This window comes from Lithobates pipiens, unplaced genomic scaffold (assembly GCF_037356315.1).
Source record: "Lithobates pipiens isolate NorthernLeopardFrog02 unplaced genomic scaffold, aLitPip1_a1.2 Scaffold_3, whole genome shotgun sequence".
Lineage (NCBI taxonomy): Eukaryota > Metazoa > Chordata > Amphibia > Anura > Ranidae > Lithobates > Lithobates pipiens.
Window position 1 is genome coordinate 52,474,895 of NW_027507790.1, and position 72,089 is coordinate 52,546,983.

At 45.8% G+C, this 72,089-nt stretch overlaps 1 protein-coding gene across 1 annotated transcript; it reads right to left on the reverse strand.

The window, feature by feature from the left end:
- Positions 1 to 2,082: 2,082 nt before the first annotated feature.
- LOC143941229 (uncharacterized) lies at positions 2,083 to 28,869 on the reverse strand. Its single transcript, XM_077463279.1, has 17 exons — positions 28,366 to 28,869; positions 27,955 to 28,198; positions 14,205 to 14,345; positions 13,981 to 14,095; positions 13,074 to 13,168; positions 12,863 to 12,977; positions 12,318 to 12,436; positions 12,104 to 12,212; positions 9,921 to 10,045; positions 9,697 to 9,811; positions 8,790 to 8,884; positions 8,579 to 8,693; positions 8,034 to 8,152; positions 7,820 to 7,928; positions 3,611 to 3,735; positions 2,800 to 2,905; positions 2,083 to 2,408 (listed from the first exon to the last, which is right to left on the reverse strand). The coding sequence occupies exons 1-17, from the start codon at positions 28,867 to 28,869 to the stop codon at positions 2,231 to 2,233; spliced, it is 2,529 nt and encodes an 842-aa protein (XP_077319405.1). The 3' UTR covers positions 2,083 to 2,230.
- Positions 28,870 to 72,089: the final 43,220 nt, after the last annotated feature.

Genomic DNA, 72,089 nt, shown 5'->3' on the forward strand with positions numbered 1-72,089 from the left:
ACCGCTCCTAAACCGCTCCTACCCATTGAAATCAATGGGACACCGCGGCAATACCGCCGGCAAAGCGCCGCTGCAGCGGCGCTTTGCGGGCGGGTTTAACCCCTTTTCGGCCGCTAGCGGAGGTTAAAACCACCCCGCTAGCGCCCGCACACCGCCGCTAAAACAACGGTAAAGCGCCACTAAAAATAGCGGCACTTTACCGCCGACGCCGCTCCCGCTGCAGTGTGAAAGCAGCCTAAGATACACATTGCTAGCTAAGTGTACTATTGGGTTATGATTGTGAGATAATCCCCCAAAAGACTTTTATAGAAAAGTGATACCGTTAGAGGAATTCCTCCACCAGGACATTATATTCTATCTAGCATGTTTGTGTAGATGAAGGAATCTGCTATTTTTTTTCTGTTCAGCCCGCAGGTATTATGGGTTTGCTTTGAAGCGTAAAAACCTGCATACTTATGAACTAGTATGCTGTTCAAAAACCACTGGAGGGGTTCTATTAACCATCTTATAAAACAACTAGCTATTTGTAAATTGACAGATTTTAACACTAAAATGAATAACTGAGGGAATGCCCCCCTGTGCGGAGGTTCTGGCAAAAGATCCTCAACCTGTACTGCAGACTTATGGCAACCTCGCTTACATCCTCTCCTGATAGTGTTGCTATCTATGCTCCCTAGACCACTTAAATCGGTCAAAAAAGACGTTCTGCGTCACTTTCTGGCAGCAGCTAGAATGGTTATGCCCAGATACTGGAGGTTGACATGCCTTCCCTGGGGGAATGGGCAACTGAGGTGAACCGAATCAATAGCTTGGAACGAATGTTGTTGCAGGAATCGGGTAAAGAGGAACAATTCTCCAAGACCTGGACCTCATGGTCTATGTTTCAATACCTCTTGGAATTTATTCCATGGGCAACAGAGGACTCTAACATCACATATGTCTGACCTAAGTGGAATGTCTCCTTCTCAATATCTACTTACAGTATTTATCGGCGTAAAACACACACTTTTTTCCCCTTAAAATCAGGGGAAAATCATGGGTGCATGTTATACGCCGACCCCCCGCCATTTCTTAGCTTCTCTGCCGTTCTCGGTCGCTTTCGGCTATCTTCGGCCACACTTGGCTGTGCTCCGTGGCTTTCGCCCACTCTCGGAAAGCTCAAAGCCACCGAGTGCGGTTGAAAATAGGCGAGTGTGGGCGAAAATAGCCAAAAGCCACTGAGAAGGGCCAAGAGCTACCGAGCGCCGCCGAGATACACAGGACATCTGCTCTGTATCTCGGCGGTGCTGTTTTTAAACGGCAAGCCGGCAAAGACACTGCCAAGGCTGCAAATGACTGACAAGGCTAAATGGAAGGCTGCAAATCACTGACAAAGCTGCAATGCAAGGCTGCAAATTACACTGACAAGGCTGCATTGATGGGCATTTAAATGTAAGTTTTTTTCCTTAAACTTCCCTCCTAAAAGTTTTTTCTTTAAAATTCCCTCCTAAACTTGGGGTGTGTGTTATACGCCGATAAATACGGTACCTTACTGCTTTGACCCCTCTTTTTTCACCATCACTTCCCCTCCTCTCTTTACATGAAGCAACGTTACACAAACACCCGAACCATAATCTCTACATTCAACAGACGGGTACTCTGTGACCCACATAGAGTTCCCCCCTACGAGAAATGGTGTTTAGCCCAATAACAAAAGCCCTAGCATATTTATAATGGATAAGCACCGCTTGTTGAGCGAATAGTGGTGCTCACAGACCCTCAATATGTCTTGATAGATGCTATGGCTACACAGGATTATATACTAAATGAATTCTGTTGAAGCTAACAAATTCTTTATCCAATATGACGTTATAGTACCAATATTGAAATGTCTATTTGTACCTTTAGGTCAATGTACGATACACATGTGTTATGTACACCTCTCCTTTCTTAATAAAATAAGATTGAACTAAAATAAATAACTGCAAAGTATATTTTATATAAAAATTGACTAATGCCAGTTTTTTTCTAAATATATTTTATTGAAATTTCAGAATAGAAATTCACAAGAGAAATAAATGAATAACAGTTTTATGTGGCTCAATATATGCTTATTTAGACCATAGTTACTTGGCGACATATTTTTATCTATCTACAAATAAAAGTAGCACATTTTTTAAAATTATTATAAAAACAACCATACAGTTTAAATTAGGCAGGAGAAATCCAGTATTTTGATTTCTGTAATATCTCAAAGCAGACATTTGACATGTTCTTTTCCCTGATGAGTATCCTCTATTTCTGATGTGTTGGTTGGTTGGTTCCTCTCAATACCAGAGTCTGATATGATGTCATTTCTGACCTCCTGTAGCAGCAACTGACCTGCTGTTTTAAAATATAATGCTTCTTTCACTTCCACTTCCTTCAATCTAAACACATACAAGTCTATGAACATGGAAAATTGTGGGGAAAAAAGCCCTTCCTTTCTTCCCCCTCTCCTTTTTCTCATTTGTCTACCTTTTCTACCCTCCTCTGAGGATGAAGAAGACCTGGACTTGGTGCCAGAACCTTTCCCTCCCTGGCCCTACCTCATCCTCTACCCTAAAACCAGTGGTGGAAACTGCTAAGTCTGGTTCATTTTTACATCATTTTTGTTGCAGCATAAGATTACTATGTATTTCTTCCCTGAAACAATAATGGTCTTTGAAAAACCCAATAAAAATGTATTGAATGAAATCTAAATACATACATCAAAGTCAATGTAGACCCAAAAATGAAACTAGCCAATTGTTAAAACTACCCCAGTGAGAAGGAACTTACTTTTTATCAATGAGATAGAAGACCTCATATTCACTAACACTGGTCGGCTCCCATTCCTTGGTTGTAAAACATGACGCTTCTTCCATCTTTATCTCAGGGTATTTCACTAAACATGAAGTGCAGCATTAGACTTTAAAAAATCAAGTTAAATTATAGTTGCATTAAAGTATAACCAAATTCATTTTTTTTTCTAGTTTTGAATAGTGGAGAGGAATTAGAACACCTGTCAGTTTTTATTGCTGTCTGTGCCCTTGTTAGGTAGATTTACCCTCTCTAATAGTCATGATTACCATTATCATTGAAAGTAAATGTAAAAGAAAATCACAAATTTTAAGTTGTCCCCAGAAAAGTAAAAGAGGGGAAATCTTCCAATGAGGAGACTAGTTCTGGTGACTTGGGGGTCCCCAAGGAATTCGATTTATTTTCGGGGATTTCAATTCATTTCCTGTTTGGCGATGGAACAGGAAGTAGAGGGAAATCTCCGCAATGGGGCACAGATGGCGAAAAAAAAGCTGACAGGGGTTATAACCCTCCCTTGCTCTATCCTATACACCGATCATCCATAACATTATGACCAGTGACTGGTAAAGTGAATAACACCGATTATCTTCTTACAATGGCATCTAAAAGTTGGTGGGACGGAAGCAGCAAGTAAACATGTTGTACTCGAAGTTGATGTGTTCAAAGCAGAAAAAAAGGGCATTGCAATTTATGCAGGGAATAGAAGGATAGACCAGAGAGAGGTTGGTGAACATTAAATAAACTGAGGTGAACAAAAAAGAAATGGACACCTCATATTTTCATACTATACCTGTTGGCACTGGACTTTTCCGCTCTAAATCAGACTGTGATGTCATATCATTTCTGACCTCCTGTAGCAACAGCTGATCTGCTGTTTTAAAATGTGATGCTTCTCCCACTTCCACTTCTCTAAATCTAAACACACACAACTGTATGAACATGGAGAATTGTGGGAAAAAAACAGTCCCCCTTCCTTCCCTGCTCATTTTTTTCCTAGTTCACACTGATTCTCTGTGTTTGCCTGCATCGCATCCCACTGCATAGCAAATGCAGTGCGATTCAGGTGTGGATAAAAAAAGGGTCCTACACCATTTTGGTGCAGATGCGATGTGTTTTGAGCCATACAAAATGTATCACCCAAATCTCACCGCACAGACATCGCATGGGATGTGGACAGGAATTGGGAGCAATTCCTGCGAAAATCACACGTGGTGTTCTGCACACACCAGTGTGGACCTAGGCTGAATATTTGTTTGTGCAGCTGGAGCTGTATTTTTATTTGTTTTCCTTTTTACATTGTTGCTTTCATTTTATTTTTTTGATCACTTTTTTTCAAATAACAGTTTATTTATTTTTCGTTATCTCATGAAAAGGTGGGCAGTACAAGCATACAATAGTAACAGTGTGCCTCCAAAGCTGTGGGAGGTCTTTTGATCACTTTTATTGCTGTCACAAGGAGTGCACACATCCCTAGTGGCAGCAAGACATGTGACGGGTACTCTTATGGAGGGATCTGGGGTCCATAAGATCAAGATCAGTGTTTTTGAATGCTTTAGATTTTTTAAAACTGGCATTTTTAAGACTTCAGTAATCCAGAAGCGATGTCATGATGTGGCTTCCGGGTTTCTACAGCCGAAACCCAACCAAAGCCAATCCCGGCTTTCTTTGAGTCTCCGGCCAGCCGGTGGACATGCTGGCTGGTTGCTCAGGCCTCCCGGTGGAACAGGAGATCCCGGGCAAGTGGTGGGAGGGGGGACATCCCCTCCCACTGCTTGTGTTAACAATCAAGGGGATAGTTAGCCGCATCGGTTGTTATTACAAGAGAGCCGACCGTCAGCTCAAAAAAATGGTACTGGGGTACCGGGTGATTTATAACAGCAGCCCTGTGTACAGTAGGTGTGAATTTTTCCCTGGAACTATATTTTTAATGAACCTCCATTCATTGAGTGTATAAACTCCTTCCTTCCAGAGATTTTCTATATTTTTAAGAAAAAATTGAGTACTGTCCATGATACTTTTTTTATTTGCACTAACATACAATTTTTCAGGACAAGCTTTCGGCGTATGTCCCCTTCTTCAAGGTCCAAGCAGTACTAATTTACACATTTTTAAGCAGAATGTAGAAAAAAAAAAAAAAACACCTCTGAGGGAAAGAAGAGAAAAAAAAAAAAAGAGAGACAAAAAAACAACAAAAAAACCACATACAAATCAATGGCAATAAAGATAAGAGAAGAGTTAGTGAGATAAGACAGAGGGAGAGCTATGGAATGGAAGGGGGGGGGGGGTTGCTGGTCACAGAGGGGGTTGTAAAACTTTAGTATAATGAGTAAGGAAACCTATATCTAAATTCAGGCCATTATTTTTGGTGTCAAAAAGAATTATCATTCTTAGTTCAAAGGTTTTCCTTTCCTGGATATTTCTGAAATTCCCTTTCAGAACTAAAAAAAAAGATCTCATTGCGACAATACCAAACCACCTACATTCAGAACTCATCAATGCAATTCCAGATAATCCAGAAATTGGAGACTTCTACATGCTGCCCAAGATTCACAAGCCAGGAAATCCAGGCAGACCCATTATAACAGGTATGAATACACTTACCGAACATATCTCAGGCCTTGTAGAAAACATGTTAAAACCTTTAGTCATGAACACTGCGAGTTTCCTACAAGACACCACTGATTTTCTGAACAAGCTTAACAATATACGACAATTACCACCAAATACACTTCTAGTCACCATGGATGTAGAATCTCTGTACAGTAACATCCCTCAAAAGGATGGGTTGGCGGCATGTCACAGATTCTTATCATCCTCACCAAACCAGAAATACACTGCTGAAAATGTGACACAGCTCATTGAATTCATTCTTACAGACAACTACTTCACTTTCAATAATGACATCTATCTCCAGTGTATGGGTACTGCTATGGGTAGCAAAATGGCACCCCAATATGCAAACTTATTTATGGCTGACCTGGAGGACAAATTTCTGAACAGCATACAACAAAAGCCATACAGATATTATCGCTATATTGATGATATCTCCATGATATAAACTGAAGGTGAAGAAAATCTAAACCAATTCTTCTCATTGATCAACACTTTTCACCCATCTATTAAACTAAAAATGGATTATTCAAACACACATGTCAACTTCCTAGACACTACAGTACACATCAGGGATCACAAGCTTCACACGTCGATATACAGAAAACCGACTGACCGATACAGCTATCTTCACAGTTCCAGTTTCCACCCGCAACACACTAAACGGGCCATCATACACAGCCAGGCCATCAGATACCACCGAATTTGTTCAGACCCAGAAGACAGAGATAAACATCTCAGAACACTGGCAGACTCCTTCCATAAGAAAGGTTACAAAGAGAAAACCATCAACAACAGCATAAACACAGCCTTGAAAACCCAAAGAGAAAATCTCCTCCAATACACAGAGAAAAAAACAAATAACGGAGTACCTCTAGTCACCACATACAACCCAGCACTAGAAGGGATCAAAAAGATAATCAAAGATTTACAACCCATTATAACAGAGGATGACACTCTGAAAGGAATATTCCAACAACCCCCATTATTGGCTTTCAGACAAAAACCCAACCTCAGACACAAACTAATCAGCAGGAAACTTCACTCTGATTATGAAGTCACAAATAATGGAAGCAAACCCTGCAATAAAAAGCGCTGCAAACTATGCAACCAGATCAATCTATCCAAAAGTGTCACACACACAAACGGGACCTTCAATATCATGGGATCTTACAACTGTACCTCCAGCAATGTTGTGTACCTCATCCAATGCAAAAGGTGCAGCAAAGGATCTTATGTTGGTGAAACAGGACAGAAGTTGCAAACGAGGATGAATTTACACAGACATACCATCAATGAACATAAAGAAGACAGTTTATGTACACCTGTGGGACATCACTTCTCACAACCGGACCACACTATAGAAGACCTCTATGTTTTAGTTCTGAAAGGGAATTTCAGAAATATCCAGGAAAGGAAAACCTTTGAACTAAGAATGATAATTCTTTTTGACACCAAAAATAATGGCCTGAATTTAGATATTCTGGTTTGGTGAGGATGATAAGAATCTGTGACATGCCGCCAACCCATCCTTTTGAGGGATGTTACTGTACAGAGATTCTACATCCATGGTGACTAGAAGTGTATTTGGTGGTAATTGTCGTATATTGTTAAGCTTGTTCAGAAAATCAGTGGTGTCTTGTAGGAAACTCGCAGTGTTCATGACTAAAGGTTTTAACATGTTTTCTACAAGGCCTGAGATATGTTCGGTAAGTGTATTCATACCTGTTATAATGGGTCTGCCTGGATTTCCTGGCTTGTGAATCTTGGGCAGCATGTAGAAGTCTCCAATTTCTGGATTATCTGGAATTGCATTGATGAGTTCTGAATGTAGGTGGTTTGGTATTGTCGCAATGAGATCTTTTTTTTTAGTTCTGAAAGGGAATTTCAGAAATATCCAGGAAAGGAAAACCTTTGAACTAAGAATGATAATTCTTTTTGACACCAAAAATAATGGCCTGAATTTAGTTATAGGTTTCCTTACTCATTATACTAAAGTTTTACAACCCCCTCTGTGACCAGCAACCCCCCCCCCCCCCCTCCATTCCATAGCTCTCCCTCTGTCTTATCTCACTAACTCTTCTCTTATCTTTATTGCCATTGATTTGTATGTGTTTTTTTTTGTTGTTTTTTTGTCTCTCTTTTTTTTTTCTCTTCTTTCCCTCAGAGGTGTTTTTTTTTTTTATTATTTTTTTTTTTTCTACATTCTGCTTAAAAATGTATAAATCAGTACTGCTTGGACCTTGAAGAAGGGGACATACCACGAAAGCTTGTCCTGAAAAATTGTATGTTAGTGCAAATAAAAAAAGTATCACGGACAGTACTCAATTTTCTCTGTCACAATTGCACTAATACGGCTACAATCACATTAACTATATTTTTAACAAACCTGCTATCTGATGAGTCCTCACAAAGGTATTTTTCTAGCTCCTTCACTACTTCTGTTGTATATTGCCAAATATCCTGTTGTTCAATAGTGGCCTCTGCCTTTTGAGAAACTTAGGAAGGGAATAGGAAGATAAAACTTTGAGAAGTTGGTAAAGACTAAATAAACTGGGGTAAAACAAAAAAAGAAATGGACACCTAATCTTTTCATACTATACCTGCTGGTACTGAACTCTTCCGCTCAATACCACAATCTAATATGATGTCATTTCTGAGCTCCTGTAGGTAGGTTTCTGTTTTAATATCTGATGCTTCTCCCACTTCCACTTCCTTAAAACTAAACATATACAACTCATGAACATGGGAAGATATGGGGAAAAAAAGTTAACAGTCCTCCTTCCCTCCCTTTTATTTAATCTCCTTATTCTTCTTTTTCTACCTTTTCTACTCTGCTGTACATATGGCCTCCTCTGAGGGTGAGGAAACCTTGACTTGGTGAGAGAACCTTTCCCTCCCTAGCCCTACCCCATCCCCTGCCCTAAAACCAGCATTGTCTGGTTCATTTATGCAGTTGTTACAGCATAAGATTAATGGGTATAAGTCAAAATTCTCATGCTTTGTGCTACAATTAAACACAATATATATAGTATGTGTGTCCTTTTCCCTGAAACCATAATATTACTGATCCTTCGTTCATTGATTGAATGTATAAACTCAGCTTCCTCCCAAAGATCTTTTATATATTTTTATATATTTCACAAACCTGGCATTTGATGGGTCCTCGTAGATGTATTTTTCTAGTTCCTTCATTAGTTCTGCAGTATATTGCCAATCTAATATGTCCTGGTGTTCAATAGTAGCCTCTTCCTTTTGAGAAACTTATGCAGGGAATATGAAGATAGAACAGAGAAAAGTTAGAAAACACTAAACAAACTGAAGTTAAAAAAAAAGTACTGGACTTTTCCTCTTAATACCAGAATCTGATGTGATGATATTTAGGACCTCCTGTAGCAGCGGCTGATCTGTTGTTTTAAAATCTGATTCTTCTCTCACTTCCACTTCCTTAAAACTAAACACATACAACTCTATGAATATGGGAAATTGTGGGCAAAAAAACAGAAAACAACACTCCTTCCTTCCCTTCTCCTCCCCCCTTTTTTTAATCTCCCTGTTCTTCTTTTTCTACCGTTACTTCCTTGATGTACATATGGCCTCCTTTGAGGGTGAGAAAGACCTGGACTTGGAGAGAGGACCTTTCCCTCCCTAGCCCTACCCCATCCTCTACCCCAACCATTCTCAACCAGGGTTCCGTGGAACCCTGGGGTTCCTCCAGAGGTTGCTAGGGGTTCCTTGAGCTGTGGCTGATGAACCACCTATTTGAAGATGTCTACAGAGTTCAAGGTTCAGCACCACTTAGCAAAGCCAGCAGCATGACACCAAATATCTTTTTATCTGTCTTTAAGGGTGGCATTCTGAACACCACTTTAAGGGGGACATTCTTCCTATTGACCACCAATGTAAGGAGCATTGTTCCTCTTAAGAGCTGATGATTTGTTTTTAGAAAGGGTTCCTCGAGACATGAAGATTATTTTTGGGGTTCTTCTAGGGTTAAAAGGTTGAGGAAGCCTTCTCTACCTTCTTCTCTTCTTCTACCCTATAACCAGTGGTGAAAACCACTGAGTCTGGTTCATTTATACAGTTGTTACAGCGTAAGATTAATGGGTATAAGTCAAAATTTTCATGGTTTGTACTACAATTAAACATAATATTTATAGTATGTGTGTATTTTTCACTGAAACTATAGTATTACTGAACCTCTGTTCATTGATTGAATGTATAAACTCAGCTTCCTCCCAGAGATCTTTTACATATTTCACAAACCTGGCATCTGATGGGTCCTCACAGAGGTATTTTTCTAGCTCCTTCATTAGTTCTGCATTATATTGCCAATCTAATATGTCCTGGTGTTCAATAGTGGCCTCTGCCTTTTGAGAAACTTATGCAGGGAATAGGAAGATAGATCAGAGAGCGGTTAGAAAACACTAAACAAACTGAAGTTTAAAAAAAATAAAATAAAATTGACACCTTATCTTTTCATGCTATACCTGCTGGTACTGGACTTTTCCTCTCAATACCAGAATCTGATGTGATGGCGTTCAGGACCTCCTGTAGCAGTGGCTGATCTGTTGTTTTAGAATTTGATGCTTTTCTCACGTCCACTTCTCTAAATCTAAACACATACAACTCTATGAACATGGAGAATTGTGGGAAAAAAACAGTAAACAGTCCCCCTTCCTTCCCTTCTTCACTCTTCTTTTTTTTCTCTCCTTTTTCCTTTTCTACCTTTTCTATCCAGCCTTACTTATGGCCTCCTATGAGTGTGAGGAAAACCTGGACTTGGTGCGAGAACATTTTCCTTCCTAGTCTTACCCCATCCTCTACCCTAAAAGCAGCCATGGAAGCTGCTGAGTCTGGCTCATTTATGCAGTTGTTATAGCATAATATTACTGTACAAAATTCCTGTGTGCCTCAGCTGAAAGCCGGCGGTAGGGGGAAAGGGAGAAACTGGTTTCAGCTGCTGCATGGAGATACACACAGGGCATCATTCCTGTACCCCTCCCCTACCTCACCATTCCCCCTCCCTGTCCTACACACATCTGATTCCCCCTCCTGTGTGTAACTACCCCCCGCCCCTCCCCCCCCCAGCGCTTCCGGCTTCCCTCTTTCACCGGCTGCTGCAAGTATACATGCGTTGTTCTGGATGGAGAAATTTCTGAACAGCATACAACAAAAGCCATACAGATATTATCGCTATATTGATGATATCTTCATGATATAAACTGAAGGTGAAGAAAATCTAAACCAATTCTTCTCATTGATCAACACTTTTCACCCATCTATTAAACTAAAAATGGATTATTCAAACACACATGTCAACTTCCTAGACACTACAGTACACATCAGGGATCACAAGCTTCACACGTCGATATACAGAAAACCGACTGACCGATACAGCTATCTTCACAGTTCCAGTTTCCACCCGCAACACACTAAACGGGCCATCATACACAGCCAGGCCATCAGATACCACCGAATTTGTTCAGACCCAGAAGACAGAGATAAACATCTCAGAACACTGGCAGACTCCTTCCATAAGAAAGGTTACAAAGAGAAAACCATCAACAACAGCATAAACACAGCCTTGAAAACCCAAAGAGAAAATCTCCTCCAATACACAGAGAAAAAAACAAATAACGGAGTACCTCTAGTCACCACATACAACCCAGCACTAGAAGGGATCAAAAAGATAATCAAAGATTTACAACCCATTATAACAGAGGATGACACTCTGAAAGGAATATTCCAACAACCCCCATTATTGGCTTTCAGACAACAACCCAACCTCAGACACAAACTAATCAGCAGGAAACTTCACTCTGATTATGAAGTCACAAATAATGGAAGCAAACCCTGCAATAAAAAGCGCTGCAAACTATGCAACCAGATCAATCTATCCAAAAGTGTCACACACACAAACGGGACCTTCAATATCATGGGATCTTACAACTGTACCTTCAGCAATGTTGTGTACCTCATCCAATGCAAAAGGTGCAGCAAAGGATCTTATGTTGGTGAAACAGGACAGAAGTTGCAAACGAGGATGAATTTACACAGACATACCATCAATGAACATAAAGAAGACAGTTTATGTACACCTGTGGGACATCACTTCTCACAACCGGACCACACTATAGAAGACCTCTATGTTTTAGTTCTGAAAGGGAATTTCAGAAATATCCAGGAAAGGAAAACCTTTGAACTAAGAATGATAATTCTTTTTGACACCAAAAATAATGGCCTGAATTTAGATATAGGTTTCCTTACTCATTATACTAAAGTTTTACAACCCCCTCTGTGACCAGCAACCCCCCCCCCCCCTCCATTCCATAGCTCTCCCTCTGTCTTATCTCACTAACTCTTCTCTTATCTTTATTGCCATTGATTTGTATGTGTTTTTTTTTGTTGTTTTTTTGTCTCTCTTTTTTTTTTCTCTTCTTTCCCTCAGAGGTGTTTTTTTTTTTATTATTTTTTTTTTTTTCTACATTCTGCTTAAAAATGTGTAAATCAGTACTGCTTGGACCTTGAAGAAGGGGACATACCACGAAAGCTTGTCCTGAAAAATTGTATGTTAGTGCAAATAAAAAAAGTATCACGGACAGTACTCAATTTTCTCTGTCACAATTGCACTAATACGGCTACAATCACATTAACTATATTTTTAACAAACCTGCTATCTGATGAGTCCTCACAAAGGTATTTTTCTAGCTCCTTCACTACTTCTGTTGTATATTGCCAAATATCCTGTTGTTCAATAGTGGCCTCTGCCTTTTGAGAAACTTAGGAAGGGAATAGGAAGATAAAACTTTGAGAAGTTGGTAAAGACTAAATAAACTGGGGTAAAACAAAAAAAGAAATGGACACCTAATCTTTTCATACTATACCTGCTGGTACTGAACTCTTCCGCTCAATACCACAATCTAATATGATGTCATTTCTGAGCTCCTGTAGGTAGGTTTCTGTTTTAATATCTGATGCTTCTCCCACTTCCACTTCCTTAAAACTAAACATATACAACTCATGAACATGGGAAGATATGGGGAAAAAAAGTTAACAGTCCTCCTTCCCTCCCTTTTTTTTAATCTCCTTATTCTTCTTTTTCTACCTTTTCTACTCTGCTGTACATATGGCCTCCTCTGAGGGTGAGGAAACCTTGACTTGGTGAGAGAACCTTTCCCTCCCTAGCCCTACCCCATCCCCTGCCCTAAAACCAGCATTGTCTGGTTCATTTATGCAGTTGTTACAGCATAAGATTAATGGGTATAAGTCAAAATTCTCATGCTTTGTGCTACAATTAAACACAATATATATAGTATGTGTGTCCTTTTCCCTGAAACCATAATATTACTGATCCTTCGTTCATTGATTGAATGTATAAACTCAGCTTCCTCCCAGAGATCTTTTATATATTTTTATATATTTCACAAACCTGGCATTTGATGGGTCCTCGTAGATGTATTTTTCTAGTTCCTTCATTAGTTCTGCAGTATATTGCCAATCTAATATGTCCTGGTGTTCAATAGTAGCCTCTTCCTTTTGAGAAACTTATGCAGGGAATATGAAGATAGAACAGAGAAAAGTTAGAAAACACTAAACAAACTGAAGTTAAAAAAAAAGTACTGGACTTTTCCTCTTAATACCAGAATCTGATGTGATGATATTTAGGACCTCCTGTAGCAGCGGCTGATCTGTTGTTTTAAAATCTGATTCTTCTCTCACTTCCACTTCCTTAAAACTAAACACATACAACTCTATGAATATGGGAAATTGTGGGCAAAAAAACAGAAAACAACACTCCTTCCTTCCCTTCTCCTCCCCCCTTTTTTTAATCTCCCTGTTCTTCTTTTTCTACCGTTACTTCCTTGATGTACATATGGCCTCCTTTGAGGGTGAGAAAGACCTGGACTTGGAGAGAGGACCTTTCCCTCCCTAGCCCTACCCCATCCTCTACCCCAACCATTCTCAACCAGGGTTCCGTGGAACCCTGGGGTTCCTCCAGAGGTTGCTAGGGGTTCCTTGAGCTGTGGCTGATGAACCACCTATTTGAAGATGTCTACAGAGTTCAAGGTTCAGCACCACTTAGCAAAGCCAGCAGCATGACACCAAATATCTTTTTATCTGTCTTTAAGGGTGGCATTCTGAACACCACTTTAAGGGGGACATTCTTCCTATTGACCACCAATGTAAGGAGCATTGTTCCTCTTAAGAGCTGATGATTTGTTTTTAGAAAGGGTTCCTCGAGACATGAAGATTATTTTTGGGGTTCCTCTAGGGTTAAAAGGTTGAGGAAGCCTTCTCTACCTTCTTCTCTTCTTCTACCCTATAACCAGTGGTGAAAACCACTGAGTCTGGTTCATTTATACAGTTGTTACAGCGTAAGATTAATGGGTATAAGTCAAAATTTTCATGGTTTGTACTACAATTAAACATAATATTTATAGTATGTGTGTATTTTTCACTGAAACTATAGTATTACTGAACCTCTGTTCATTGATTGAATGTATAAACTCAGCTTCCTCCCAGAGATCTTTTACATATTTCACAAACCTGGCATCTGATGGGTCCTCACAGAGGTATTTTTCTAGCTCCTTCATTAGTTCTGCATTATATTGCCAATCTAATATGTCCTGGTGTTCAATAGTGGCCTCTGCCTTTTGAGAAACTTATGCAGGGAATAGGAAGATAGATCAGAGAGCGGTTAGAAAACACTAAACAAACTGAAGTTTAAAAAAAATAAAATAAAATTGACACCTTATCTTTTCATGCTATACCTGCTGGTACTGGACTTTTCCTCTCAATACCAGAATCTGATGTGATGGCGTTCAGGACCTCCTGTAGCAGTGGCTGATCTGTTGTTTTAGAATTTGATGCTTCTCTCACGTCCACTTCTCTAAATCTAAACACATACAACTCTATGAACATGGAGAATTGTGGGAAAAAAACAGTAAACAGTCCCCCTTCCTTCCCTTCTTCACTCTTCTTTTTTTTCTCTCCTTTTTCCTTTTCTACCTTTTCTATCCAGCCTTACTTATGGCCTCCTATGAGTGTGAGGAAAACCTGGACTTGGTGCGAGAACATTTTCCTTCCTAGTCTTACCCCATCCTCTACCCTAAAAGCAGCCATGGAAGCTGCTGAGTCTGGCTCATTTATGCAGTTGTTATAGCATAATATTACTGTACAAAATTCCTGTGTGCCTCAGCTGAAAGCTGGCGGTAGGGGGAAAGGGAGAAACTGGTTTCAGCTGCTGCATGGAGATACACACAGGGCATCATTCCTGTACCCCTCCCCTACCTCACCATTCCCCCTCCCTGTCCTACACACATCTGATTCCCCCTCCTGTGTGTAACTACCCCCCGCCCCTCCCCCCCCCCCAGCGCTTCCGGCTTCCCTCTTTCACCGGCTGCTGCAAGTATACATGGGTTGTTCTGGATGGAGAGAGAGGGAAGGGGCCAGTAAATATGTCATTAGTGAATTAACATAGTGGGTGATCGGTACCGATTGCTCCTGTGTCCATTCGTAACTGAACTGTGTTTACTATTCTTCTGTTTATGAATACAGTAATACCTTGGATTACGATCATAATTAGTTCCAGAAGAATGCTTGTAATCCAAAGCACTCGTATATCAAAGCGAGTTTCCCCATAGGAAATAATGGAAACTCAAATAATCCACGGCCACTACTTGTCTATGCAGTACCAGATTTGGCCAGAATTTGCAACAATGCAGACCAGTGAAACCGTAACATAATGTCATGGAAGTGAGGGGAGGTAATCCCCTCCCTGAGCCACGGTTACCCGCTCTCTCTCTGCCGCTCTCCGCTCTGTCTAAAGTTAACGTCACTCTGTCTAAAGTTAACATCCCGATTACCTCCCCTCACTTCCGTGACGTTAGCTGGCGGTTTCACTGAACTTCATTGTCGCAAATCCTCTGAAACGCATGGCGCAAGTGTTTGGAACGCATCGTGCATGCGCAGTGCGAAATTTCTACCCACAACGTCCCTTCCGGAGCATTCTACGATGGGGAGCAAAATATGACACTGCAACGGGACAGCTCTGCTCACACTAGGAGGAGGTGAGATTTGTTTTTTCTTTAGCAAAGTCTCCTTGGAAAAAAAACTGCAAAACGTTTCTGTAGGTCTTGTATGTATTGCAGTGATAAGGAGACACTGAGAATGTAGAGACAGCGTGTGTCACAGATATCTCCCAAGTTAGCACACAAATATCCTCCCACCACTCTGTCCAGATAATGTGGATGTAATTTATAATTATAACCATTAATGCAACCCTGGTTGGATTATATAAATATACCTTTACATCTTATAACAGGAAGATGTTTTCTTTGAGTACCAATTTTGTATTATGTAACTTTTATATATTAGTAGATAGATGAGCACAATAGTTTTTTTTTATTTTAACCCCCCTGGCGGTATTCCCGAGTCTGGCTCGGGGTGGAGATTTTGTACCAAAAGCAGTAACCCTGAGCCAGACTTGGGACTGCATCGATGAATGCAGAGAGAGGTTACTTACCTTCTCCCCTGGATCCAGCGATGTCCCCCCGCTGTGCGAGCGAGCTGTGCTCCGCTCGATCTATCACGGAGCCGATCTCCGTTCCCTGCGAGCGTTACGATGCACAGGGATGGAGAATGGCGCCAAATTCAAAAAGTAAAACACACACATTACATACAGTATAATGTAATCTTACAGATTACATTGCTGTATGTAATAATTTCACGTCCCCTTTGTCCCTAATGTTCTGTCCAGTGTCCTGCATGCAGTTTTATATTATAAAAACTGTTCTTTATGCCTGAAAACTGGAGATTGTCCATAGCAACCAAAACTGTCCCTTTACATAAAAAATTATTTTAGACCAGCTAGAAAACAGAGATAATAAATTAGAATCACTCGCAGAATTAAGCGACAGCGATTTGTGGGGAGACTTGTCATCAAATACTATAAGTAAAAAAAAAAAGAAAGAAAAGTAATGACAGTGACAATTCTGCAACTGAGCAAATTTCAGTGTTTTTGATTTGATTACATTATTGAATAATTTTTCTTATTGTTATATTATTATTTGGTATAATTATTTATATTTATTTATTATATTATAATTTATGATTTCATTTTTCAAACTTTATCATACCCGAGATGTCTGCTAGACTCTGGTTTAGACAGATTTAAGTGAGGTATTCCTAAGAATTACAGGACTACAATATAAAACGCCAAATTTTCATGCAAAATAATTGTAATGCTTTCAGCACCTAAGCCAGGGAGGTTAAACATGACTATCTTACCACATCTCAGCACCCTACTCCCCCCAGCTTGCATCATCCCCCCCCCCCCCACAGACCACTTCATACATCCAGCTGATGAACATCACTCAGACCCTTATCTACCCAACATCACTCCCTGGTCACCTATTCTACCACTGTCATACCCTCCACACGCCTCTCTACATGCTGGAGGGATTACACCAACTGGATCTGGGCTGTACTGATGGCACAGAAGGGATAAAAGGACTACGGAGGGAGGATACTGCGAGAGAGGGGAGATGAGACTGGAGAAGGATGACATGGGATGGGGTAGGATGACCTAGAATGAAGGAAGAGGAGGACATGGGATGGCGAAGATGGGACTGCAAAAGGAGGATGATGTGGGATGGAGGAGATGAAACTGGAGGAGGAAGAGGACATGGGATGGGGGACAAGGGACTGGAAGAGGAGCACATGGGATTAGAGATGGACGGGACGTTTTGCGAACCGCGAACGCGGCCAAAAGTTCGCGAACCGCAAAGTTTGTGGCGGGCCCCATTGACTTCAATGGCAGGTGAACATTAAAAACCTACAGGTGATATTTTCAGCCACAAAATACTTACTAGCTCTGCACACATAGCTTCGCCATATGGCCACTGACATAACAAAAGTATGAAGTGAATCTGGGATCAACAACGACAAGCATTCTTTTTTTATCTGTAAAATTTTGACAATTCAGGACTCAGGAGCGCATGAAGGCAATGGAGGAGAGGAAAGATCAGGGTTGGCTATGAAGAGGGTGCAGGAGATGATCAGCAGCACCGTGATAGAGAGCACTGACACCAGCACCGTGATAGAGAGCACTGACACCAGCACGAGATAGAGAGAGAGCACTGACACCAGCACCGTGATAGAGAGCACTGACACCAGCACCGAGATAGAGAGCACTGACACCAGCACCGAGATAGAGAGAGAGCACTGACACCAGCACCGAGATAGAGAGCACTGACCCCAGCACTGTGATAGAGAGCACTGACACCAGCACCGAGATAGAGAGAGAGCACTGACACCAGCACAGAGATAGAGAGCACTGCCACCAGCACTGTGATAGAGAGCACTAACACCAGCACTGAGATAGAGAGAACTGACACCAGCACCAAGATAGAGAGCACTGACACCAGCACCGTGATAGAGAGCACTGACACCAGCACTGTGATAGAGAGCACTGACACCAGCACCAGCACCGAGCTAGAGAGAGAGCACTGACACCAGCACTGAGATAGAGAGCACTAACACCAGCACCAGCATCGTGATAGAGAGAGAGCACTGACACCAGCACCAAGATAGAGAGCACTGACACCAGCACCGTGATAGAGAGCACTCACACCAGCACCGAGATAGAGATCACTGACACCACACCAGCACCGAGATAGAGAGCACTGACACCAGCAGTGAGATAGAGAGCATTGACACCAGCACTGTGATAGAGAGCACTGACACCAGCACTGTGATAGAGAGAGAACACTGACACCAGCACTGTGATAGAGAGCACTGACACCAGCACCGAGATAGAGAGAGAGCACTGACACCAGCACCGAGCTAGAGAGAGAGCACTGACACCAGCACCGAGATAGAGAGCACTCACACCAGCACTGTGATAGAGAGCACTGACACCAGCACCAGCACCGAGATAGAGAGAGAGCAATGACACCAGCACTGTGATAGAGAGCACTGACACCAGCACCAAGATAGAGAGCACTGACGCCAGCACCGTGATAGAGAGCACTGACACCAGCACCGTGATAGAGAGCACTGACACCAGCACCGAGATAGAGAGCACTGAAACCACACCAGCACTGAGATAGAGAGCATTGACACCAGCACTGTGATAGAGAGCACTGACACCAGCACTGTGATAGAGAGAGAACACTGACACCAGCACTGTGATAGAGAGCACTGACACCAGCACCGAGATAGAGAGAGAGCACTGACACCAGCACCGAGATAGAGAGAGAGCACTGACACCAGCACCGAGATAGAGAGCACTCACACCAGCACTGTGATAGAGAGCACTGACACCAGCACCAGCACCGAGATAGAGAGAGAGCACTGACACCAGCACTGTGATAGAGAGCACTGACACCAGCACCAAGATAGAGAGCACTGACGCCAGCACCGTGATAGAGAGCACTGACACCAGCACCGTGATAGAGAGCACTGACACCAGCACCGAGATAGAGAGCACTGAAACCACACCAGCACCGAGATAGAGAGCACTGACACCAGCACTGGGATAGAGAGCACTGACACCACAAGAGCACCATGATAGAGAGCACTGAGACCACACCAGCACCGAGAAAGAGAGAGAGCACTGACACCAAAACTGAGATAGAGAGAGAGCACTGACACCAGCACCATGATAGAGAGCACTGACACCAGCACCGAGATAGAGAGAGAGCACTGACACCAGCCCCGAGATAGAGAGCACAGACACCACACCAGCACCGAGATAGAGAGCACTGACACCAGCACCATGATAGAGAGCACTGAAACCACACCAGCACCGAGATAGAGAGCACTGACACCAGCACCGTGATAGAGAGCACTGAGACAACACCAGCACTGAGATAGAGAGCACTGACACCACACCAGCACCGTGATAGAGAGCACTGACACCCCACCAGCACCGTGATAGAGAGCACTGAGACCACACCAGCACTGAGATAGAGAGAGAGCACTGAACCCAGCACCGAGATAGAGAGCACTGACAGCAGCACTGATACCAGCAACTAACTGCGGGATCCAAAAATATTACACCGCTCAACCTCTTCAAACAGGAGGGTACGGGCATTTAGTACGGTGTGCTTTTTTTGTACAAGGAAGTGAGCCAAAGGTAGAAAAAAGGTCCGTGTGCTCGATTAAATAAATCGTTTATAGAGTTATGCATATACATGGTCTACTGGTCACATGTGTTGAATTCCTCTGAGATCCATGCCTCATTCATTTTTAGAAATATGAGGTACTGTCGTGAGCTAGGCGAGTGCGCTTATCGGTCACGATCCCCCCTGCTGCGCTGAACGTCCTTTCGGACAGGACACTGGACCAGGGGCAAGCCAACAGTTCCATTGCAAATTGGGCAAGCTCTGGCCAGAGGACAAACCTGCCCACCCAGTAGTCCAGGGGTTCATCACTCCTCAGAGCGTCCACATCAGCCGTTAACCCGATGTAGTAGGACACTTGTCGGTCTAGGCGTTCCCTGATGCTGGATCCGGATGAGACCTGTCGATGGGTCGGCTGAAAGAATGATCTCATTTAGAAGTGACCAACAATTCATCCAGCATTGCGACTTCCTCATCTTCCTGCTCTTCCATGGCTTGAGCAATGACATGACGCAATGCACGCTCCATAAAGAAGGCATAAGGTACCATGTCACTGATGGCGCCATGGCTACGACTGACCAGTTTGGTGATCTCATCAAATGGCCGCAGAAGTCTGCATGCGCCGCGCATGAGCAGCCACTGGCATGGTGAAAAAAAACCAAGCTCCCCAGAACCTGTTCTGCCGCAGAATTCATACAGGTAGACGCTAACTGCACGTTTCTGCTGGAGCAGCCTATCAAGCATATAGAAGGTTGAGTTCCATCGCGTCGGGCAATCGCAAATAATACGTCTGACTGGCAGATTGTGTAGCCGTTGACTGTCAGTAAGGCAAGCCATGGCTGTGTAAGATCTTCTGAAATGGGCCGAGACTTTCCTTGCCTGCCGCAAGATGTTCTGGACCCCAGGGTATTTGACAACGAATCGCTGCACAACCAAGTTTAAGACGTGTGCCATGCATGGTACGTGTATAATTTTGCCCTGTTTCAATGCGCTAAGCAGATTGGCACCGTTGTCACACACGTTGTCACACACCACTTTACCAACTGTCAAATTGAGCGGTGTTAGCCACTGATCTGCCTGTGAACGCAAAGCTGAAAGGAGTGCAGGGCCAGTGTGGCTCTTGGCTTCCAGACACAACAGACGCAGCACAGCATGGCAACGTCTCACCTGGCATGTCGAATAGGTTCTGGGGAGCTTGGGCGGCGCAGCAGAAGAGACACTAGCAGCGGAAAAGTCAGCCGAGGAGGAGAGAGAGGAGGATAGAGTAGGAGGAGGAGAAGAAGAGCCAGGCCTGCATGCAATCTGTGGAGGTAAAACCAAATCTACACGGGTGCCACGGGTTACATGCTTGACAGCCATCAGAAGGTTCACCCAGTGGGCAGTAAAAGTGATATACCTTCCCTGCCCGTGTTTGCTAGACCATGTGTCTGTGGTCAGATGTATCTTGGCACCGACACTGTGTGCCAGAGATACATTCACTTGCCGCTGAATAGGGATGAGCTTCGACTCGAACATCGGCTGTTCGCCCGTTCGGCGAATTCCGAACGTTATGGGCCGTTCGCGCCAAATTTGTGTGGCGCTCACGGCCCACAATGCACTGCGTCATCGCAGTGCATTGCTGGCTCATGATTGGCCAAGCATGCACTGTGACCTCGCATGCTTGGCCAATCACAACGCCAGCAGCGAGGAGAGCCATGATTGGCCACAGGCAGGATGCCTGTGGCCAATCATAGCTCAGGCTGTGTAGTACACGCCCCCACACTATATAAGGCCGCCAGCGCGGCGGCCTAGTGTAGTGTGTTGGCGTCTGAAGCAGTTAGTGGGTGTTCTCTGTACCTTCAACACAGTACACACCGATCGTTTTCGGCCGATTTTCGATCTTGCTGTTGTGTAGTGGTTGCTGTCTGTGTGCCCTGACCGCAGTATACACCGCTATATTCACCTCACCTATATAGCTAGTGATCTATCTTTTATAATAGAGCTTGCAGTCAGTAGTGTTAGGAGCTTGTGCGTGCTGTCTGCATGCTCTGTACCCAGTACACACCGCTATATCCACCTACATAGCTCTTCTCTATTTGAGCCCACTTGCCATCTGCAGGAGTTATTGGAAGTTGTGTGTGCCTCCAGCACAGCACAGTATACATCTGTATATACCCCTTTATCTCTGGTGTTCTATAAAAAAGGCATCTGCAGGAGTTAGTGGGTTTTTTGTGCCTCCAGCACAATATACACCTGTATCTACCCTTTATTGCTGTTCTCTAATAGAGGCATCTGCAGGGCTTAGTGGGTGTTGTGTGACTCCATTACACTGCTGTTTTACCCAACTCCCTTCAGGCCATTATCATGTCTGGAAGGCCAGCAAGGAGAGGCAGACAGGCGCGAGCCGATAAAAGAGGGCAAGCAGGCTCTGTGTCTAGAGACAACAGTGCTGGTCGTGGACGCGTGCATTGTCATCAGCATGTGGCCATGGGACACGCTTGTCCTTCTTTTCGGCAGCTGGACATGTTAAACCGCAACATGCCAATGACTTGGTAGAGTGGATGACAAAGCCCTCTTCATCCTCCTCATCCTCTCTCACCCAGTCTCAGGGTACTAGCAAAGCAGCTGCCAACGCATCGTCTTCCCTCCTCTCAATGTCATCATCAGTGACTCCTTCCCTAGACCCACCACGTCCTCCTGAGGAGTCTCCTGAACTCTTTGAGCACAGTGTTGGGTACATGCTCCAGGAGGATGCCCAGTGTTTGGTGGGCTCTGATGATGACACTCAGCTAGAGGAAGGCAGTAGCGTGAGCGCAGAGAGAGGGGATGCTCAAGAAGGACAGCAATCTGGCAGTCATGTTCCACAAGCTGCAGCATACTGCCAGGTTTGCTACAGCGATGAAGAGGGAGGGGATGATGAGGGCACTGACTCCATGTGGGTGCCTGGTAGGAGAGAGGAGGAGGCACATGTTCAACGAGGCAGGATGCCCTCCGGGGGCCAGCTTAGGGGCAGCACACCGACTGAATCACACCGCAGAGCTCCGCCTGTGCAGGGCGCTGCCTCTGTGCGTTATTCTAAAAGTTCTTTGGTGTGGGCCTTTTTTGAGACGAGTGCATCAGATCGCACTGCTGCTATTTGCAACATATGTCTCAAGCGTATCTTGCGTGGCCAAAACATCAGCCGCTTGGGCACCACATGCTTGACCAGACATATGTTGACCTGCCATGCAGCTCGTTGGCAAGCGTACCTCAAAGACCCACACCAAAGAACAAAGCGGACCTCTCCTTGCTCCTCATCAGCTGGCATATCCAACCCCACTAGACCTTCAGTCCTCTCTGAAACCTGCTCTGAGAGGAATGAAGGTGTAGAATTAGGTGTGTCACAGCCAAGTGCTTCCGGGAACTCTGCTAGCGGTACACCCACGTCCGATGATAGCAGGCAAATGTCCCTGCCCCAGCTGCTGGACCGGCGAAAGAAGTTCACTCCCAGCCATCCACGTGCCTAGCGGTTGAATGCTAGCTTGGCTAAATTGCTACCACTTCAACTGTCTTTTCAGTTGGTAGACTCGGCCCCCTTCCGTGAGTTTGTACAATGTGCGGTCCCTCAGTGGCAGGTCCCCAAACGCCACTTTTTCTCACGGAAGGCGATTCCGGCTCTCTACTGGCATGTGGAAGGCAATGTCCTTGCCTCGCTGGACAGGGCGGTCAGCGGTAAGGTGCATATTACCGCTGACTCATGGTCCGGCAGGCATGGACAGGGACGTTACCTGTCTTTCATGGCCCATTGGGTCACTCTTCTGGCAGCTGGGAAGGATGCAGGACAAGGTGCAGTAGTGTTGGAGGTTGTTCCGCCACCACGCCTCCAAAATGCTACTATTGGTTGTGACACACCTCTCTCCTCCACCCCCTCCTCTTCTTCTTCCTCCATGGCCTCTTCCAGTGCTCTGTCCTCAGAACCAGCGGTGTTCCGTAGGCGTTCCAGGGGCTACGCAAGTACGCAGGCAAAACAATGCCATGCCGTGCTTGCGCTGGTTTGTTTGGGGGACAGGAGCCACACTGGGGCGGATGTTTTGTCAGCTCTGCAGGGGCAGGCCGAGAGGTGGTTGACGCCACGCCAGCTTAAGCCAGGAATGGTGGTTTGTGACAATGGCACCAACCTCCTCTCCGTCCTCCGACAGGGACAACTAACCCATGTGCCCTGTGTAGCTCATGTCCTTAACCTGGTGGTGCAGCGGTTCTTAGGCAGGTACCCCGGCTTACAGGATGTACTGAAGCAGGCCAGGAAAGTCTGTGTGCATTTCCGACGATCATTTAATGCCTGTGCTCGGCTGGCTGAGCTCCAAAAGGAGTTGAACCTGCCCAAGAACCGCCTTATATGTGACATGCCCACCAGGTGGAACTCAACGTTGGCCATGCTGCAGCGGCTGCACACGCAGCAGAGGGCCATCAATGAGTACCTGTGCGACTACGGCACCAGGACAGGGTCAGGGGAGCTCGGTTTTTTCTCACCACGCCAGTGGGGCATGATCAGGGATGCATGCACTGTCCTGTCACTGTTTGAGGAGGCCACAAGGATGGTGAGCAGTGACAGTGCATGCATCAGTGACACTGTACCTCTTGTCCACCTCTTGGAGCATACGCTGCGTGGAATAATGGACAGGGCACTTGAGGCAGAACAGAGGCAGGAAGAGGAGGACTTCCTTGCCTCTCAAGGCCCCCTTTATCCAGACAGTGTTCCTGCTGTGTCACCCATCACACAGGAAGAGGATGAGGAGGAGGAAGAGGAGGAGGAGGATGATTGTGTCAGCATGGAGGTGGAGGCTGGCACTCAGCATCAGCAGCAGCAGCAGTCTTGTAGGGATGATTTACAGTCCCAAGAAACACGTGGACTTGTACGTGGCTGGGAGGAGGTAGCTGCGGATCATGTTGCCCTTAGTGACCCAGAGGACTCCGGACTGAATGCCTCAGCTAACCTACGGTGCATGGCCTCCCTGATCCTGCAAAGCCTGCGGAAGGATCCTCGTATTCTTCGGATCAAGGAGAGGGACCATTACTGGCTGGCCACTCTCCTTGATCCAGGGTACAAGGGTAAGGTTGCTGACCTTATCTTGCCATCGCAGAGGGAGCAGAGGATGAGACATCTCCGGGAGGCCTTGCAGAAAGGTCTGTGCAACGCGTTCCCAGAGACTGGAAGGTTACAAACTCCTGGTCCTGGACAACGTGCTGCTGAGGCATCGGTCAGAAGGAGCGGTGGAGAAGGTGGCCGTCTGACTGATGCTTTCAGACAATTTTTTAGTCCGCAGCCCCAAGGTATGTTCGGTTCCAGCAACCATCGCCAGCGTCTGATTTACATGGTGCAGGAATACCTAGGGGCAAGGTCAGACTTGGACACCTTTCCCACCGAAAATCCTCTGGCTTACTGGGTCTTGAGGATGGATCACTGGCCAGAGCTTGCACAGTATGCAATTGAGCTACTGGTCTGTCCTGCATCCAGCGTTCTTTCGGAATGCACCTTCAGTGCTGCTGGTGGCTTTGTTACCGATCACAGGGTGCGCCTGTCCACCGAATCAGTTGATCGACTGACCTTCATCAAGATGAATCAGTCTTGGATCACCCACAGCTACCAAGCACCTGAAGCTGATGTAACCGAATAATTTTTTTTGAAATATCACATCCCTTCAAGACTGCCTATGCTGATGCTGAGTGACTGTCCTGTTATGTTGATTGTCTATCCTCTTCCTCCTCCACTGATATGTTGGAAGAACATTTCTGGTTCTGGGTGATGCCATTAGCCCAATTTTTCTGCCCCTGTTTAACAGGGGCGTTTAAGTACAATTTTTGATGCAATGCTTTGCAGCAGGGCTAATTCCTGCAATAAAACTAGAGTATATGGGAGAGGTTGCAGTGTGGTGGCACCAGCACCAGTGCCTAAGGCCCAATTTTTCTGCCCCTGTTTAACAGGGGCGTTTAATTACAATTTTTGATGCAATGCTTTGCAGCAGGGCTAATTCCTGCAATAAAACTAGAGTATATGGGAGAGGTTGCAGTGTGGTGGCACCAGCACCAGTGCCTAAGGCCCAATTTTTCTGCCCCTGTTTAACAGGGGCATTTAATTACAATTTTTGATGCAATGCTTTGCAGCAGGGCTAATTCCTGCAATAAAACTAGAGTATATGGAAGAGGTTGCAGTGTCGTGGCAACAGCACCAGTGCCTAAGGCCCAATTTTTCTGCCCCTGTTTAACAGGGACATGTAATTACAATTCTTTTTTTTTAAAATCAAAAAGGTGTTTATTGAAGTTACAGGTATACAGAAATTTCCAGTGCACAGTTACATCCGCTTGATACACAATTGTCAATGTACAGACAGGCAATACATCAGCCCAGAACTTCCTCCCTCCGCCCCATAATCGCACAAATTTCCCCAGCAGGTATAACATTTCCGGGCTAAGCATCCCTTGTCCGCCCTTTGCCACACATCTTACAATAATCTGGACAATATTAATTCGTTTGGACTTAGCCCAGGTGTATCCAGCCAATGTGACCACAGGCGCTCAAACCTTCCTGGGCATCCCCTGTGCTGATAGATGTATTTCTCCATGATAAGGGTCCTGCCCATATGGGTTATCCAGGTCGCCACTGCTGGGGGTTCTGCAGATTTCCAGCCCAGCAAAATAAGTTTCCTGGCCTGGAATAGCACCCTGGAGACTGCCACCCTGATTGGTTCCAAAGACACCACCTCCTCCAGTACCCCTAGAATACAACATATGGGATCCAAAGGTATCTGCGTGTGAAACACCATATTGACAGTGTCCACAACCTCCTTCCAATATCTGTGGAGCTTCGGGCAACGCCACAGGAGGTGGATAAGATCCCCCTTGTGTTGCCTGCACCTACCGCACAGGGGGTCAGCCGTCCCACCCATCCTAAACAGCCTAACCCGTGTGTAGTGAGCTCTCAGTGTGATATAAAGTTGGGAGACTTTTTGCGCCACATTCAGTGAACAGTAGGTGATGGCCTGCATGGCCTCCTCCCACTGCTCACCCGTGAGTGTACCTACATCCTGTTCCCAAAGCGGCAGTGCTTTGCACGGGTGGTCACGCAGGTGCCATGCTAGCAACATCTGATAGCATTGTGAAATTATGCCCTTTGTGCCGTCCGCAGAGTGCAACGCATGGTATAACGGGGTGGGCGACAATACCCATTCTCCCGAGTCCCCCTGCGTGGCCACCACGTGCCTTAGCTGCAAGTAGGGAAAGATCATAGCCTCCGTAAGGTTAAATTTTCGCTGCATGGCTGCAAAAGAGAGAAGTTTTCCATCCTGAAATATATGGAACAGCATTTTTACGTTATGGGCACTCCATCTAGGGTCAGGCTGTATTTTAGCGATCTCTAGATACGTATGATTACCCCATATCGGACTATATTCCGTGAATCCCTGCACCCCCTGCAACTGTCTACTCTTGTTCCATATTTTTTGTATCATGGACAGCGTAGGGGTTAGTTTATTGGAGCCCTTAAACATCTGGGCCTCCAGTCCCATAGGGATGGTCTCTGCCCCCGACGCATGAAGCAGCAGCCTCGCTGAGGAGCCCGCCGGTTCATGCGACATGGAGCCCACCAAATGTTGCAACTGGGCCGCAACATAGTACAGCCAAGGGTTGGGTACCGCCAACCCTCCGCTGTCCTTGGGGCGCTGCAGCGGTTCCAACTTGATCCTAGGGGGCTTTGTGTTCCACAACAACTTCCGAAAAAGCGTATTCACTACTCTGAAAATTTTTAAATGTATCACTACCGGTGAGTTGTGGAGGAAATAGAGCAATTGGGGCATTAAAATCATTTTTATAAGATTGGCCTTCCCGGCCAGGGACATCCTAAGGGTGTTCCATGTGTTTATCCTGTCCCAGAATCTCGACAGCAGAGGGCATATGTTCACTAAGCAGTAGTCCCCTACTTTGGACGTTATTTGTACCCCCAAGTATTTAAAACTAGTCACTACTGGCACTGGGCAGGACTCCGGAACCGCCACCTCTCCTCCATCTAATTTCAGCATGGCCGACTTAGACCAGTTAATGGTCAAACCGGAGAACCGTCCAAACTTTTCTATTATGGCCATCACCTGCGGCAGGGACTGGCTGGGGTCGTTCAGGAAAAGCAGCATATCATCCGCATAGAGCATGTTCTATTCGTGAACAGCCCCATACTGAAATCCCTGTATTCCTACACTGTCTCTTATAAGGGCGGCAAGAGGTTCTATCGCAAATGCGAAAAGCAAGGGGGAAAGCGGGCACCCTTGCCGCGTCCCCCTGGCCAAGGCAAAATCGTCAGACATCTTGTCTGTCATCCTAATATTGGCCTTCGGGGAGGCGTACAGTAGTTTAACCCAGGCAATAAAACGCTGTCCGAAGCCAAACTTACCTAACACCACCCACAGGTACCTCCAGCCTATACTATCAAACGCCTTGTTGGCGTCAAGGGACAGAAGGGCCCTACTTTCCCCATTATCTGCCTGCAGCTGCATGTTCAGAAATAATCTCCTAAGGTTGGTTGCTGTGGACTTATGTGGCATAAAGCCAGCCTGATCTTGGTGAATAATAGTGGACACTATCCCGTTTACCCGGAGTGCCAGGACCTTGGCCAGGATCTTTACATCTTTACATCGCTTTGCAGCAAAGAGATGGGTCTATATGACCCCGGATCCTTCCCCGGTTTAAGCAATAAAACAATATTAGCCTTTGACATAGATTCGGGGAGGGCACCACCCTCCAAGCATACATTAAACACCTTCAACAATTGAGGCAGAATATCCTCCCCGTACTGTACATATACCTCCATGGGAATACCATCTGTCCCAGGCGCCTTGCAGGTGGGGAAAGAGCCGGCGGCCGCCATCAATTCCTCTAGGGTGATCAGGGCGTCGAGATGACGCATGGCCTCTTCCGAGAGCCTGGGTAAATTTATTGTGGCCAAGTATGATTGTAGATCGTCATCCGAGTAGGTTTCCCTCGACCTGTAAAGATCCTGGTAGAAGTCAGCCAGCTCGGATATTATGATCTCCTGGGAATTGACCACCTTGCCGTTTTTGGCTCGAATGGCCCCTATGGCCGGGGACATCTGTTGCGCTTTCGCAATTCTGGCAAGTAGGCGCCCCGTCTGTTCCCCCTCCTCATAAAACGCCAATTTTGTAAAGAATCGTCTACGCTCTGTAGTGGAGGATCTTAGGCGATCCAGGGAATCCTGTGCCACCATCCATGCCTCCCTTGCCGAGTCAGTAGGCCCCGTGACATACTCTATTTCCAACCTTTTTACCAAGTCTCCCGCCTGCTCCAGCATTGCCGTGGAGTTCTGCTTTACTAGGTGTATCTCATGGACAAACACCCCACGCAGAAATGCCTTAAAAGTTTCCCACGTCAAAAGGCCATTTGGGTGGTGGCGGTGTGTCTGGAAGAAACCCTGGATTTGGGATGCAATCCTATCCGGCGAGGGGAACAGCTTGAGCCAAAAGGCATTCAGCTTCCACGGGGCCCTGGGCAGCGTGCTGGGGGGTTGAGTAGTCAGCCACAGAGCCAAGGGGAAATGGTCCGACACTCCCCGAGGGAAGTATTCCACCCTCGAGGTGAACCCCACCATGTTGGGAGTACCCACACAGAGATCTATACGGGACAGGGATCCATGGGTTTTGGAAAAACATGAAAACTGTCTACAGTCTGGGTTTCGGATCCGCCATATGTCAGCCCACCCTACTTCCGTCAGTAATCTGCTAAGGGCAGTACCCCGGTTGCCCCCAGGAGGCGCCATCGGGGGGTGTCTGTCCATTTTGGGATCTAGGTAGCAGTTAAAGTCCCCCAAAATTAAAACCGGGACCTCCTGTTTATTGGCCAGATAGGAGATCAGCAGCTGAAGCACCTCCCGTGAAAACGGGGGGGGGGGGGGGGGTATGTATACAAAAGCAAGAATTAAAGTAAAAGCATAGATTTTACAATACAGAAAAACAAATCTGCCAGACACATCAACAAGTGAATCTAGTTCCTGGTATGCCAGTGCCCGATGTATCAGAACACTCACCCCCCGAGAAAACGAGGTGTGAGTAGAGTGATAGGCCTTCCCAACCCAGGCATATTGGAGAAATTTCACCGTGTCCCCCTGTAAATGCGTCTCTTGACGGCCTACAATGGCCGGGTGGAATTTTCGTAAACCTGCAGAAATTATGGTCCTTTTCAGAGGATCATTTACCCCCCGGACATTCCAAGTCACTATAGGTGTAGCGGACATAAACCTGTTGTGTAGAATCTACTGCACCTACTGGGGGTTCCAGGTCCTCCAGACATCTCTCCCGTTGGAGCCAGACTTGCACCCCTCAAACATACAGGAGGGACTGGTACAAAGAGCGTCAAGCCCAGGGTAGCAAAAAAGATGTAGCCCAAAACTGCAAAAAAAATGTATCCTGTGCACTGGATATATAATGCTGAGCGGTAAAAAACCTTGAAATTCCGCTGCTGAGTAGGGATGAGCTTCGTGTTCGAGTCGAACGCATGTTCGACTCGAACATTGGCTGTTCGTCCGTTCGGCGAAATCCGAACTCTTGGTCTGTTCGTGTCAAAATTCGTGTGGCGCGCGCGGACCACAATGCACTGCGGTGGCGCGGTGCATTGCTGGCTCATGATTGGCCAAGCATGCACTGTGACCCCGCATCCTTGGCCAATCGCAGCGCCAGCAGCGAGGAGAGCCATGATTGGCCACAGGCATCCTGCCTGTGGCCAATCATAGCTCAGGCTGTGTAGTGCACGCCCCACACTATATAAGGCCGCCTTTGAGGCGGCCTCGTGTAGTGTGTTGGCATCTGAAGCAGTGGGTGTTCTGTGTACCTTCAACACAGTTACACACCAATCGTTTTTGGCTGATTTCCTATCTTGTTCTTGTGTAGTGGTTATTGTCTGCGTGCCCTGACCGCAGTATACACCACTATATTCACCTCACCTATATAGCTAGTGATCTAGCTTTAACAATAGAGCTTGCAGTCAGTAGTGTCAGGAGATAGTGCGTGCTGTCTGCGTGCTCTGTACCCAGTACATACTGCTATAATCCACCTACATAGCTGTTCTCTATTTGAGCCCAATTGTCATCTGCAGGAGTTATTGGAAGTTGTGTGTGCTTCCAGCACAGCACAGTATACATCTGTATATACCCCTTTAACTCTGCTGTTTTCTGGTTATTGTCTGCGTGCCCTGACCGCAGTATACACCGTGATATTCACCTCACCTATATAACTAGTGGTCCATCTTTAACAATAGAGCTTGCAGTCAGTAGTGTCAGGAGATAGTGCGTGCTGTCTGCGTGCTCTGTACCCAGTACATACCGCTATAATCCACCTACATAGCTGTTCTCTATTTGGGCCCAATTGTCATCTGCAGGAGTTATTGGAAGTTGTGTGTGCTTCCAGCACAGCACAGTATACATCTGTATATACCCCTTTAACTCTGCTGTTTTCTGGTTATTGTCTGCGTGCCCTGACCGGAGTATACACCGTGATATTCACCTCACCTATATAACTAGTGGTCCATCTTTAACAATAGAGCTTGCAGTCAGTAGTGTCAGGAGATAGTGCGTGCTGTCTGCGTGCTCTGTACCCAGTACATACCGCTATAATCCACCTACATAGCTGTTCTCTATTTGGGCCCAATTGTCATCTGCAGGAGTTATTGGAAGTTGTGTGTGCTTCCAGCACAGCACAGTATACATCTGTATATACCCCTTTAACTCTGCTGTTCTATAAAAAAGGCATCTGCAGGAGTTAGTGGGTGTTGTGTGCCTCCAGCTCAATATAAACTATCCAACTACTGTTTTACCCAACTCCCTTCAGGCCATTACCATGTCTGGAAGGCCAGCAAGGAGAGGTAGACAGGCGCGAGCCGATAAAAGAGGGCAAGCAGGCTCTGTGTCTAGAGACAACAGTGCTGGTCGTGGACGCTGTGCATTGTCATCAGCACGTGGCCATGGGACATGCTTGTCCTTCTTTTCTGCAGCTGGACATGTTGAACCGCAACATGCCAACGACTTGGTAGAGTGGATGACCAAGCCCTCTTCATCCTCCTCATCCTCTCTCACCCAGTCTCAGGGTAGTAGCAAAGCAGCTGTCAACGCATCGTCTTCCCTCCTCTCAATGTCATCATCAGTGACTCCTTCCCTAGACCCACCACGTCCTCCTGAGGAGTCTCCTGAACTCTTTGAGCACAGTGTTGGGTACATGCTCCAGGAGGATGCCCAGTGTTTGGTGGGCTCTGATGATGACACTCAGCTAGAGGAAGGCAGTAGCGTGAGCGCAGAGAGAGGGGATGCTCAAGAAGGACAGCAATCTGGCAGTCATGTTCCACAAGCTGCAGCATACTGCCAGGTTTGCTACAGCGATGAAGAGGGAGGGGATGATGAGGGCACTGACTCCACGTGGGTGCCTGGAAGGAGGGAGGAGGAGGAGGAGGAGGCACATGTCCAACGAGGCAGGATGCCCTCCGGGGGCCAGCTTAGGGGCAGCACACCGACTGAATCACACCGCAGAGCTCCGCCTGTGCAGAGTGCTGCCTCTGCGCGTTATTCTAAAAGTTCTTTGGTGTGGGCCTTTTTTGAGACGAGTGCATCAGATCGCACCGCTGCTAATTGCAACATATGTCTCAAGCGTATCTCACGTGGCCAAAACATCAGCCGCTTGGGCACCACATGCTTGACCAGACATATGTTGACCTGCCATGCAGCTCGTTGGCAAGCGTTCCTCAGAGACCCACACCAAAGAACAAAGCGGACCTCTCCTTGCTCCTCATCAGCTGGCATCTCCAACCCCACTAGACCTTCAGTCCTCTCTGAAACCTGCTCTGAGAGGAATGAAGGTGTAGAATTAGGTGTGTCACAGCCAAGTGCTTCCGGGAACTCTGCTAGTGGTACATCCACGTCCGATTATAGCAGGCAAATGTTCCTGCCCCAGCTGCTGGACCGGCGGAAGAAGTTTACTCCCAGCCATCCACATGCCCAGCGGTTGAATGCTAGCTTGGCTAAATTGCTAGCACTTCAACTGCTGCCTTTTCAGTTGGTAGACTCGGCCCCCTTCCGTGAGTTTGTACAATGTGCGGTTCCTCAGTGGCAGGTCCCCAAACGCCACTTTTTCTCATGGAAGGCAATTCCGGCTCTCTACCGGCATGTGGAAGGCAATGTCCTTGCCTCGCTGGACAGGGCGGTCAGCGGTAAGGTGCATATTACCGCTGACTCATGGTCCAGCAGGCATGGACAGGGACGTTACCTGTCTTTCACGGCCCATTGGGTCACTCTTCTGGCTGCTGGGAAGGATGCAGGACAAGGTGCAGTAGTGTTGGAGGTTGTTCCGCCACCACGCCTCCAAAATGCTACTATTGGTTGTGACACACCTCTCTCCTCCACCCCCTCCTCTTCTTCTTCCTCCATGTCCTCTTCCAGTGCTCTGTCCTCAGAACCAGCGGTGCTCCGTAGGCGTTGCAGGGGCTACGCAAGTACGCAGGCAAAATGATGCCATGCCGTGCTTGCGCTGGTTTGTTTGGGGGACAGGAGCCACACTGGGGCGGATGTTTTGTCAGCTCTGCAGGGGCAGGCCGAGAGGTGGTTGACGCCACGCCAGCTTAAGCCAGGAATGGTGGTTTGCGACAATGGCACCAACCTCCTCTCCGCCCTCCGACAGGGACAACTGACCCATGTGCCCTGTGTAGCTCACGTCCTTAACCTGGTGGTGCAGCGGTTCTTGGGCAGGTACCCCGGCTTACAGGATGTCCTGAAGCAGGCCAGGAAAGTCTGTGTGCATTTCCGCCGATCATTTAATGCCTGTGCTCAGCTGGCTGAGCTCCAAAAGGAGTTGAACCTGCCCAAGAACCGCCTTATATGTGACATGCCCACCAGATGGAACTCAACATTGGCCATGCTGCAGCGGCTGCACACGCAGCAGAGGGCCATCAATGAGTACCTGTGCGACTACGGCACCAGGACAGGGTCAGGGGAGCTTGGTTTTTTCTCACCACGCCAGTGGGGCATGATCAGGGATGCATGCACTGTTCTGTCACCGTTTGAGGAGGCCACAAGGATGGTGAGCAGTGACAGTGCATGTATCAGTGACACTGTACCTCTTGTCCACCTCTTGGAGCATACGCTGCGTGGAATAATGGACAGGGCACTTGAGGCAGAACAGAGGCAGGAAGAGGAGGACTTCCTTGCCTCTCAAGGCCCCCTTTATCCAGACAGTGTTCCTGCTGTGCCACCCATCACACAGGAAGAGGGTGAGGAGGAGGAAGAGGAGGAGGAGGATGATTGTGTCAGCATGGAGGTGGAGGCTGGCACTCAGCATCAGCAGCAGCAGTCTTATAGGGATGATTTACAGTCCCAAGAAACACGTGGACTTGTACGTGGCTGGGAGGAGGTAGCTGCGGATCATGTTGTCCTTAGTGACCCAGAGGACTCCGGACCAAATGCCTCAGCTAACCTACGCTGCATGGCCTCCCTGATCCTGCAAAGCCTGCGGAAGGATCCTCGTATTCTTCAGATCAAGGAGAGGGACCATTACTGGCTGGCCACTCTCCTTGATCCACGGTACAAGGGTAAGGTTGCCGACCTTATCTTGCCATCGCAGAGGGAGCAGAGGATGAGACATCTCCGGGAGGCCTTGCAGAAAGCTCTGTGCAACGCGTTCCCAGAGACTGGGAGGTTACAAACTCCTGGTCCTGGACAACGTGTTGCTGAGGCATCGGTCAGAAGGAGCGGTGGAGAAGGTGGCCTTCTGACTGATGCTTTCAGACAATTTTTTAGTCCGCAGCCTCAAGGTATGATTGGTTCCAGCACCCATCGCCAGCGTCTGATTTACATGGTGCAGGAATACCTAGGGGCAAGGTCAGACTTGGACACCTTTCCCACCGAAAATCCTCTGGCTTACTGGGTCTTGAGGATGGATCACTGGCCAGAGCTTGCACAGTATGCAATTGAGCTACTGGCCTGTCCTGCATCCAGCGTTCTTTCGGAACGCACCTTCAGTGCTGCTGGTGGCTTTGTTACCGATCACAGGGTGCGCCTGTCCACCGAATCAGTTGATCGACTGACCTTCATCAAGATGAATCAGTCTTGGATCACCCACAGCTACCAAGCACCTGAAGCTGATGTAACCGAATAATTTTTTTTGAAATACCACATCCCTTCAAGACTGCCTATGCTGATGCTGAGTGACTGTCCTGTTATGTTGATTGTCTATCCTCTTCCTCCTCCGCTGATATGTTGGAAGAACATTTTTGGTTCTGGGTGATGCCAGCAGCCCAATTTTTCTGCCCCTGTTTAACAGGGGCGTTTAAGTACAATTTTTGATGCAATGCTTTGCAGCAGGGCTAATTCCTGCAATAAAACTAGAGTATATGGCAGTTGTTGGAGTGTGGTGGCACCAGCACCAGTGCCTAAGGCCCAATTTTTCTGCCCCTGTTTAACAGGGGCGTTTAAGTACAATTTTTGATGCAATGCTTTGCAGCAGGGCTAATTCCTGCAATAAAACTAGAGTATATGGCAGAGGTTGGAGTGTGGTGGCACCAGCACCAGTGCCTAAGGCCCAATTTTTCTGCCCCTGTTTAACAGGGGCGTTTAAGTACAATTTTTGATGCAATGCTTTGCAGCAGGGCTAATTCCTGCAATAAAACTAGAGTATATGGCAGAGGTTGGAGTGTGGTGGCACCAGCACCAGTGCCTAAGGTGTTAATATAAATAAATAAATGACGGTTCAAATGAAGATTAAAAAATAAAGATTGAAAAATGCCCGTTGGCGTGCAACTCAAAAGTGCACATGTGCTATAAAAAGTGAAAATCATGCAAAAATATAAAAATATAAAAAGTAAAAATCATACAAAAATATAGAAATAAAAATTAATGCATATGTGTTACATGTGAAGGATCATATACAAACCACAAGCATCAATAATATTTTTTATTATTGATGCTTGTGTTTTTTTTTTTTATTATTGATGCTTGTGGTTTGTATATGATCCTTCACATGTAACACATATGCATTAATTTTTATTTCTATATTTTTGTATGATTTTTACTTTTTATATTTTTGCATGATTTTCACTTTTTATAGCACATGTGCACTTTTGAGTTGCACGCCAACGGGCATTTTTCAATCTTTATTTTTTAATCTTCATTTCAACCGTCATTTATTTATTTATATTAACACGTATTTATCAGGGGTATACATATGGTATTTGGTAGATACCACTAATATTTCATATTAGTTCACATTATTTATTTATTTTATTTTTAAGGTCGCCTATTAATAATATTGATTAGAACACTGCACATTAAAAAAAAATTTTGGCACCAAGGTGCACGTTAGGTAAGGTTTTAGCGCCAAAGCTTATATTTCTTATATTGTACACTTTTCACCTACTCCTGTATCCTAAGGGGCAGGTTCTAAGCATAGGCAGCTCTAACCTTTTGAGTTTGTTTATTTTTATTTTTATTATTTTTCACTACTTTTTTTCCCAAGGAGCTAATAGGTTTTGTATAATTTGTCCATTTGTCCAGCGCAATCTTATTTTTCTATTTTTATTTCCACCAGTGCCTAAGGCCCATTTTTTCTGCCCCTGTTTAACAGGGGCATTTAAGTACAATTTTTGATGCAATGCTTTGCAGCAGGGCTAATTCCTGCAATAAAACTAGAGTATATGGCAGAGGTTGCAGTGTGATGGCACCAGCACCAGTGCCTAAGGCCCAATTTTTCTGCCCCTGTTTAACAGGGACATGTAATTACAATTCTTGATATAATATTTCACAGGAGGGCCCCTTCCTGTGCCCACCCAGAGTAACGGTGAGGACTTATATTATTGTGGCACCAGCACCACAACCACCAAAGGTCAATTTTTCTACCACTGTTCAAGAATGGCATGTAATTACAATTCTTGATATAATCGTTCACAGCAGGGCGCTCCAGCGCCCAGCAAGAGTCACTTTGAGGGCTTACAATGTTGTGGCAAAACCAACACCTTGTTCCGCCATTTCTGCAGAGCATATAGGGCAGGCCCCTACTTTCAAACATCCAACTTACAAACATCTCCTACTTGCAAACGGAAGGAGACAACAGCAAGTGAGATGAAAAAAGATGGACGACAAAACAAATTATACAGGGGTGATAACCCTTCCCTATGTTTTCAAAAAAGCTTTAAAATAGTTTTTTTGACTGGAACTACACTTTAAAAATGTACCAGTTGAAAATTACAAACAGATTCAACTTAACACAACAAACCTACACAGTCCCTGTCTTATTTGCACCGCCTGTATACTGCTGTTCTGAGTATATAGGGCCTGGGGGCCACACGAATTTCCTTTTTTTAATATGGGTACGGGGTTCCCCTTAATATGCGTACAAGACCCAAATAGGCTGGTAATGGGCAGGGAGGGCTACCCATGCCATTTTTCTGAATGATTTTCAACCATATTGCAGGAACCAGATATAACATTAAAACCGCAAGCAGTTTTAAATGGTGTTATTTCCGTTTAATGTCATTTTGTGCAGGGACTGTTCTAAACACGGGAAACACGTGGCACTTCACAGGCATACTACAGACACCCCCCAGGCACCATATTTAAAGGAATATTTCACTTTTTTTTTTCACTTTAATCGTCATTAAAATCAGTGCTCCCGCCAAAACGGCCATTTTTAAAACTTTTTTTTGCATTGACCCATGTCCCCTGAGGCAGGAGTCAGGTCCCCAAACCCTTTTTAGGACAATACCTTGCATATTAGCCGTTAAAATTAGCACTTTCCATTTCGAACGTTCGAGTCCCATAGACTTCAATGGGGTTCTGACGTTCGTAACGAACGCGGGGTCCGTTCGAAAGTTCTGGTGCGAACCGAACCGGGGGGTGTTCGGCTCATCCCTACTGCTGAGTCATACCGACTGAGCAGCAACAATAAACGTACTGATCAACTTGTATTCCTGCTCCTGCCAACCGGGCAGGATGAACATGCCCCCTAACAACAAAGGGGTGACCCAAGTGCGCCTCCAGCTTGGCAGCCGGGCACACGTGGGCTCCATCGCAGCTTGACATCCACCGAGGTTGTAGGGAGCAGCTGTAAACCACATTCCAACCGAACATAAAACTCGTCACCATCGAAGGCAACCCGTGGATGGAGATAAGTTCGCTGATAACAACCATTAAGTAATGTCCCCTCGGTAACTGTACAAAACATCTCAGGTAGATACGTGCCGACTCCTCCCGAGCCCTCCATAGAAAGACAGCATGGGATCAATCCTCTGCTCTGTGACGGATGATGTTCTCATTGTGGTCAAGCCATCGGGCAGCATCTTTTGCATTTTCAAAGAAATGGTTCTGGTCCATGGCGGTGATACGAAGCTTCGCTGGAAACAGCATGGCGTATTTCAGTTGCAGCCTCTGTAGGCGCTTTTTAACGTCGGCGAACTTAGCGCGTCTGCGTTGCACTTCAGCAGAGAAGTCTGGATAGAAGGATATTCTACTGCCTTGAAATTGCACCGAACCCCTCTCTCTGGCCAACCGCAACACAACTTCCCGGTCCCTGTAGTTCAGGAGTCTGACCAGCATCGCTCTTGGGGGGCCGCCCGGTGGAAGGGGCCGCGGCGGGACTCTGTGCGCCCGCTCCACTGCATATAAAGGGGAAAAAGCTTCCTTGCCAAAAACTTCCTGCAGCCAGTTTTCCATAAACTCAGTGGGGTCCCTACCTTCCACCTTCTCCGGTAACCCCACTATCCGGACATTGTTGCGTCTTAAGCGATTCTCAATGTCGTCTGTTCTGTCAAATGCTAAGTGTGCTTGCTGCGTTGCGATTCTCACATCGCGGTTTAGGTGAGGCAGTTGATCTTCCATATCACTCACCCTTCCTTCCACTGCCGTGGATCTTTCCCTGATTTTTTGTATATCCTGGCGCAGCAATGACACAGTCTCTTTCAGCCCCCCAAATTTCTCCTTAAGGTCATCCACAGATGCTGTGCATCTCTGTACTGCATGCAGAATCTCACTTAGTGTGGGCTGGGGTGTATCATCTGGCTGCTCCTCATGTATAACAGGCATAGGGTCAGGAATAGAATCCATAGGGGCACCAGTATCATCCCCATCAGCATGGAGTGAGGAGGCCTGTTCTGCAATGAACGCTGAACACAGCGATGCTTCTGGGGACATGTCCTGTGTTCCTGTAAGCTTCTGGGCGTAATACAACATGTCCCGAGGCTGGTCTTTAGCCTGGGGGGGTTTAGTCGACTTACCCCCCTGTGAAGCTTTCTTGTCCTGGCCGCGCGGCGTGCTGTGTGGCTGTGACTGCCAGGCGCCATCTTGGCTGTGTGCGGAGGCCGCAGCTGTGGTTTCTCCCTGGTTTTTGCGGGTCATCCCGTCCGTTCTGCGAGCAACAGTGTGGTCCCTGAGGGTCTGGGCGTTAGTGTGCGGCAGATCCACCCGGATTTCGGCGGTATTGTCGGCGGGGAGAGGATCAATAAAGGATCACCAGCGGGAGCTCCGTAAAACACTGCTGCTCACATGCCCAGTCAGGCCACGCCCCGTAATTACAATTCTTGATATAATATTTCACAGGAGGGCCCGTTCCTGTGCCCACCCAGAGTAACTGTGAGGACTTATAGTGTTGTGGCACCAGCACCACAACCACCAAAGGTCAATTTTTCTACCACTGTTCAACAATGGCATGTAATTACAATTCTTGATATAATCGTTCACAGCAGGGCGCTCCAGCGCCCAGCAAGAGTCACTTTGAGGGCTTACAATGTTGTGGCAAAACCAACACCTTGTTCCGCCATTTCTGCAGAGCATATAGGGCAGGCCCCTACTTTCAAACATCCAACTTACAAACATCTCCTACTTGCAAACGGAAGGAGACAACAGCAAGGGAGATGAAAAAAGATGACACATTAGGCGGTGGAGTTCTGACACTCAATGGAACGACGCCGCCCTACGTTACCAATTCCGCATTGGACTGTTCCGAACCATTAAAGGACGAATTAGCCCGCATCGAAGTCCCCAGTTCTTTAGAAGACCTCATACAGGTGTCAATCCAAATTGACCGCCGTCTTAGGGAACGGAGAGCCGAAAGAGTTGGTCAGTTTCGCCCCACTTGGATGTTACCCAAGGTTCCTAATTATCCTCCTACCTCCACACCTGCTCCCATCTCCGAAGCTCCAGAGCCAATGCAACTAGGATTACTTCGCTCACCATTGTCTTCTGAGGAGAAGCTACGCCGGCGCCAGAACAACCTTTGCCTCTACTGTGGGGAAGCTGGTCACTATGCGAATACATGTCCAAATAAAATTCGTAAGTTCAAAGACTCACCTCTTGTATCCAATGCATTACCTCTGACGAAATCAATTCATATAGCTGTTCCCTTTTCCTTACAGCTTCCAGGAGGAACACTCCAGGTCCAAGCTATAATTGATTCGGGCGCCTGTAGTTGCTTCATTGACCATACTCTCGTTCTACAACACAACATTCCATTGGCACTCAAGCAACGCCAACTTTCTATACGGTTAGCAGATGGATCCAACATCAGATCAGGTCCCATTACCCATGAGACTCAACCACTGCTCGCCAACATTCTATCCGGTCACCAAGAATTAATCTGCTTGGATGTCATTTTTTCACCACTCTTCCCAATCATTTTGGGAATGCCATGGTTACAAGCCCATAATCCCCAAATAAACTGGATAACCGGTGAGGTAGTGTTTCGGTCCACTTATTGCCTCCAAAATTGTGTCAGGACCTCAAACCACCTGGTTCCGGTCATTGCCTGTTCGGGTCCTACATCTGAGCTCCAGGGGTTGGTCCCAACCACATACCACAAATTTCTGGACGTGTTTGACAAAAGAAAGGCGGACACGCTACCTCCTCATCGGGTCTACGATTGCCCAATCGAGTTATTGCCTGGAGCCGAAATTCCATTCGGGAGGATATTCCCTCTATCGGAACCTGAACTCCTGGTCCTCAAAGAATACATCGATGAGAACCTCAAGAAAGGATTTATCTGACATTCATCTTCTCCAGCCGGTGCTGGAATATTTTTCGTTGAAAAAAAGGACCATTCGCTCCGCCCATGTGTGGATTACAGGGATTTAAATAAAGTGACGATTAAAAATCGCTACCCCCTTCCATTAATTCCAGAATTATTCCAGAGACTTCGATCAGCCAAAATATTTACAAAGCTGGATTTACGAGGGGCCTATAACCTAATCAGAATCCGTAAGGGGGACGAATGGAAAACGGCTTTTCGGACACGTTTTGGCCACTTTGAGTATCTGGTCATGCCTTTTGGACTCTGCAACGCCCCAGCCACTTTTCAACATTTTGTTAATGACATTTTCAGGGACTTTTTGGATTTATTTGTAATTGTTTATTTGGATGATATTTTGGTATTTTCAGACTCTCTAGAAACCCATCGTGACCATGTGAAACAAGTTCTCCTGAGATTAAGGCAACATGGGCTCTACGCCAAGGCCGAGAAGCGCGAATTCGAACGGCAGACCATTCACTTCCTGGGTCTGGTAATATCAACAGAGGGAATAGAGATGGATCCTCAAAAGGTTTCAGCCATTTTATCCTGGCCACCTCCCACTGATAAAAAAGGGGTACAGCGCTTCATTGGATTCTCTAATTTTTACAGGAAGTTTATCAAAAACTTTTCCAGTGTTATAGCCCCCATCACGCAACTCACCAGCAAACAAAACCGTTTTCGATGGTCCACCGAGGCCCAAGCTGCGTTCGATAAACTAAAAGGATTATTCACATCGGCCCCAATACTCAAACACCCTGATCCTGCTCTACCTTACACTCTGGAAGTGGACGCCTCAGAGAGCGCTGTAGGCGCCATTCTGTCCCAACGCCAAGGGCCTAAATCATTAATGCATCCTGTAGCGTTCTTTTCCAAAAAACTAAATACATCAGAAAGGAACTACGATGTGGGAGATCGGGAACTTCTAGCAATCAAACTGGCTTTAGAAGAATGGCGGTACCTTCTTGAGGGGGCAACACATCCAGTATTGATTTTTACAGATCATAAAAATTTGGAATATCTCAGAACAGCTAAGCGTCTCAGGCCCCGGCAGGCAAGATGGGCTCTTTTCTTCTCCCGTTTTAATTTTCACATAACCTACAGACCAGGATCCAAGAACAGTAAACCCGACGCATTATCCCGCATGTTCTCTGAAACTGAAGCCTCATCCCCTCCAGACACTATTTTACAAGCTGGAAACTTCCTATTAACACAAACCAGTTTTCTATCACAGGTTCGGCAGTCGTCTCGAGGTGCATCAGTCCCTCCAGATATGAACCTCCAAGAAAAAGACGGTCTTTTCTGGCGAGGAAGCAAATTATTCATCCCTCAAAACCTTCGCACCTCCGTTCTACAGGTTTGTCATGACTATCCCCTGGCGGGTCACTTCGGGGGTCACAAAACGACAAATTTAGTTCAAAGGCATTTCTGGTGGCCAAACCTCGCGAAAGACTGCAGGAACTATGTTAGCTCTTGTTCAACCTGCCTCCGGAATAAAAACAGCAAAAATAAAGCCTGGGGATTATTGAGGCCATTACCTATCCCTGAAAAACCATGGGATAAGATCGCAATGGACTTTATTGTTGAGCTTCCCCCCTCTGAAAGATTTTCCTCTATTTTCGTGGTGGTGGATCGCTTTTCCAAAATGGCACACTTTATTCCCATGAAGGGAACTCCATCTGCAACCGAGACAGCCAGAGTATTCATTAGAGAAATTGTCAGACTCCATGGAATTCCCGGTGATATTGTCTCTGATCGTGGAGTCCAATTCACGTCAAAATTTTGGAAATCATTGTGTGAAACTCTGGGTATCAAGTTAAATTTCTCTTCAGCTTACCATCCCCAAACAAACGGGCAGACCGAACGCACTAATCAAACCTTGGAACAATATTTACGTTGTTTCACTTCTTTCTCTCAGGAGGATTGGGCTTCGTTACTACCCTTAGCAGAATTTGCATTTAATAACTCTACTCATTCTGCCACAAACCAGTCACCATTTTATTCTAACTATGGTTTCCATCCCTCCTTCTTGCCAACATCCTTACCGGATTCTCCTGTACCAGCTGTCCAGGATAGGCTGAATTTCTTTGTTATCAACAATCAGGTACTTAAAGAAACCCTTTCTAAGGCTCAGGAGGACGATAAAAAAATTTTTGACAAGAAGAGAAGGGGAGAATTGGATTTAAAAATCGGTGATCGCGTATGGCTGTCAACCGCAAACCTGAAACTGGCGTGTCCCTCTAAAAAATTGGGACCCAGATATTTGGGGCCTTTTCCAGTTAAGAAGAAAATTAATTCGGTAGCCTATGAACTTGAACTTCCCGGCTCATTTAAAATCCATCCTGTATTTCACACTTCTCTACTTAAACCTGATGTACCCAATTCCTTTCCAGACCGGGAGTTATGCTCTCCAGAAGCTATATTGATAGATGGGGAGGAGGAGTTTGAGATCGAAGCCATTCTGGATTACAGAAAGCGCCAAGGACAAAACCAATACTTGATTAAGTGGAAAGGCTTTGGCCCCGAAGAAAATTCCTGGGAACCCGAAGCGAATCTTCATGCCCAGAGGCTTATACGGGCTTTTCATCACTCTCAAAGGTTGGTTCAAAGGGGCACCCGGAGGCTGCCCTTAAGGGGGGGGCACTGTCAGGGAACTCACCGTACGTATGCTCGTCCCCGTATAGCAGCAGTTCCCGTTCGTTCCAGGCGCCATGCGCGGTGTCTCCGTCAGAGGCGTACGAATTCCAGGACGAACGGACGTATGCTAAACCGAACACATGGATGTACGCCAATCCGAACACGCGAAAACACCCACGCAAACTGAACGGATGTACGTCTTCACGCACGGACGGCCACTTCCACCAATCCTGGCTCACTTCCCTCTATATAAACAGGGTCCTGGCCTGACACCAGTGCTGGATCGTCTTCAGCTGTTCCTGCAAGACCTGATCGTTGTTCTTGTGACCTTGCTCCTGAGACCTTGTTCCTGTGACCTTGCTCCTGTGATCTTGCTCCTGTGATCCTTGTTCCTGTGACCCGTTCCTGATACCCACTTTTGGATTCCCCGTGTTGCTATCTCCTGGACTACCTCTGACCCCGGCTTGGACTTTCGACTTTGGCTTGTCTCCTGATTCTGTACCTCGTTTGCTTGCACATTACCAGACCCCTTGCTTGTTCCTGATTACGCACCTGTCTCTTGTTATTGTACCGCATTGCCTGCCAGTTGCCGATCCTGCCTGTTCCAGACACGTAGTGCTTCCTGCACACCTGCTGACCTTCCGGTGCCTACCTACGTAACCAGTCTACACCTCTTCTACCGTGAGGACCCAGCATCTCCAAGGCCTTCTACTTCCATCTGCAGGCACCTGCACCCTTTCGTGTCCTCACGCTCCCTGTTCCCATCTTCAGGGGCGTGGTGACCGGAACCGTGCGAGAGGCCACCCTCAGCAGTCTGACTCCGCTGTAAGGTACATGACAATGTGTGTGGAAGAAGGTATATAACACCCCGCTTCAATCTGTCGTTTTTGGGGGCCACTGGTCTATCACACCAGTTATAATACTTTTTTTTTATTGCGTTTGTCACTCTTTGTAGTATCGCTACAGAACCGCTCAGCAGTCACAATGCTGCACAGTGGAATTGCACTATACTATGCTTTCTATATGTGCAAGTATTTTATACGTGTATTACCTATATACTGCACACCAAATAGTACACCTATACCAGTCATTAAAAGGACCTTTGTGGACCTAGTAGCTAGTGATTTGCAGACTGTTCCTCGGTCCCTACACTGATAAAAGACAGCTGCAGAAACGAGCAGTAATCTGCAGTACAGCAGTGCACCACAACCCTATATATATTGTACACCTATACCAGTCCTTAACCGCTTGAGATCCGTGCTATAGCCGAATGACGGCTACAGCACGGACCTGCTTTGCCGGGACTACGTCTATTGACGTCATCCCATGCACGAGCGGCCTGCGCGCCCCTTGAGAGCAAGGGGTCGATCCCGACCCCTTACCACGTGATCAGCTGTCAGCCAATGACAGCTGATCATGTGGTCACAACAGAGCCGGTAATCGGCCATTTTTCCTCCTCGGTCGTGAGAGGGACTTCAGTCCCGATCACGGTGAGCTGGAGTCAGCTCATCAGTGACCACCTGCCCCCTGCCAGTGCCCAGGGCCGGATTAACATAGGGGCTTGTGGAGCTGAAGCTCCAGGCCCCTCCCTCAATATAGGCCCATCCCAGTGGTTTATCAATATCTGTGTGCCTTCTTGAAGGAAGAGGAGCCCTCTGTGCCCTGCACACATGGAGGAGACAAGTGTAGTCTCTGCAGCCAAGGCTCTTCTCTACAGATGTCTGATTCCTATCACAGGATCTGTTCCACTCACACAGATCCTCTGTGTCTGGGGGAGGGGCGCTGATGTTCTCCTCACCAGCAGGAGCCCAGGAGGAAGGACATCCCCCATGCTGTTCACATAAGGTTAGTAAATTTGTCAGGGAGGTGTTGTGTAATTATTGTGCTAGGGGACACACTGCTGCTTCCCTCATGTAATGTGCTCTCTTGTGACCAGGGCCCACATCATGTGCTGTGCATTGCAGTGCCCACAATGCAATGTGCTATGCCCACCATGTCATGTGCTGTGTAATGCAGTGCCCACCATGTTGTGCTGTGCCCACCATGTCATGTCATGTGCATTGCAGTGCCCCCATGTAATGTGCTGTGCCCAGTATGTCATTTTCTGTGCATTGCAGTGCTCACTATGTAATGTGCAGTGCCCACCATGTCATGTGCTGTACATTGCAGTGCCCACCATGTCATGTGCTGTACATTGCAGTGCCCTCCATGTAATGTGCTGTGCATTGCATTGCTCTTCATGTGATGTGCAGTGCCAACTGTGTCGTGCTATGCCTTGCAGTGCCCACCATGTCATGTGCAGTACCCACCGTGTCGTGCTGTGCCCACCATGTCATGTCATGTGCGTTGCAGTGCCCTCCTTGTAATGTGCTGTGCATTGCATTGCTCTTCATGTGATGTGCAGTGCCCACTATGTCGTGCTGTGCCTTGCAGTACTCACCATGTCATGTGCTGTTCCCACCATGTAATGTGCAGTGCCCACCATGAAATGTGCAGTGCCCACCATGTCATTCGATGTGCCATGCAGTGCCTGCCATGTAATGTGCAGTGCCCACCATGTCATGTGATGTGCCCACCATGTCATGTGGAATGCCCACTATGTCATGTGCTGTGCCATTCAGTGCCCACCATGTCATATGCTGTGCCTTGCAATTCCCGCTATATAATTTGCCGTGTCCACCATGTCATGTGCTGTGCCATGCAGTGATCCCACCATATAATGCGCAGTGCCCAACATGTAATGTGCTGTTCCATGCGGTGCCCACCACGTCATGTGCAGTTCCCACCATGCCATGTGCTGTTCTGTGCCCACCCTGCCATGTGCTGTGCTCAGCATGTAGTGTGTTGCGCCCACTATGTAATGTGCTGTGCTATTTAGCAGTGCCCACCATGTAATATGCCGTTCCTAATATGTAATGTGCAGTTGCATTGTCCACCATGAAATGCGCTATGGCATGCAGTGCCCACCATGTAATGTGCTGTGCCATGCAGTGCCCACCATGTAATGCACTGTGTCATGCAGTGCCCACCATGTTATGTGCAGTGCCCACCATGTCATGTGATGTGTTGTGCCCACCATGTCAGGTGCTGCGCCATGCAGTGCCCACCATGTAATGTGCTGTACATTGTCCACCATGGCATGTGTCGTGCAGTACCCACAATGGAATGTGCTGTGCAGGGCTCACTATATCATGTGCGGTGTCCACTATTTAATGCGCTATGCTCACAATGTAATTGCCTGTGCTGCGTCGTGTAGTGCCCACCAATGTGCCCAATGGAATGTGGTGTGCAGGGCTCACCATGTCATGTGCGGTGTCCACCATTTAATGTGCTGTGCTCACAATGTAATGTGCTGTGTCGTGCAGTGCCCACCTTGTCATGTGCTGTGCAGTGTCCACAATGCCATGTGCAGTACCCAACATATAATATGCTGTGCCCGCCATATAATGTGCTGTGCAGTGACCACTTGTAATGTGCAGTGCTCACTATGTAATGTGCTCAGCTGTGCCCTCCATGTCATGTGCTGTGCCCACCATATACGGTCCTGTGCCCACCTTGTGCATGTGCTGTGTTGTGACCAACATGCAATGTGCTGTGTTGTGCAGGGCTCACCATGTCATGTGCGGTGTCCACCATTTAATGTGCTGTGCTGTGCCCACCATGTCATGTGGTGTCATGCAGTGCCCACCTTGTCATGTGCTGTGCAGTTCCCACTATGGCATGTGCAGTACCCAACATATAATATGCTACACCCGCCATATAATGTGCAGTGCCCACTTGTAATGTGCAGTGCCCACCATGTAATGTGCTCAGATGTGCCCACCATGTCATGTGCTGTGCCCACTATATAAGGTCCTGTGCCCACCTTGTGCATGCGCTGTGTTGTGCCCACCATGCAATGTGCTGTGTTGTGCAGTACCAACCATGTCATGTGCTGTGCCCACCATATAATGTACCATGCCTAACTTGTAATGTGCTGTATTGGACAGACTCACCCCCTCACTTTCTCTCTTTTACCACCTCACCCCCTCTATCCCTCATCCACTCTCTTTCACCTTGTTCTCTCTCTCACCACCTTCATCCCCCATTCTCTCTCTCTCTCTCCCCCTACAACCCCCTCTTTCCCACCACCCCCTCTCTCTCTTGTCCCCTCTCTCTCACCCCCTCTCTCTCTCTTTCACCCCCTTTCTCTCTCTTTTCCCCTCTCTCTCATCTCTTCTCTTTCAGCCCCCTATCTCGGTATCACCCCCCCCCCCCCTCTCTCTTTAATTTCATTTAACAAAAAATTGTTTGCATTTTCATTTTATTTATTTTCATAAAAAGTCCCACCAAAATCCTTAGCACCAGGCCCATGATGCTCTTAATCTGCCCCTGCCAGTGCCACCTAAAGATTGGATAAAAGTGCCACCCATCAGTGCCCATAGTGCCACCCATCAGTGCCCATAGTGCCACCCATCAGTGCCCACAGTGCCACCAATCAGTGCCCACAGTGTCACCTATCAGTGCCCACAATCTGCCTCAACAACAGTGCTGCACCTCAGTACCACACATCCGTGGCTATCTACCAGTGCCCATCAGTGCCCATCAGTGATGCCCATCAGTGCCCAGCAGTGCCACCTATCAGAGCCACCTATCAGTGTCACCTATCAGTGCCCATCAGTCCCATCTATCAGTGGTACCTATCAGTGCCCATCCGTGCCACCCATCCGTGCCACCCATCAGTGCCATCTTATCTGTGCCCATCTTTGCCCATCAGTGCCGCCTTATCTGTGCCCATCAGTACTGCCATATCTGTGCCTATTGGTGCCACCTTATCTGTGCCTATTGGTGCCACCTTATCTGTGCCTATTAGTGCCGCCTTAACTGTGCCTATCAGTGCCCAACAATGCAGCCTATCAGTGCCCACCAGTGCAGCCTATCAGTCCCCACCAGCGCCGCCTCATCAGTGCATTTCAATGAAGGAGAAAAATTACCTGTTTGCAAAATTTTATAACAAACTATTAAACGTGATTTTTTTTTTGCATCTTTTTTTGTTTGTTTAGCAAAAAATTTAACTCCCAGCTGTAATTAAATACCACCAAAAGAAAGCTCTATTTGTGGAAAAAAAATGCTAAAAATTTAATTTGGGTACAGTGTTGTATGGCCGCGCAATTGTCATTCAAAGTGCATCAGCGCTGAAAGCTGAAGACTGCCCCTCAGTCCCTACACTGATAAAAGACAGCTGCTGAAACGAGCAGTAATCTGCAGCACAGCAGTGCACCACAACCCTATATATTGTACACCTATAGCAGTCCTTAAAAGAACCTTTGTGGACCTAATATGTCCTGGTGTTCAATAGTGGCCTCTGCCTTTTGAGAAACTTATGCAGGGAATATGAAGATAGATCAGAGAGTGGTTAGAAAACACTAAACAAACTGAAGTTTAAAAAAAAAAACAATGGACACCTTATCTTTTTATGCCATACCTGCTGGCACTGGACTTTTCCTCTCAATACCAGAATCTGATGTGATGGCATTCAGGACCTCCTGTAGCAGTGGCTGATCTATTATTTTAGAATCTGATGCCTCTCTCACTTCCACTTCTCTAAATCTAAACACATAAAACTCTATGAACATGGAGAATTGTGGGGAAAAAAACTGTAAACAACCTCTCTTCCTTCCCTTATTCATTCTTTTTCTACCTTTGCTACCCTGCGCAAATCACATGTGGTGTTCCGCACACATCAGTGTGAACCTAGGCTGAATGTTTGTTTGTGCAGCTGGAGCTGTCTGTTATGCCGTGTACACACGACCAGTTTTCCCATCGGAATAAACTCCAAAGGTTTTTCCGACAGAGTTCTGCTGAAACTGTCGTGCGTACACACGATCACACCAAAGTCTGATCGCTAAGAACGCGGTAACGTACAGCATGTACAATGGGACTAGAAAAAGGAAGTTCAAGACCCAGTGCACCAACCTTTGGGCTCCTTCTGCTGATCTAGTGTTAGTAGAAGTTTAGAGACGATTCTCGCTTTTCAGACTCCAGCTTATTCAGATCGTTTTACTGCTGTTCAGTTTGTGCTTGTGGGTTTGTATCTGGTTTTCAGTGCGTGTAGTTAGTTTGTATCAGTTTTTCGGTGTGTTCTGGTCTGCTCGTTAGTCATTACTGATCTTCAGCTCGCTCTTCATAGACCATGCTGTTCTTCAGTGCATTCTGTTAAGTTCGTTCTGACAACCCGACCGTTTTGAAACCGTGGTTCGGGTACATACTAATTTCTAGAGTTCGTGCTGTGTGGGGGCTTGGTGTTGGGGTTTATACTTTTACCCGAGCCCATTCCATAAACAGGGCGAGGAGGAGTTCATGGGCCAGGAATTGGTTACTCCAGCGTGACCAATACTCGCACATGCCTCTGTTTTGTGAGATCCAGGAGAATAATCCTAATGATTTCAGGAATTATCTCAGGATGACGGACCACGTTTTTCACCGTCTGTCGGCTTTGTTCACCCCTTATATCAGCAGGCAGGATACCTGCATGCGGCAAGCCATCACACCAGAGCAGAGGCTAGTTGCCATCTTGCGGTACTTGGCTACTGGGAGAAGCCTACAGGATCTCAAGTTCTCAACAGGCATCTCCCCCCACGCTCTGGGAAACATTATTCCAGAGACCTGTTCTGCCATTCATTCATTCAGGTCCTGCAGAAGGACTATATTAGGGTAAGTTTTATCCCTTAACATCACATTATATGTATTTAATGTTTGCTAATGTATTGTCTTTATTTCATCAATCCCTAATTACCACGATTGGAATATGCTGTGAATGTCCCCTTTATCCTCATGCATGCTGGAAGCTTTTTTAATACTCCTTTTTTGGCCTACATGCATATTTGCCTTCACTAACCTCCCCAGCATGCTATCCTGGGCCCATATACACATATATATATATATATATATATATATATATATATATATATATATATATATAGCCTAGTCCCTTTAACAATGTATATTGTCAGCTCCATTGTACTGCTTTCACCGAAACACCCCCTAAAATGTGTCCAAATGTAATGTGTGTCCTTAAAATGATTTATAACCCTCCCACACCCCCTAAAATGTGTCCAAATGTAATGTTTGTCCTTAAATTCATGTATAACCCTCCTCCATCCCCTAAAATGTGTCCAAATGTAATGTGTGTCCTTAAATTGATTTATAACCCCCCACACCCCCTAAAATGTGTCCAAATGTAATGTGGGTCCTTAAATTAATTTATAACCCTCCCCCACCCCCTAAGCCCTTGTACACACGGTCGGAGAATCTGTTGGAATCAGTCTTATCGGACCGTGTCGTCAGATAATCCGACTGTGTGTGGTATGCATCGGACTGATTCCGTCCGAATCTCCGTCTGACCCAATTTTCCAACATGTTGGAAAAATTTCCCGACCAACTGGGCCGGACGGACCTAATCCGATCATGTGTAGAGCATTTTCATCGGACCAAGTGCCACGCATGCTCAGATCAAATTCCTACATCAAAGCTATTGGCTACTAGCCTGAATGTAGTCCCATCGTAACGAAATTACGTCATCACGTTCTGAAAGATCTGATTTTTTGCCAACTTGGCCCGACCGTGTGTATGCAACAGTTTCGGACACAATCCGTCGGACTCAATCCAACGGGCAAAATCCGACGGATTTGGTTGCCGAAATCTCCGACCGTGTGTACGTGGGCTAAAACGTGTCCAAATGTAATGTGTGTCCTTAAATTTAGGCAGATGCTTGAGGCTTTTTTTGGGGCTCCCAAAGTCACCTCAAACCCTCCACCCCCGCCCCCCTCCATACAATTTTATCAATGGGCCATCAGAGGGGATAGGGATTCTGATAAGTGGGCCTTATATTTTTGAATTTTTAAATACTCCTTCAAATAAATGTTATTCTGATGTGCAAGAATGTTTTTGTGTAATCTGCTTGCAATGTTATGTGCAAAAGTACTTATATTTTTTTTCCTGTTTGACTCCATAGTTTCCTTCAACACCACAGGAATGGCAGACTGTGGCCTCCCATTTTGCTGACTGTTGGGACTTTCCCAACTATGGAGGGGCATAGATGGGAAGCATGTCCACATTGTGCCACAAACCCATTTGGGGTCTTACTATTATAACTATAAGGGGTTTAATAGTGTAGTGTTAATGGCGGTGATGTCGACACAATATGAGTTCCTCTGTGGACATGGGGAAGAATGGCCGGATGGAGGAGTCTTTGCCCAGATGGAGTTTTACCAGCGTCTCCAGACTGGTGGCCTGGCATTGCGGACGATGTGGAAGGACTCCCCTTCGTCTTTATTGCAGATGAAGCCTGCGGTCTGGGCAAGCACCTGATGAAGCCATTCCCCCAAAGGACCCTCACCCCGGAGAGGAGGGTTTTTAACTACGGGCTGGCCAGAACGAGAAGAGTCGTTGAGAATACCTTTGGGATAATGGCAAGCCTGTTCCGCCTGTTTCTGACAGCAATCCATATGGCGGACTACAAAATCAACCATATCATCCTGTGCTACTGCATCCTGCACAATTATTTAACCACCTCAATACAGTGCACTTACACCCCTTCCTGGCCAGACCAATTTTCAGCTTTCAGTGCTCTTACAGTTTGAATGACAATTACTCAGTCATGCAACACTGTACACATATGAAATTTGCGTCCTTTTTTCACACAAATAGAGCTTTCTTTTGGTGGTATTTAATCACTAGTGGGTTTTTTATTTTTTGTGCTATAAATAAAAAAAAGACTGTAAATTTAGTGAAAAAAATGCTTTTTTCATGTTTCTGTGATAAAATTTTGCTAATTAATAATTTTTATTCATACATTTTGGCCAAAATTTATACTACTACATATCTTTGGTAAAAATAATCCAAATTTGTGTATATTATTTTGTCTTTGTGAAAGTTATAGAGTCTACAAGCTGTGGTGCCAATCGCTGAAAATTTATCACATCTGATCAGGCCTTCAGTACATCAGGTGTATCTCATTTCTTGAGACACTAACAAGTCAGGAAAGTACAAATACCCCCCAAATTACCCTTTTTAGAAAGTAGACATTCCAAGGTATTAAGTAAGTACACCCCAAAATACATTCTGCTACTCTTCCTGAGTATGGCGATACCACATGTGTGAGACTTTTACACAGCCCGGTCACATACAAAGGCCCAATACTGAAGTGGCACTTTCAGGTGTTCTAGGAGCATAAATGACACATCTCATTTCTCAACCACCTAGTAAACACATCAACGTATAATCTATGAGGCAGAATGAGTCTTTTGAATGGTTAATTTTTTTCCAGAAGTTTTTGGAAAATGTGTGAAAAAAATGAAACCGCATTTTTTTTTACACAAAGTTGTCAATTTATAAGATATTTTCAACACATAGCATGTATATAGCAAAAATAACACCCCATAACATTCTGCTGCTCTTCCAGAGTATGGCAATACCACATGTTTGAGACTTTTACACAGCCTGGCCACATACAGAGGCCCAATATTGAAGTAGTACCTTCAGGCATTCTAGGAGCATAAATTACACATCTCATTTCATTCCTACCCATCACACCTTTGAAGGTCCTTGAGCACCAGGACAGTGGAATTAGCCACAAAATGACCCTATTTTGGAAAGCAAACACCCCAACGTATATTCTATGCTGCATGGGCTGCAGATAGGTACTCGGGTACTCTGATGGGCTGGGGACAGGTACCTGGGTAACTTGATGAGCTGTAGACAGGTACTCTGATGGGGTGGTGACAGGTACTCGGGTACTCTGATGGGCTGGTGACAGGTACTCGGTTACTCTGATGGGCTGGTGACAGGTACTCGGTTACTCTGATGGGCTGGTGACAGGTACTCGGTTACTCTGATGGGCTGGTGATGTACTTGGGTACTCTGATGGGCTGGTGACAGGTACTCGGTTACTCTGATGGGCTGGTGACAGGTACTCGGGTACTCTGATGGGCTGGTGACAGGTACTCAGTTACTCTGATGGGCTGGTGACAGGTACTCGGGTACTCTGATGGGCTGGTGACAGGTACTCCGTTACTCTGATGGGCTGGTGACAGGTACTCGGGTACTCTGATGGGCTGGTGACAGGTACTCGGGTACTCTGATGGGCTGGTGACAGGTACTCAGTTACTCTAATGGTCTACAAATAGGTACTCGGGTACTCTGATGGGCTGGTGACTGGTATTCAGGTACTATGAAGGGCGGTGACAGGTACTCGGTACTCATATGGACTGTGACAGGTACTCGGGTACTCGGATGGACTGTGACGATTCGTGTGTGAGGAGGAGAACCTGGTAACATATCGTTACCGTGGTTTGTTGACAGGGATGCGTGCGCACGATCGCACACATTCCCTGTTTAAATGGAGAGACGACATATGACACCCTTCCAGAACGAGAGCCGCGCCGCCTGGTCATCATATGACAGCCGGCGGGCGGCAATCGGTTAAAGAAAAATTCCCTGAATTATTTAGCCTCAGTTGGGCCTGAGGCGAACTTATTACAGAATATTCACTGACGGGCCTGGATACTGGCTGTACTGGCTTGGCACCCCAAAGCGCCCATGAAGTTCAGGAGAAATATGTTAATTATTTTATGGGTAGGGGGGCCATTGCAATGCCAGACAATGTATACAATTTGTAGTAATTAAAAATGTTTTTCAGATAAAATCTAGAATATTCTTTATTGCTTTCTTTTCTTTTTGGCTGTCTCCTAGGTTCTCCTAGTGCACAAGTAGTGCCAAGTGTATTTTACTTTAGTAAATAAGCCCCATTGCCACTGTAAACACAAAATTACTTACAAAACTGGTATTGAGTATTGAAAGAAGAAGCCACACATTGTTGTATTTCAAAATGTTTACTCTGTGCACATTCACACATGTCCGTTTATAAAATGTGTTAAAAAAAAAAAATCCACAATATAGGCATGTTTTAAAACATAACATACACAACTATGGAACTTGCAAAGTTCAACGTATAAAAACTGAAGGCAATATCACACATTATAGTGGCAAAAATGTCTTGATATTTCCATAAATATCATGGGGAAATTTTGAAGATGCACACAAATTGGGAGTCCAAACGGGTAATGTCAACATGTGCTATCTCCCATCATGGGGGATCAATGGACGTGTTTTGGGGGTGCAATCCCTTCCTCCCACCTACTAGAGTTATGAAGAAGGGGTTGCACCCACAAAACGTGTACATTAAGATCACCTGATGGCAGATAGCACATGTTGACACACCGTGTGCATCTTCAAAAACTGGCTTTTAAAATGTAGAGGGTAATCTAAAAAGAAAATGAAGAACATGATCGGAAAAAACATTGATCATGTTCTTTATTTCCTGCTGTATGATGTCAAGGCGATTGCACATTGCGTCTATCTCCCCATTCCACGCTATGATTTGTTGAATGAGGGTTTGGGCGCTTCCTCTTCCACAACCAGAACATCACCTAAAATTGTTGAAAAAACATGTATTTAGAAATGTGCAGGCATACATAGATTACCTGAAGCTGGGGTGTCAGACACTCATCTGGTGGGGTGCCCATCTCGCCCGCTTCCTCCACCTCTCCTTCCTCCAGATCCTCAGGGGGGACAGAGGGTCCCTGGGCTAACTTCCCAATCAGGCTGGCGAGGTCAGAGGGTCCCTGGGATCCTCTGACTGTTGTCTGCGTCTTTTCTCCCCTATGATAATGAAACAAAGGTTATACTTAGCACACAGATATTTGAGTCCAGAAATAGGAATAACAAACATTGCTTTGAAGTGGTGTACAATTGACTGTTTGGGAAGAGATCCAAGTTGAAGACCTGATTAAAATTCCCTTTTTCCAAGCTGGAATACTTACCTTTTTTGGCCAGGTTTCACAGATGGAGACACCCCAAGTATCCATTGGAGCACCTGTGTGGTTTACCCTAAAAAAATATGCTCTGGTGTCCCACACTAGTGCTCCTGAGTCCAGATGTGTGAACAGCTGCTGTGTCCTCTCCTTACATTCCACTGAATCACGTTTGCAATTCATTCTAGTTTCAAACACATCTATACAACAATGTCCTAAACTTCTTTTAATAGGAAAAATTAGCATGACCAAAATGTAGGTATAATCCTGTACCAGCTAAATACATCGTATTTATTGGCAAATGAACGATGTTTCCTACGAACGATTACTGTGGCCATGAACATGAAAGTAGCCATTTAAAAACTGTACAACAATAAAGAAAAGCACATGGAGCAGCATGCAAGTTAATTATCATAATAGGAACACACGACAAGTACCGTATTTACCAGTGTATAACACACACCCCAAGATTAGGAGGGAATTTTAAGGAAAAAAACTTTTAGGAGGGAAGTTTAAGGAAAAAAACTTACATTTAAATGCCCATCAATGCAGCCTTGTCAGTGTCATTTGCAGGCTTGTCAGTGTCATTTGCAGCTTTGTCATTGCAGACTTGTCAGTGTCATTTGCAGCCTTGTCAGTGTCATTTTCAGCCTGGTCAGTGTCATTTGCAGCCTTGTCATTTCAGCCTTGTCAGTGTCGTTGCAGGCTTGCATTGCAGACTTGTCAGTGTCGTTGCAGGCTTACATTGCAGCCTTACCATTTAAAAATGGCTCCACCAAGATACAGAGCGAATCCTGTGTATCTCGGCGGCGCTCGGTAGCTCTCAGCCGTTCTAGGTGGCTTTCGGCCACCCTTGGCCTTACTCGGCTGTTCTGGGCGGCTTTCGGCAAAAGCCACGAGAGCGGCCAAAAGCTGCCGAGAATGGGCGAAATCAGCCAAAAGCCCGAAAGCCACAGAGAAGCTCACAATCGGTGGGGGATCAGCGTATAACACGCACCCCATGATTTTCCTCTGATTTTAAGGGGGGAAAAAGTGCATGTTATACGCCGATAAATACGGTACTTACTTTTTTGAAGCATCTTCTTTATTTTGCGATACTGATCCGGCTCCCTCAGTTTTATGTTGGACCATCGCTTCCTTAACTGGTCTTTAGATCGGCGTACTCCAAACTTCTGCTCCAGGGTCTTGACAACAGTCATCATGATCTCGTCATTTCGTAGATTGGGATGGGTGTACGGACCATGTTTCCCATCATAATCCTCCCTCCTCAAAATCCCAACCATCTCGACCATTTCTTCAAAGGACATGTTGGTGGCCTTCAATCTCCTCCTCCTGGATTCGGGTGTTTGGGGCTCTGGGCTTTCCTCCCCGCTAGTTGAAAAATGTGTCTCCGCCATGTTTAGCCTACTACTCCTACTGCACACCGAAGAGAGAAAGGGTAGGGAATATTCATGAAAAAGAACATCAGGGGCAAGGGACGCGGGCAGAGTTTGACACATGAGCAGTGTATATAAAGCTAACACGCATCTGTCTTACGTACGATCTGTGTGTGGGATGAACGAACGGAAGTGCCGAGCGAAGGTAAGCAAAGGTAACATTTTAACTTGGCCCATCACAGTGGCCTATACTGCTTCAAGATTGAGGCCTATATTGGGATAAGATTATGAGTTTAGACTGACATTGGTGTTTTTGTCTTATCAAGCTAACACACGTCGTACATCCGATCTGTGTGTGTGGTGGAAGGAAGAACGGAAGTGGCGAGCGTCCTAAACGAAGGTAAAATTTGAACTTGGCCCATCACAGTGGCCTATACTGCTTCCTAGTTGGAGGCCTATATTGGGATAAGATTATGAGAGTTTAGACTGACATTAGTGTTTTTGTCTTGTGTATTGTCTTACAGAAAAAATGAATCAGTTTAAGGACCCAGAATATCTGTCCAGTTTTATTGATAAGTACAGGGAGATGAGGAATCTGTGGGAGGTCAAACACAGTTTATATTACAATAAACAAGTAAGGAAGGAAATGCTGGAGAAACCTCTGGTATTTGTCAAGACTTGGGTCCCCGAAGCAAACTTGAAGTTTTTGGAAAATAAAATTGGGATCTTGAGGAACGTGTATAAGAAGGAGCACAATAAGATCCAGGCTTCGCTTAGATCAAGACCATCAGCAGAGAACGTTTATGTCCCCAGGCTGTGGTACTTCGACAAACTGAGGTTTCTGGATGACCAGACTGAAGCCAGGGAATCTCTTTCAACCCTTCCCTGCAGCTTTCCCTCCACCCTTCCCTCCACTCCAGCAGAGGCTTCCCAGGAACAACCTGGGCCTTCCATCCTGGAAGAAGTGGATCCACCCAGCTGGAGCCAGGTATATTAGTTTTTAGACATATTTATTGTCCTAATATTAATGATGTTAACTTAATGTTATAATTGCTTACAAATCAACGATTTTATACCAAAAATTAGGTATGCATATCACTAGACAGTAGTGGCCAAAAATGTTGGTGACCAGCTTGAAAAATGCTGGGGTCAGAATGATAGCCTTTTCTATTTATTAACATTCAATTTGCAAGTCACGAGATTGTTTGTGATTGATGAAGCAAAAACTACAACTATGTCCCTTTTTCATACACAGGATGAGCTCAGCCAGGAGGAGGGTCTGGAAAGCGTCAGCCAGGAGGAGGCTGCGCCAAGCGTCAGCCAGGAGGAGGCTGCGCCAAGCGTCAGCCAGAAGGAGGCCGCGCCAAGCGTCAGCCAGGAGGAGGCCATGCCCAGTGTCAGACAGGAGGTGGCTGGGCCCAGTAGGAGCCTCACCCAATCCCAGGTGCCTCCCCTCTGCCTTACCACCAAAAGGCCCAGGAAGGGGACAATGACGGAGGATGCAGCACTGGGCCTCATTAAGGAAGCCAGCCATTTCCTCAGGAGCCCCCCCAACACTGAAGAGACCTGTGGCTGCTATCTAGCCACCAGGTTGCTGGAATTGGAGAAGGGCCTTCAGAAGGAGTTGAGGGACCAGCTCACTGAGAACAGCCACATATGTGAACTTGCCCATCCTCCTCCTCCTCCTGCCAAAAGTCCACCACCAGAGCCACATCCTCCAAGGAAGGCTGCATGGGAGGCTGCAGGGAAGTCTGCAGGGAAGAGAAGAAAGTGATGGCCTGGGTTCAGTCTGGTCTGACAGAAGATGCAGGCTGTTGTAGTACATGTAGTAGTACATGTTAGGTTAACATGTTAGAGGTACAGAGGAGGTATAGTGCTAGAATTATTGCTCACGCTCTGACGATCGCGGCGATACCTCACATGTATGATTTACATATGCGGGCGCGACTTCCGTATGCGTTTTCTTTGCTGCACGAGCTTGCAGCGACGGGGGGCGCTTTCAAAAAAAAATTTTCTTATTTCTTTTGAAATTTATAAATAGTTTTTTTTCAAAGTAATGTAATAGGTACTCTTTATGGAGGGATCGGGGGTTTAAAAGACCCCCGATCCCTCCTTTGCACTTCAAGGTATTCAGATCGCCATTTTTGGCGATTCTGAATATTGTATATATTTTTAAAACCGGCGCCATTGGCAGCCGAGTAAATGGGAAGTTATGTCATGACGTCACTTCCCGTGTTTACAATTAGGAGATGGCTGCATTCCAGTCCCTCCCTAGCCGCCGAAGGCATCGGAGTGTTCATCGGTGCTTGAACGGGAGCCCCGGTAGGAGCGGCGGGAGGGGGGGACGTCCCCTCCTGCTCCTCCGGCATAACAACCTGGAAAGCCGATCGCGGCTCTAAAAATCAGTACCGGGATGATGCCTGCAGGTGCGGGCATCATCCCGGTATAACCCTGGAAGCCGAGTACGCACATTTGCATATGCTCGGCGGGAAGGGGTTAATCTCCTCAGTCTTTTTTTTCTACCTTTTCTACTCTGCTGTACATATGGCCTCCTCTGAGGGTGATGAAACCTTGACTTGGTGAGAGAACCTTTCTCTCCGTAGCCCAACCCCATCCCCTACCTTAAAACCAGCGGTGGAAACCACTGAGTCTGGTTCATTTATACAGTTGTTACAGCATAAGGTTAATGGGTATAAGTCAAAATTCTCATGCTTTTTACTACAATTAAACATAATATACTGTATCTCACAAAAGTGAGTACTCCTCTCACATTTTTGTAAATATTTTATTATATCTTTTCATGTGACTACACTGAAGAAATGACACTTTGCTACAATGTAAAGTAGTGAGTGTACAGCTTGTATAACAGTGTGAATTTGTTGTCCCCTCAAAATACCTCAACGCACAGCCATTAATGTCTAAACTGCTGGCAACAAAACTGAGTACACCTTGTAAGGGAAAATGTCCAAATTGGGCCCAATTAGCCATTTTCCCTCCCCGGTGTCATGTGACTTGTTAGTGTTACAAGGTCTCAGGTGTGAATGGGGAGCAAGTGTGTTAAATTTGGTGGTATCGCTCTCACTCTCTCATACTGGTCACTGGAAGTTCAACATGGCACCTCATGGCAAAGAACTCTCTGAGGATTTGAAAAAAAGAATTGTTGCTCTACATAAAGATGGTCTAGGCCAGTGATGGCGAACCTTGGCACCCCAGATGTTTTGAAACTACATTTCCCATGATGCTCCACTACACTGAAGAGTGCATGAGCATCATGGGAAATGTAGTTCCAAAACATCTGGGGTGCCGAGGTTCGCCATCACTGGACTAGGCTATATGAAGATTGCCAAAACCCTGAAACTGAGCTGCAACACAGTGGCCAAGACCATACAGCATTTTAACAGGATAGGCTCCACCCAGAACAGACCTTGCCATGGTCGAGCAAAGAAGTTGAGAGCACGTGCTTAGCATCAGATCCAGAGATTGTCTTTGGGAAATAGACGTATGAGTGCTGCCAGTATTGCTGCAGAGGTTGAAGGGGTGGGAGGTCAGCCTGTCAATGCTCAGACCATATTCCGCACACTGCATTAAATTGGACTGCATGGCTGTCGTCCCAAAAGGAAGCCTCTTCTAAAGATGATGCACAAGAAAGCCCACAAACGGTTTGCTGAAGACAAGAAGACTAAGGACATGGATTACTGGAACCATGTCCTGTGGTCTGATGAGAGTAAAATAAACGTATTCGGTTCAGATGGCGTCAAACGTGTGGTGGCAACCAGGTAAGTAGTACAAAAACAAGTGTGTCTTGCCTACAATCAAGCATGGTGGTGGGAGTGTCATGGTTTGGGGCTTCATGGGTGCTGCCGGCACTTGGGAGCTACAGGTCATTGAGGGAACCATGAATGCCAACATGTACTGTGACATACTGAAGCAGAGCATGATCCCCTCCTTGCAGAGACTAGGCAGCAGGGCAGTATTCCAACATGACAACAACCCAAACATACCTCCAAGACAACCACTGCCTTGCTAAAGAAGCTGAGGGTAAAGGTGATGGACTGGCCAACCATATCTCCAGACCTAAACCCTATTGAGCATCTGTGGGGCATCCTCAAATGGAAGTTGGAGGAGTGCAAGGTCTCTAACATCCACCAGCTCCGTGATGTAGTTATGGAGGAGTGGAAAAGGACTCCAGTGGCAACCTGTGAAGCTCTGGTGAACTCCATGCCCAAGAGGGTTAAGGCAGTGCCGGAAAATAATGGTGGCCATACAAAATATTGACACTTTGGGCCCAATTTGGACATTTTCACTTAGGGGTGTACTCACTTTTGTTGCCAGCAGTTTAGACATTAATGGCTGTGTGTTGTGTTATTTTGGGAGGGACAGCTAATTTACACTGTTATACAAGCTGTACACTAACTACTTTACATTGTAGCAAAGTGTTATTTCTTCAGTGTTGTCACATGAAAAGATATAATAAAATATTTACAAAAATGTGAGGGGTGTACTCACTTTTGTGAGATACTGTATATAGTATGTGTGTATTTTTCCCTGAAACCATAATATTGCTGAACATCCATTCATTGATTGAATGTATAAACTCAGCTTCCTCCCAAAGATATTTTATATATTTTTATATATTTCACAAACCTGGCATCTGATGGGTCCTCACAGAGGTATTTTTCTAGCACCTTCATTAGTTCTGCATTATATTGCCAATCTAATATGTCCTGGGGTTCAATAGTGGCCTCTTCCTTTTGAGAAACTTATGCAGGGAATAGGAAGATAGATCAGAGAGTGGTTAGAAAACACTAAACAAACTGAAGTTTAAAAAAAAAAGAATGGACACCTTATCTTTTCATACTATACCTGCCGGCACTGGACTTTTCCTCTCAATACCAGAATCGGATGTGATGGCGTTCAGGACCTCCTGTAGCAGTGGCTGATCTGTTGTTTTAAAATCTGATGCCTCTCTCACTTCCACTTCTCTAAATCTAAACACATACAACTCTATGAATATGGGAAATTGTGGGGAAAAAACAGTAAACAGCCCTCCTTGCTTCTCTTCTCCGCATCTTTTTTTCTCTCCTCTTTCTTATTTTTCGACCTTTTTTGGACTTGGTGTCAAAACCTTTGCCTCTCTAGCCCTACCCCATCCTCTACTCTAAATCCAGTGGTGGAAACAGATAAATCTGATTTATTTTTGCAGTTGTTACAGCATAAAATTACTATATATTTCTTTCCTGGATCAATAATCTTGAAAAACCGAATAAGAATGTGTTGAACAAAATCTTAATACATACAGTACATTAAAGTCAGTGTAGACCCAACAATGAATCTAGCCAATTTCTAAAACTACCCCAATGAAAAGGAACTTACTTTTTATCAATGAGATCGAAGACCTCATATTCACTAACACTGGTCAGCTCCCATTCCTTGACTGTAAAACATGACGCTTCTTCCATCTTTATCTCAGGGTATTTCACTAAACGTGAAGCGCAGCATTAGACTTTAAAAAAATCAAGTCAAATTATAGTTGCATTATGTATATTATTGTATTCAATAAAATATTTTATTCTACCCCAAAATAATTCCTTACTATGTTAGTTATTTAATAAAAATAGGAATACTCAAAGAACAACCTTCCATTTGGTCTGTGCATACTTCCACTGTGAACATCAGGGGTACTCAACCTTTTGAAGAGCAGAAGTCACTTAAGTGATGTAGTAACCGCTTGTGGGTCACAATGAAATAAAATAGTTCAGAATTTTGTTTTGTTTTTTTTTAAACTTGAAAAAGGATAATGAAGAATTTAAACAAAAATCAGGATCATCATTTTCCATCCAGTCCCTGTTGGATGTTTACCCACTGTTTAATCACAAGCACAAAAAGAAAGCGTGGATGACACTGACTTTGTTCACTTTTTACAGGGACTCTGTGGGGGGATTTACTAAAATTGGAGCGTCCAAAATCTGGTGCAGCTTTGCAGAGATCCAATCAGCTTTCAGGTTTTATTGTCAAAGCTTAATTGAAAAAGCTGAAGTTAGAAGCTGATTGGCTACAGTGGTGGCAGGCGCTCCATTTTTTGGGGGGCAAACAAACACCCCTCCCCCCACCGCTGGGTCTGCACCTACCCAATCCATGGTCACAGCCTCCCCTCCTTCTTGGCCACCGTGAAGTCCATGCATAGCAGATGGATGAAGAAGTAGGAGAGCAGCCAGGTAGACAGAGCTAGGCTGCAGCACGCTCCAATGACAGACATCGCCATCTTTCTTCTCCCAGCTCAAGCTGCATGGCAACTCTGCCTCTGCACATATCACAGTTGGAGACTGCACGCTCATTGGCTACCGCCAAGTCCCCCATCCTTCTCCTCCTCCACTCCCCTTCTCCTCCTCTCCACTGCTTATATGCTCCATCCACTGCCACACACATCACACAAGTGGGTGGGCACGGGACGCAGTGCTCTTTTTGAAGCCTAATGCCGCGTACACACGACCGGACTTTGAGGGACTAGGTCCAACGGTCTTTCTGACGGACTGTCAGCGGAGTTCCGACAAACTTTCCGAATGAACGGACTTGGACACACACAATCACACCAAAGTCTGACAGATTCGAACGTGATGACGTACGACTGGACTAGAATAAGGAAGTTCATAGCCAGTAGCCAATAGCTGCCCTCGCGTCGATTTTTGTCCGTCGGACTAGCATACACACGAACGGATTTCTCGGTCCGGTGGAGTTCCGGTGGAAAAATTTAAAATATGTTCCATTTCTAAAGTCTGCCGGATTTTTGGCAAACAAAGGTCCGATGGAGCCCAAACACGATCGAATTGTCCGACGGACTCGTTCCGTCGGACCTTTGCTGTCAAAAAGTCCGGTTGTGTGTATGTGGCATTAGGCTCTAATCACGTGCTTCTTAAAAAAAAAAAAAAAAAACCCAAAAGAAAAACCCTGCATTGAAATCCATGCGTCCAGCTCCCTGCATGGAGATTAGGGGCCAGGCTAATGGACTGGGGGGGCGGCACCCCTGTGCTTCTAATGAGCGGGCTGTCACTGATTGGCTATCATGCACAGCTGCACCATATTCTAAGTGCTCTAGTTTTTGTAAATCTCCCCCTATATCTATTTCAGCTGTTGCAGAAGGAAAATAGAAAGGATTGGTTCCTGGCAGTGGCGGCCCGCCCATAGGGGGCGCCCGGGCGCCGCCCCCCCTCTCCCTAGGTGTAAAAAAAAAAAAAAGTAAAAAAAAAACGGGCCCTTTAAGACATTTAAAAAAAATAAAAAAATGTCATTTAACAATTTAACACAGTGTACTGTGGCGCCGGTCACAGTGCACTATGAGAAGCGCCACGTCGATGCAATCACAAGATTGCATCCATGGCGCTTCATTTGCGGGTTAAAAACCCGCCTTGCGGCACACTGCAGAACACCGACTAGCTTCCGCCCGTAAAATCACTGTGATTCTACGGGCGGGAGCATTGTCATTCTTAGACAGGCAGTCACTTCCGGCTTTCGGCTGCTTCACGAAACCCGGAAGTGACGTAGGCAGCTCCGTTCCTTAGCCCGAGCGGAGCTGCCAGACAGTGAGAGGTGAGTCACAGCATAAAGGCTTTCTAGCTTCTACTTTGTGGAGAATGTTCATGCATTTAGCTGAATGAATGCAAAAAGCTTTCACAGCCAGAAAGGTTTCCCCAGGCCAGGCGACTTTTGCCGTGGCCAATCAGAGAATGAGCTCTAAAGGGAGAACTCCACGGCAAATTTCTGAAAAAAAATTTGACGTGGGTTCCCCCTCCGAGAGCATACCAGGCCCTTAGGTCTGGTATGGATTCCAAGGGGAACCCCCTACGCCGAAAAAACGGCGTGGGGGTCCCCCCCAGATCCACACCAGACCCTTATCCGAGCACGCTACCCGGCCGGCCAGGAAAGGGGGTGGGGACGAGCGGGCGGCCCCCCCCTCCTGAGCCATACCAGGCCGCGTGCCCTCAACATGGGGGGGTGCCTTGGGGGAGGGGGGCGTGCGGCCCCCCCACCCCAAAGCACCTTGTCCCCATGTTGATGAGGACAAGGGCCTCTTCCCGACAACCCTGGCCGTTGGTTGTCGGGGTCTGCGGGCGGGGGGCTTATCGGAATCCGGGAGCCCCCTTTAATAAGGGGGCCCCGGATACCGGCCCCCCACCCTATGTGAATGAGTATGGGGTACAATGTACCCCTACCCATTCACCTGTGAAAAAAAGTACAAAAAAAAACACAACACAGGGTTAAAATATTTTATTGCACAGCCTGGGGGGTCTTCCGTCTTCGGGGGTCTTCTCGCCGGACTTCTCCGCTATCTTCTTGTAGCTCTTTTGTTAGCGGAGGAGCCCGGCTTTCTTCCTCGCCGCCGGCCTCTTCTTCCGACTTCGGGGGTCTTGTCTCCCTCTTCGGTTCTTCTGCCGGGCCACCGCGCCTTCTTATAGCTCTTTTACAGGCGGTGGCCCGGTCTTCTGTCGCCGTCGCCGCCGCCCGTTCTTCTTCTTCTTCTTCTTCTTCTACTTCTTCTGCAGGAGATGTTGCCTCGACGATCTCCCTGGCCAGAATGCCAGGGACGCGCTGTGCTGCCACTTATATAGGGACAATGGGGCGGTGTCACATGGGTTGATGTCACATGGGTTGGTCACATGGGTTGATGTCACAGTCGCCATGTGACATCAACCCATGTGACCAACCCATGTGACATCAACCCATGTGACACCGCCCCATTGTCCCTATATAAGTGGCAGCGCAGCGCGTCCCTGGCATTCCGGCCAGGGAGATCGTCGAGGCAACATCTCCTGGAGAAGAAGGAGAAGAAGAAGAAGAACGGGCGGCGGCGGCGACAGAAGAGCGGGCCACCGCCTGTAAAAGAGCTATAAGAAGGCGCGGTGGCCCGGCAGAAGAACCGAAGAGGGGGACAAGACCCCCGAAGTCGGAAGAAGAGGCCGGCGGCGAGGAAGAAAGCCGGACTCCTCCGCTAGCAAAAGAGCTACAAGAAGATAGCGGAGGAGTCCGGCGAGAAGACCCCCGGAGCTGTGCAATAAAATATTTTAACCCTGTGTTGTGTTTTTTTTTTGTACTTTTTTCACAAGTGGGAGGGGCCAAAATGATGGGCGGGGTCATGATGGGCGGGGTCTGGCGCCCCCCATCCAAAAACTTCACCAGCCACCACTGGTTCCTGCATATGTCCCCCTCCTGTCCAAGTGTAAAACAGAATTGTGACCCTTGACGCTACACCAGTGGTTGGGGGTGTGTGGTAAAAACACATCTCAACTATGGGGTTTTAATGCCGCCCAACCACAAATGTAAATGAGCCCTTACTGTCCTGAGCTCCATATAAGGCTGCTTTTACACTGTGCTGTAGTTTACCTGTACCATGGGTGCAACACAGTGCACCTACAACTCTCTTGTGGGCTAGCTCACTTTGCAATTGACTTCTTGCAGGTGTGGTCTAAAAGCACAGTTTTGGTGCGCTTTCGAAACCCACAGGATATAATATGGCTCAGTGCAGCTAGGAAAGCCACAGTTGCACTGAGCTGCACCCGCGGATCATTGTGAAAGTATCCTAATAGTTGTTAACCTTTTTATAGGTGCTAATATGCCCATTGCAAAAGCTTAGTGTATATGTTGTTTAACCACTTGCCTACTGCTGCACTTTGAATGATAATTGTGTGGTCATGCAACACTGTACCCAAACTAAATTTTTGTCATTTTTTTGAGACCGTTAGAGCTTTCTTTTAGTGATATTTATTAGCCACTGTGTATTTATGTTTTTTGCTAAACACGAAAAAATTAAAAATAAAAAAAATAAAGTTTCTTAGTTTCTGTTTTTTTTAAATAAGTACTTTTTTCCTTCACTGATGTGTGCTGAGGCTACACTGAAGGGTACTGATAGGCTGCACTGATGGGCACTGATGAGACTGTGCTAACAGGCAGCACTGATAGGCGGCAATGATAGGTGGCAATGATAGGCCTCACTCATGGGCACTGACAGGCAGCACTGATTGAAAGCAGTGATTGACACTGTTTGGCAGAATTGGTGGGCACTGTTGGAGCTGCAATGATAATCAGGGAACTGATAAACAGGGCCCTGATTATAAGTGTAGATGTCCCCTGTGTGGATTTGCTGGTTATCGGCTCTCCTCTCCTCACGCAATGCAATGACCGGCAAATCCTGTTTACACTGTGATCAGCTGTGATTGGACACAGCTGATCACGTGGCAAAGAGACACTGTGATTGGCTCTTTACCACGATCTGTGATCAGCTGTGTCCCAAGGACACAGCAATCACAGATGCCTGTGAATGTGCCCCGCAGGGAGCACGTGAGAAGCACAATCTACTGATGTCCTCCCTATAATTATGCAACCACGCTGCAGCCATCATTCGGCTATAGAGTGGTCATGAAGACGTTAATACACTGTCCTTCTTTTCCCCTTCCAGCTTCTGCTGGCATCGCTCTCCAAGCTGCTAGAAAGGTCCCAGGTGAAATGTACTTGGTATCACTTCGCCTGGAACAGGAGCAGGCGCTACAGAGGAAGCATCAGCTGTTGCAGCTCCTGCTCCCTCCCCGGCCACCTGCTTCTTACAGTGATGCCCAGGGCTCAATGCACTCTAATGCTTTGGCATGGAGGGTTTGCAACTCATTGATCCCAATGTGGAACTGCTGACACGCCATCCCAGAGCTTAAGGACTGGAGCAAGGAGTAATTGAAGAAGGTTTCCTGGCCTGGTCTGAGAATTCATGTTTCCTTAAAATCATGTAGATAGCCGGGTGCATGTAATAAATACTCGCAATATAAAAATATTTCAAATGTCTTACATATATCTCATATATATATATATATATATATATATATATATATATATATGGTGAGACCGATTGAGATTGTGAGACGAATTTCCTTAATTAGTTCTGAGTCAGCGTAATTCAAAAATGTGTATTTATTTGTACACATTTAAATAGAAAAGAATACTTACAAAAATAGTACAATGATAATCATTAGTATCTTTAAAAATTGTCTTATGGAAGATTTCAGGTTATGCCATGTGGCTTATTGTCTAAAATTAAAATGGCCGAATAACCCTTTGTATGCTGAATGTAGCTGAGATGTTCCTTCTAGGGCTGCAAAAGTTCAAGAGGAAGTCTGCTCTCCAATCTTATGATTATATCAGCAAAAGTTTCTAATTTCGCGCCCGAAAGATAGCTCCTCATTTACATAAGTGTGGGCTAATGAGTGGTTACTATAGCAATCTAAAATCTGTCTGGTAATGGCAGGATGTAGGGGGGAAGGGAAAGCTTCAGACTTTAAACATCATCTCAGTTACATACACAGATCTCTAAAAAGCATATATATAAGATACAATATTTATCAAAATCCTGACAGGTTTTAAATGTTTACTTTTTCAATCATCGCACGCCATAACATAGAATTAATTGATTCAAAGTTTTCTTTCACACAGTATGGAATATTCATATTCTAAATAAAGTATAATAAAGCCAATTAAAATTTAGATATTAAGAATATAACAGTGCATGTGTGTCACTTACATGGGGAAGAGATGGCACCAGGATGTAGTATGGGAAGAAGGCAAGCTGGCATAGGCAGTGTGATGCTTTGGGTAGTGTACTGCTGGGAAACCTGCCATTCGTGTGGGTGTTACTTTGACACATATCACCTACCTAAACTTTTTTTCCCTTCATGGAAACAGCATTCCTTGGTGGCAGTGGCCTCTTTCAGCAGTATAATGCACCTTGCCACGCTGCAAAAATTGTTCAAAAATGGTTTAAGGAACACAGCAACGAGTGTGAGGTGCTGACTTGGCCTCCAAATTCTTTAGATCTCATTCCAATCAAGATTCTGTGGGACATGCTGGAAAAACAACTTTGATCTATTGAGGTCCCACCTCCTCGCTTACAGGACTTAAAAGGATCTGCTACTGACGGCTGGTGCCAGATACCACTGCATACCTTCAGAGGTCTATTGGAGTCCATGCTGCGATGGGTGAGGACTGTTTTGGCAGTAAAAGGGGGACCTACTTAATATTAGTTGGGTGGTCATAATGTTATGGCTGATCTGTGTATAATGTACCTACTACTCAGGTGGGCTAAACAGTATGTAAAGCATTATATCGTTTTGTTTTGAATTCATATCATGAAATTCACATTATATACTGTCGTTTGGTACTCATATCATAAGTAGCACAAGGCCTATTTTACAGGAGAGTTGGGGATGTAGTACTTGGTCATTTTCATGCACTCTTTCTACATTTGGAAGTATTCAAGCTTGTGTGTGTCACTATGGCATTGCCCTTCTTGCACATAGAAGGAATTGGATTTACCCTCTGACAACCTGCCCAGGTAAACTCAGTCCCTAATTCATGTAAAAAATTTCAAGTATAACTTACGGCCTTGGTGGAACATATGTGTATGTCATCATCTGTGACACCCAGATTGTGTTGTAGGATGCCTCAATATAAAGAGTAGCGGCCTTCCTTATTCAGTAATGCAACATGAATTGCAGAGATAATACATATGGTGCAGCAAACAAACTTCAGCATTTTGCAAACCGTAATTGTGCTACCTTATTAAATCATTATAATCATTGATTATAAAATGCAAAAATATGTAATCAATATATGTGTTTTCAATAACTTATGTATTGCTCAGAATGTACCTTTAAATAGCCCACAATATACAGTATGCAGCATTTAAAAATAAGCTCAGGTTTTCTTGTTATAAGGTTAGTTTACCTTTACAAAAAAAGGCCTATGCAGGTAAGGAGCGTTTGTAGACAAAAACAAACCAGGCAGCTCTGTCTAAAGATGAATAAAACCCTTGCTATAGGTGTAGGCCATTTACTTACCCCATGACTGGAATACTCCCAGGGCGTTGCTAGGACATTGCTAAGCGAGGCCTACTCATTACTGCTCACCTCCACTATCACAGGAGTGAGATTTTTCTCTGATTCAAACCCCCTCCCATGCTTCTCCCCCCTGATGCTGTAACTCCAATTTCAGTGTTTGAGAGCACACTCCTGTGATGGTGGAGGGGAGCAGTAACAAGTAGGCCTCACTTAGCAACATCATAGCAACGTCCTGGGATTATTCCAGTCAGGCTCCAAGAGGTATATAAATGGCCTACACCTATAGCAAGGGCATTATTCAAATTTAGCCAGAGCCGCACAGTTTGTTTTTATTCACAGACACCCCCTTATCTGCATAAGCAGTTTTTTAGTAAGGTGAACTATGCCTTTAAACCATTCAGAGTACTTTTGCCAGATTATGATGAAATTTGTGCTGAGATTTATCAGTGTTTATGTGAAGCAAAACATATCTGTATTCCAATTTGCTTTTATGGTTAATATGTATCATAGGGATGCGCAGGGGGTGTGCAGGGAGTGTGCCAGGTGTGCCTTGGCACACCCTAATCCTGTGGATGGAAACCCGTCAATCATAATCTATCCGTCAATTGAGGGCAGGTGACAGGTAAACAGTGATCCTTCCTTGCTGACCCCCAGAACCTGGACAGGAGAGGCGGCAGGGGTGGAATTTAGTGGAGCCGATCTGTATTTTCCTCCTGCAGCAGCTGAAAGTAGGCTTCTTCTCCTCACTCTCTCACCAACATTCAGCTGCCAAAGGAGGAAAATACAGGGGACCGGTACCAATATTTGTCACCCCAGCCACCTATCCTGTCCCCGTTCCTCTTCTTTCTGCTGCCCAGGTCCCCCTGTGACCTCCTTTGCTCCCTCCTCCCCCCATTGTTTCAGAATGGAGAGCAGGGCAGAGGACAGTAAATATGTTACGTGTTGGAGCTTTGAGGTACACACCCTAATGCAATAGGCTGCTCACACCTACTGTATAGGTATGCTACATTGTCTTATATACAGTACACCTACCTGTATGAAGATATGGTGTTCAGATTTGTAGACAGCTATATGCGGGTATGCTCACCTCTTCAAGTTTGGCAATTGAATAGATGGCAGTTTGTTGATTAACTGATCAAGTGTACCTGACCCCAACTTTCAGTATAGGCTGCGACCAACTGAATATTTAAAGTGAAATTAACCCTCTCATCCTTTACAGCCAAGGAAGCTCCCATCTTATCCTCTGTTTTCTCACAGTTGCCATGGTGCTGCACATGTGATCAGTTATGGCATCAGCCATTTCACGGATTGGCATATTGTTTGAGAGCAGAAAGTTATTATTCACGGCATCCCTTTGGAAAACAGTTAAATGTATGGGTTTATTTCCACTTTAAGGGCTTGTTCACACTAGCATATTACAGTAATGCTCATTAGAAAGAAAAATCACCACAACCTGCGGTAATGCATTTTACCTCAACACACGGGCAGCATACACCTGTGTGTTGTAATGCATGCCACAATGCATTATGTGGATTGTGATGTGCTATAAAAAAAATCATAGACTTCAAATTATGACTATAATAATCCATATGTTCTGCTTCTCCCCTCTGTTCATAGGTCCTGTGTGGTTAGCCACAAACTTTCAAAACACTTCTGAGATTACTATTTTATTTGTGTTTAAACTCAGTTTTACCATCTCAGTCCAATATTGTAGAGTTTTATTAACCCCAGTTTGTCTTCCAGAGAGTGGAGGGAGTAAAAACACAGATACTGAAAGTGGTTGTAAACCCTTACAAACCACTTTGACCTACAGGTAAGCCTAGATTAAGGCTTACCTGTAGGTCCAAGAAATATCTCCCAAACCTATACAGTTTAGGAGATATTTGCCCGAAGACAGGCACTGCTGTCTACGGTGCATGCGCCGTAGACAGCGGCGCGCAGGCGCACTGAGCGTGGCATCCTCGATAACGTGGCATCCTCGATAACGAAGATGCCGCGCAATGCCGGCTCCCGTGTGTGGAGTGACGTCATCAAGGCTTTTGCCAAATGACAGCGGCGGAGCTGCGAGACCCACCGAGAAGATGAAACTACAGGGGACAGCGGTGACTTCGCTGGCTCCTGTGTCAGGTAAGTGACACATAATGGGCTACTATGCGATGCATATTAGTCCATTATGCTTTGCCTTTGCAGGGAATGAAAGAGGAAGTAAACTCATCAGGGTTTACTTCCTCTTTAAGGAATTAAAGGCAGCCTACATCCACAGAGGACCTATGGTTAGTTCTCCAAGATGTTTGGAACAACCTACCTGCCGTGTGTCTTCAAATACTGTGTGCAAGTGTACCTAGAATAATTGATGCCGTTTTGATTTGGATATCTGTTCATTTACTTTCCATTTTGTTAATTGATAAAAATAAACTATTCTATTTCTGAAAGCATTCTTAATTTACAGCATTTTTTGCATAGTACTGTATATATAGTAATATATATATACAGTTGTGCCCCCTTTCGGATTTTTTTTTTTGCGTATTTGTCACACTTAAATGACTCAGATCATCAAACAAATTGTATTATTACACAAAGATAACCCAAGTAAATACAAAATGCAGTCTTTAAATGATGGTTTCATTTATTAAGGCAAAAAAGCTGTCCAAACCTGCCTGGCTTTATGTGAAAAGGTAATTGCCCCCTAAACCTAATAACTGGTTGTGCCACCCTTGGCGGCACCAAGTGCAATCAAGCATTTGCTATGACTGGCAAA

What these genes read in the sequence shown, in the direction of transcription:
- LOC143941229 (XM_077463279.1), bottom strand. Translation starts at nt 28,869, where the DNA reads ATGCTGGAGCAGGCGGGAGACTTGGTAAAAAGGTTGGAAATAGAGTAT. An exon ending in CAGATGGTATTCCCATGGAG is followed by an intron (nt 28,199 to 28,365) that starts GTATATGTACAG and finishes TTTGCTGCAAAG; the next exon opens with CGATGTAAAGATGTAAAGAT. An exon ending in GAAGAGTTCAGTACCAGCAG is followed by an intron (nt 7,929 to 8,033) that starts GTATAGTATGAA and finishes TCCCTTCCTAAG; the next exon opens with TTTCTCAAAAGGCAGAGGCC.